This window comes from Bidens hawaiensis, unplaced genomic scaffold, assembly GCF_021521415.1.
Source record: "Bidens hawaiensis isolate Kalapana, Puna unplaced genomic scaffold, B.hawaiensis_p1.1 tig00033516_1, whole genome shotgun sequence".
NCBI classification, from domain to species: domain Eukaryota; kingdom Viridiplantae; phylum Streptophyta; class Magnoliopsida; order Asterales; family Asteraceae; genus Bidens; species Bidens hawaiensis.
This window is the reverse complement of record NW_027495747.1, coordinates 139,161-200,000: the sequence shown is the minus strand read 5'-3', so window position 1 is coordinate 200,000 and position 60,840 is coordinate 139,161. Positions and strand designations below refer to the sequence as shown.

At 35.2% G+C, this 60,840-nt stretch overlaps 9 protein-coding genes across 9 annotated transcripts in view; all 9 read right to left on the bottom strand.

Moving 5' to 3' along the window:
• LOC143584961 (RNA polymerase II transcriptional coactivator KELP-like) overlaps window positions 1–1,035 on the bottom strand; it is a 2,600-nt gene extending 1,565 nt beyond the window's left edge. Inside the window, exon 1 of the mRNA XM_077066872.1 lies at window positions 650–1,035. Within this exon, the coding sequence (XP_076922987.1) occupies window positions 650–1,024 (375 nt within the window). The 5' untranslated portion in view covers window positions 1,025–1,035. The remainder of the gene's footprint in view (window positions 1–649) is intronic.
• Window positions 1,036–8,128: 7,093 nt separating this feature from the next.
• Window positions 8,129–11,466, bottom strand: LOC143584960 (F-box protein SKIP8-like). Its single transcript, XM_077066871.1, has 3 exons — window positions 10,739–11,466; window positions 8,697–8,893; window positions 8,129–8,588 (listed from the first exon to the last, which is right to left on the bottom strand). Exons 1-3 carry the CDS (start codon window positions 11,144–11,146, stop codon window positions 8,321–8,323), a joined length of 873 nt encoding a protein of 290 aa, XP_076922986.1. The 5' UTR covers window positions 11,147–11,466; the 3' UTR covers window positions 8,129–8,320.
• A 2,980-nt stretch (window positions 11,467–14,446) lies between these two features.
• LOC143584965 (SUN domain-containing protein 5-like) lies at window positions 14,447–19,130 on the bottom strand. Its single transcript, XM_077066874.1, has 4 exons — window positions 19,031–19,130; window positions 15,236–16,806; window positions 15,045–15,130; window positions 14,447–14,921 (listed from the first exon to the last, which is right to left on the bottom strand). Exons 1-4 carry the CDS (start codon window positions 19,128–19,130, stop codon window positions 14,708–14,710), a joined length of 1,971 nt encoding a protein of 656 aa, XP_076922989.1. The 3' UTR covers window positions 14,447–14,707.
• A 27-nt stretch (window positions 19,131–19,157) lies between these two features.
• On the bottom strand, window positions 19,158–21,289 carry LOC143584973 (mitochondrial import inner membrane translocase subunit Tim13-like). The gene is made up of 2 exons (XM_077066881.1): window positions 21,106–21,289; window positions 19,158–19,469 (listed from the first exon to the last, which is right to left on the bottom strand). The coding sequence occupies exons 1-2, from the start codon at window positions 21,220–21,222 to the stop codon at window positions 19,323–19,325; spliced, it is 264 nt and encodes an 87-aa protein (XP_076922996.1). The 5' UTR covers window positions 21,223–21,289; the 3' UTR covers window positions 19,158–19,322.
• Window positions 21,290–33,901: 12,612 nt separating this feature from the next.
• On the bottom strand, window positions 33,902–34,669 carry LOC143584959 (photosystem I reaction center subunit II, chloroplastic-like). Its single transcript, XM_077066870.1, has one exon. The coding sequence runs from the start codon at window positions 34,652–34,654 to the stop codon at window positions 34,037–34,039; it is 618 nt and encodes a 205-aa protein (XP_076922985.1). The 5' UTR covers window positions 34,655–34,669; the 3' UTR covers window positions 33,902–34,036.
• Window positions 34,670–37,387: 2,718 nt separating this feature from the next.
• On the bottom strand, window positions 37,388–38,676 carry LOC143584972 (GDSL esterase/lipase At4g10955-like). Its single transcript, XM_077066880.1, has 2 exons — window positions 38,603–38,676; window positions 37,388–38,512 (listed from the first exon to the last, which is right to left on the bottom strand). The coding sequence occupies exons 1-2, from the start codon at window positions 38,662–38,664 to the stop codon at window positions 37,528–37,530; spliced, it is 1,047 nt and encodes a 348-aa protein (XP_076922995.1). The 5' UTR covers window positions 38,665–38,676; the 3' UTR covers window positions 37,388–37,527.
• Window positions 38,677–41,004: 2,328 nt separating this feature from the next.
• On the bottom strand, window positions 41,005–44,376 carry LOC143584971 (origin of replication complex subunit 4-like). Its single transcript, XM_077066879.1, has 15 exons — window positions 44,254–44,376; window positions 44,032–44,122; window positions 43,879–43,935; window positions 43,267–43,314; window positions 43,113–43,163; window positions 42,981–43,024; window positions 42,831–42,894; window positions 42,663–42,749; window positions 42,454–42,545; window positions 42,291–42,372; window positions 41,819–41,904; window positions 41,616–41,725; window positions 41,446–41,538; window positions 41,296–41,360; window positions 41,005–41,196 (listed from the first exon to the last, which is right to left on the bottom strand). The coding sequence occupies exons 1-15, from the start codon at window positions 44,358–44,360 to the stop codon at window positions 41,032–41,034; spliced, it is 1,242 nt and encodes a 413-aa protein (XP_076922994.1). The 5' UTR covers window positions 44,361–44,376; the 3' UTR covers window positions 41,005–41,031.
• A 1,909-nt stretch (window positions 44,377–46,285) lies between these two features.
• On the bottom strand, window positions 46,286–50,352 carry LOC143584970 (dynamin-related protein 5A-like). Its single transcript, XM_077066878.1, has 16 exons — window positions 50,208–50,352; window positions 50,056–50,119; window positions 49,874–49,978; window positions 49,579–49,680; window positions 49,430–49,480; window positions 49,294–49,355; window positions 49,126–49,216; window positions 48,977–49,041; window positions 48,704–48,898; window positions 48,506–48,625; window positions 48,344–48,414; window positions 47,675–47,900; window positions 47,185–47,235; window positions 46,874–47,102; window positions 46,670–46,809; window positions 46,286–46,510 (listed from the first exon to the last, which is right to left on the bottom strand). The coding sequence occupies exons 1-16, from the start codon at window positions 50,334–50,336 to the stop codon at window positions 46,388–46,390; spliced, it is 1,824 nt and encodes a 607-aa protein (XP_076922993.1). The 5' UTR covers window positions 50,337–50,352; the 3' UTR covers window positions 46,286–46,387.
• A 3,540-nt stretch (window positions 50,353–53,892) lies between these two features.
• LOC143584958 (UDP-glucose 4-epimerase GEPI48-like) lies at window positions 53,893–57,170 on the bottom strand. The gene is made up of 9 exons (XM_077066869.1): window positions 56,853–57,170; window positions 55,634–55,683; window positions 55,407–55,542; window positions 55,230–55,331; window positions 54,920–55,147; window positions 54,761–54,839; window positions 54,562–54,644; window positions 54,342–54,433; window positions 53,893–54,234 (listed from the first exon to the last, which is right to left on the bottom strand). The coding sequence occupies exons 1-9, from the start codon at window positions 57,153–57,155 to the stop codon at window positions 54,129–54,131; spliced, it is 1,179 nt and encodes a 392-aa protein (XP_076922984.1). The 5' UTR covers window positions 57,156–57,170; the 3' UTR covers window positions 53,893–54,128.
• Window positions 57,171–60,840: the final 3,670 nt, after the last annotated feature.

The window sequence follows — 60,840 nt, the reverse complement described above, 5'->3', positions numbered from 1 at the left end:
ATATGTATATATGAGAAATTAATATATACAATTGACAACTTTGGTGCCACAAGAACCCTATTGGGGCACCAAATGTGTTTACACCGTTTTTTTTTGTTTTTTCACTTCTGGTCCGTAATGAACGTAATGAAAGTCAACCGAATGCCAATTTTGTTTATTTAATGTTTTGTTTTAGTTCCGGTACCATAGCGAACGTGGCGAAAACCGACCGAATTTGCACAGACACACTGCCTTTTGTTTTAGTTCCAGTACCGTAACAAACGTCACGGTAACCGACCAAATTTGTGCAAACTCACCGCCTCGGATAGAAAATCGTTAGGTTTTACAAACTCTCAAGTTTTACCTTACCGATTGACCATCGATCCACCTCAATTTTATATTTTTTTGGTTTTAGTTCCGTTACAATAACACATGTAACCAAATCCGACTGAATTTGAGTCGACTTACCACCTCAACGCTTAGGTTTTACCATCGCCACCTACCTTGGAGCAACGCGCCAGCTAAAACACTAGCTACATAATGCATATAAATTACAATCCGATTACTCACTAGTCTCTACCTCACCGCCCGAGAGGCCGAGTTCCACAACACTCACTTACCACTATACAAATGTTACGAAATCAAAATTAGGGTTTAAAAACAAACTTACTCGGCAGATGATGAGATCTCCTTCGTCATCAAACTCCTGAGCACCTTTCGTCTTATTATTATTATTATTATTATTATTATTATTATTATCATCATCCTCACTCTCTTCTTCTGGTTCGGCTTCTTCTTCTTCTTCATTATTATTATTATTATTAGTATTATTATTATCATCAGCGTCTGCTTTAGCCTGGCGTTCCTCAAGGTAGGTCTGGACGATGTTACGGACAAACTTCTTCCTGGAAGGCTCATTTAAATCGATGCCGATGAGGTCCGAAGCTGACTTACGGACTTGGAATTCGGTGGTGGAGTCCATGTCTGAGTTGTTCAACACCTCCAGCACTGCTTCCTTAATTTCCTTTGCTAATTCACTATCCATTTTGATTAGGTTTTCAGGTTACAGTAGACGTCTGAATGTCTGAAACTTAAACCGATCTGACTCACACTTGACGGCAAATAATAATAATAATAACAACAAGAAGAAGATATTTGGGGAAAGCGTTCGAAAACAAACTTTAAATTGGTTTTGTTTATTTTTAGAAATTGGGCTTCCACACCTAAAACCCTACACCTAACGAAAATATAGAATGGTATATTTTGTTGATTTTTATAAACTCTGTATTTTTTTAAAGGATAATAGTTAAGAAATCATGAGAACAGTACATATGATAAAAGTAAGTTTTAAACCGTCAATTCAGCATGACATATCTGATTTTAAACTAACATATAAAAAACATTTATTTCTTCTCCAGTGGTTATTACCTAGTTTGTATTTCAAACCGTCAACTCATCACCTACTTTTCCCTTTATTTAATCTAAATCAATTTATATCTTTCATAATTAATAATTTTATATTTCATATATATTAAATCATTAAATAAAAAAAACAATTACTAGAAAAAACAGCACTTTAAAATTAAACTTAAAACATATAATATTTTTAAAAAATACACCTAAAAACATACTTGAACCTAAATGAAAGGGTCCATTGAATTACTGCATTGAATTATTGTATGCAAATAAACATGCATAAATGTGGTTATTGTGGTGGTTGGGCCCATATTCAAATAGATGAATCAGTTTGTGAATCCAATACGCATACATTCTGACACACCCATACAATGCTTTGTCTCATAAGTTTGTAATTTAAAATTACTCCATGTGGCATTCCAATACACCCATTGGAGATGCCCTAAGTACACCAAGTAAACTAGTAAAAAACATTCAGTTTTGGTTATGGTAATGAAGATAAGAACTAAGCTTTCTTTGGAAGGTAACAAGTTCGAATCCGAGTCATACGAGATTTTATCTTGTATGTGTTAAACCAGAGGGTTTCGACTCCAGTGGTGATGCAACTGGTGTCAAGTGACATCAGGGTGAAGGTTCCTCTGAAGACACAGGGAGAACATGAGAAGTAGGGGTTATGCCATTCGAGAGAAACTCTCTGGAGTTTTAAATTAAGGTCGGCCGCAAGCCAATCTGTGACCGTCATACTGAAAAATAGTCGCAGTTGAAAACAAAAAAGTAAATTAGTAAAGAAAATATAACACTAATTATTTTACTAAGTCAAATAATTAATATAAATTTAAAAAAGTTAATTTTGTTTATAATAATAATAATAATAATAAAAAAAAACATGATGATTATTCTTGAGGAAGAACTCCCGTCCCCGCGTTACTAATGTGGAACTCGAAACCGATAAAGAATGAATATATTAAAAACATTAATTATCTGTTATTGAAAATGGTCTTACACTCATTACTAGGTAGAGGGTGTCTTAAATGTTTTAAAAGATGATACGATTTAACTTGAAACAAAGGAACATTACAGATTCATTTACAATGAAATTTAATAAAAATGAATTTAAATCTATCAGTTCAGATTTTCATTCATACTTTTAAATACGCATTTCCTCTCCAATTCTACATCTTCACAAAGACATACTATTCTTTCACAAAGACGTTACAAGTATTTTACAATTAGCCTCACTAAAATCTTTTTCTTCTATAATTTAAACTCTTATCTCTTACTATAACACATGTTTAGTATATACGAGATTACTTGGAAAATGACTCGAATTAAACTTTGTGCAAGAGGTGTAGTCAAATGCGGCTTGAAAAAGAAAAGTTAAAAATGTGACATGTCATCACTGATGATGATAAATCCTAAGCTAGACCACACCTTGTCTTCTTTCCTTATTGATCTTCTTTAAAAAATATGAAAATTGTTCGTTTTTAGCGTTTCCTAAACCATTTGACTGAGAGTCGATATTTTAAAAAGTATGTAAGTTGACCCTGATTGAAAAAAAAATCAAACATATTGGCTATGATTTTGAAATGAAAAATTAGTGTTATTAGTCTTATATCAAAATATATGTTGAATTTATAAACCTTAACATGTTGGAAATCATCCTTTTAGTGAAAGATTGTTCCAACCAATTTTTTTTTACACTCCTACGTTATAAAACATTGTATTTGATAATTATGATAAGTTTTTTTCTAAAGAATCTTAACATTTTTTTTAAACTATTTGGATTCTATAAACCTGTTTTATTTATCATTTTAAACTTTACATGACACTATTACATAATGGTGTCATATCCTTCATCAATACAACTTTAATGAACTTCAAATTATATTATAAAACAATATTGTTCAACTTATAAAAGATATTTTATTGAGAATTATTTGTGATCTTACAACACATTTCAAACATAACCTGATGTGTCTTTTAACCGGTATGCATACACGCTATTCACCTGAGAATTTTGAAGTTTGATTTGATTAATTTGCCCAAACACGCCAATGTAGAACTGCCCCTTTAACCTTGCTTCTTCATTCTTTGGCTCTTAAAATTTGTTTACCTTGTGACACGAATTTGAAGCTCACCTTTTACCATCGATGTATGGCAAGACCGCAGCATCGATCATGATTCTTTTGTTCTCGGGTTCTTTAACTTTTTTTCTTTTAAGTACATATTTAGCACTGGCAAGTTCGATGCAAATTGAAACGCACTCTTTATTCGGTGCATTGCATTCTAATTTCTAAGGCACAAAAGACAGAAGCAAAACGGGCTTAACTTACTAGGCTCGGCTGCAGCAGCTGTGGCTGCTTCGTGCTTTGATATAACTGAGAACCAATAGACCAATGCACCTCTATTCACGACAAGTGAAATCGAATACAAATTTAAAAGAATTTTATAAAAACGTAGAACAATATAAAAGAATTGTAGAGATGAAAAAGGGTCAAGAACCCAATAGGACATTTTATAGAGTTATAGAAGTGAAATCGAATACAAATTTGCTTTATAAAAAAGGAGCGGTCAATTATATAAAAACGTAACGAGATCACAAGTCCAAAGGATTAAACGTAAAGGAACTAGAAATATAAATGTGATCAATAAAACAAAACAAACGTGTCAATAATTTATAAAAATAAACAGGTTTAACACACGAAACTACTATAAATCTGTTATATCTAATGTCGAAGCACGAAATGAATCTGACCTGATCCATGACGATGTTTCCACGGATTTTCGAGATGAACGAACCACGTCTTGATCTTCTTCTCCGGTTGCTTGAGACCTGCAATGGTTTTTCGGGGGTGTGGAGGTGACTGCTAAGAAATCTAAAAGATCTCTTGTTTACAGACACAAAAAAGTGGTGGTGGCTCTTATTGAGCATGACCCTTTTGTAAGGAGGTGGAGACCTCCTTATATAGAGAGTCTCATGGCCACCATCATGGTACCCTAATGGGCCTAGCCCAGTTAGGGTTACCTCCACAAAACCCCCTCAGCCCAATAACATTGTATTAGTCCATATAATAAAATAAGCCAAACATAATAAATTTAGGGTCGTAAAACCGGGTTTAGTACCATACCCCTACATCTAATACAAAGAAAAAGTGTATAAAGATATAACGTATTAACAATTCGAATATGAATTTCATTATACAGTTCAAATGAAGCAACCCGACGGGTCTAACCGATTTAACAATTGCTCATTTGAATATAATCTACATGATTACTATAAGAATTTGCAGAAACATGAAAGCATGTGTGAAACACAAAATTATATAGGATTTTCATCATTTTGTATTAACTCGGTTTCATCTGCATCTTCATCTCTTGAATTTCCTAGGTCCTTTTTTCTCACTGCAAGAATTTTAAGAAACCATAAACCAGCTGAATTTTGACTTTAAAAAGTCAAACTTATTACTTTAAACTTCAAAATGGATACGGTCCCTTTAAGAAATTTAGTACAAGTATACAACAGTTTTATAATCATACCAAATAATACAAGGGCGTGCATGCAACCGAAAACCGAAATATAAAACCCAACAAAACCAAAGGCTTGGCTTTCTGTATTTGTAAATCCGAACTTACCGTTGGGTTTTGGCTTCTCATGCAACAAAAACCGAACTGAAGCAAATTTATAGATTTTCATATTTAGTAATTTGTAAGAATTTAATAAATATGTAGTTCAAATATTTTAGCCCAAATGTATATTAATCAATTATATACCAATTAACAAAAAGATTAAGCCCAGATTCATTATTTAAATTTTAAATCTCAAATGGCAAAACTGAAACCGAAATGAAACCTAAAAAACTGTAACAGAAAAAACCAAAACCGAAGTTCTGTTTTTGGGTTTGGTTTCAGCCCAAAACTGATCAAACCGAACCATAACCCGAAAAAGTGAAACCGAAAATACAAAATTGTGGCGGTTTTCAAAAATTCAAAATCCAAAGTTTCGATTTTTGGTTCGGTTTTAGCCCAAAACCGACCCAAACCAAACCATGCACAAGATATGTATTACAATTTACAAACCCAACCAATCCACTACCTTGATTGAGTTTCAGTACCAGCTGCGGTGGTGGCTGTGGCAGTGGTAGTGGTATCAGCAGACATTCTTGGGACGCTTCCGAAGCCGGCAACTTCATCCATGCTCTGGCCTTGTCTGCGATAGCGGCCGCCAGTGGCAACAAAGCCAGGACAAGGCCTGTAAGCTTTGATGGGCCACCAACCAAAGCCTGGGACGGTTGCAATTCCGCCTTGAATCCTTCCTTCACCGTTACATCCTTTCTCCATCTCTGCTTTCCCACATCCCTTACATCCCCTGCAACAACACAAAGCAACCAAAATCATGTCATTCGTATTACTAACAACATTAAACAACTTAGTTTTGCTATTCAGAAAGGGTCAGCAAAGTAGATTGTTACCTGTTTGCCTTTTGTTTCGATGTAAACACTGCTCTTTTAAATATATACTATAGATAAAAATCGGAGGCAAATGATTTTTTTGTAATATTTTATTTGAAATTCTTTTTGTTTAAAATATTTCGTCTTTTGGTTTTTATTTTTATTTTTTAAATATGTTTATTTTACGAATATATTTTTTATGATTTAGTTCAGGTACGGAACTAGAACTTAACCGATAACAATCAAATTACTCAAAATCATGCAACTCTTACATATGAAATAACTAGTATTTTAGTTGGTAAAACTCGGGCGGTAGTAACACCCAAGCGTTGTCGGTCTCAAGCATTGAGACGGTAAAACGACACGAATTCGGTCGGTTTCGGTTCCGTGTGTTATTGTACAAGAACTAAAAAAAATCTTGAGGTGGACCAATGGGGTGAAGTCGGTCCGTAAAACTTGATCGTTGGTAAAACCCAATCGTTATCGATCCCGGGCGTTGAGACGGTCAGTCTACACGAATTCGGTTGGTTTCCACCCTGTTCGTTAAGATTCCGGAACTAAAAAAGTCAGCATTTAGTTGATTTTCGTTACGGTATTAGAACTAAAACAAAACGATGTTAGTTTACGCGAATCCGTTCGGTTTCCGCCAAGTTCGTTACGATACCATAACTAAAACAAAACAAAACTGATTTTCGATCGATTTTGTTATGTGCGTTATGGACTTGGAACTAAAAAAAAAAAAACCACCAACAAGGTGCCGCAAAGTGGCCTAATGGGGGACTTTGCGTCAACAAAGTTCTAAATTATTATATGTAATAATAATATATCTTAACTCGTAAGTAAATGAATATTATAAATTGAAATGAGAGGTAGTGTACCCACCCAATGGGGATTGAATTGATTGGCTATCAGAAGTAGTTGTAGAAGAGTTGTCTTCAGATTCTTCTTCTTCTTCTTCTTCTTCTTCTTCTTCTTCTTCTTCTTCTTCTTCTTCTTCTTCTTGTTTGTTTGCTACGGTGGGAGTTGAGGAAGAAGCTCGGAGAATGAAAATAAGTTGAGATTTGGTGACTGTTAACTGCTGCCATGATTTGTTATAACAAGAAAAAGATGACTGGTAGTAAGAAGCCAATGCTAACTCATTCTTTTTATTTTATTTTATTTATACAACTTTAATTTGGAAAAATCCCATAAATTATTTTTAAGTCAACTAAAAGAATTCATATCTTCTTTTTGCTCCTGTTGCTACGTTGTGTTTCTGAAAGAGTATAAAGTTAGGCTATGAAGAGAGTAACGGTGAGAGATTCCAAATATCTACCCTCGAAATCGTTTTCTTAGATTTGTCACTCTTTTAACGCGTCGCCGACGATGTGTTAGGTAGTCCCGCCGACGAGTTAGCTAACACATACTCAACTATATGTTATTGTGTTAGACCTCCAAACACATGGTCAAGGATGTGTTAAAGTGTTAATTTATGGTTGACGACTATAAATTAACATTAAACTTAAACGCATCGTCAACCATGTGTATTCCAACCCCACGCATCGTTATCTGATTGGTTTACTAACTCATCGATGGTATTCCCTAACACATCGTCCGGCGATGAGATACATAAGGGACAAAACTGGATACTTTAATTAAAAAGAACAAACTTGGAATCTCTTTCTGTAAATGGCAAAAATTTTCCCATTTGCATATCTTATTACTCAAAATATGAAAAATGGACTGCAAGTCTAGAAGCAAAGTCCATTATATCCTAGTTTTTACAGTAGATGGCAGGCAGCTGAGGTGTAGTGGCCACAGTCAAGAACAGATTTTGTGAGCTCGTTCAATAGGGCGCCTGCGCAGCTCTAACGTGACCACATTTTTATAGGCTAGCCAAGTGATCCAAATAACTAGTTTTATTAGTTTAGTGATTTAGGTGCAAACCACCTTGAACAACTGTAACTGTAAAATTATTGACATGTGACCTGAAGGTTACGGGTCTAAATCTTGAAAACAAGCTCTTGCAAAAATGTGTATGCAAGCACAATTCAACCTGACACGCCTGAACTCCACATGTGAATGCCTCTTGTATGCCAATTAGTCTAGCGACTTAAAAGATCTAAACTAAAAAACCTCTAAAAGTGGTCAAATGGCCACCAAATGCTTGGTTAGTTTAAGGCTATGAATTTGATAATGTAGGGTTTTAAGGGTCACTCAATACCCATTTAAAACTAAAAGGTTGTCAATTTTCATTTCATAACGACAACAAATCCCCCTACAATGGGGTGAGCATAAGTGCATAACCTACGCATTTATAAACATATCATATATCGCCACAGGAATGCCAATAGGTAAAAAAACAAAGATTCATCATGTACGGCCAATCATCATATCCAAAGTATGAAAGTAATATTCAAGATTCCTAGTCAAAATAACTGTACCATTTTCCTTTTTCTTTACTTTTAAAAAACCATCATCAAAAAGAAGCCTCTTAGTCAACCAAGCATAGGTGGCTGATGAGCCACCTCACCATCAACATTCATTGCCGAGCTGTGATGGTGAACCATGAACCACTGACCGTTATGGAGCTCAAACACATTAGTAACGTTAACCGGGTGGGGGTTATGCTCCACCTCAGCATAGGCTTTCATTGTCACCCAAGCCACACCTGGCAGCACCCTTGACCTTACATCTCGAACCTGGAAGTTAACCGCTGGCTCCCAGTTCAAAGCCAGCTGCCAGCTACCTAAAACACCACTGTACCTGCATCACAGTATAAACAAATAAACCCGCCACTTGTCATATATATATAAAAAAAAGGAATATTAATTATTATAATAACTGAAGTAAAGATGTTAATGAGAAGCTCACCCAGTAAAAAACTCCCCTGAGGCATGAATACATTTGACATAATCAGCATTAAGCCAAAGTCGGCCCATGTCTGGAAGAGACCTTTCTCTAATGATATCAAAAAATTGTTGATTGATATTCACAAGGGCTCTAGTGGCTGCATAGTAGGCCTTCCACCCATTTGCAGGTGTTATGCTATCTTGTTCCATTGTAAAATCCTGAGAAAAAGACAAATGGAATATTTTCATGAGCCGAAACCTTTCTAATCTAGAACACTTAAAAGAGAGGAAATGAGAAAAACTTAAATGTGACATACAAGAAATAAGTAATACTAGTAGCTAGTTTTCACAATATGTAAAATGTCGTGAACTCAAAATCAATGTTAAAACAACGCAAAAGATCACACACAAAAAAACATGTACTTCCATTAAAGTTAGTTTGGCATGTGAGTACAAATAGACCCATGGTATATTAACATCCATGTTTCACACGAGTTTTAAACATACAAACAATTCACAAAGATATCTTGAATATACACATACAACCATGCTACACAAAATATAGCCTACAATTCTAGAGCCATGTTTAAGCCATAAACTGCATTTCCTATGTGATTAGCATGAAAAAATGTTTATTCCTGTAAGTATTGCAATAAGCAAGAATAATTTCTACAATATGTGCATTAGCTTTGAGTAAAACTGCTAGGTGTCATATACTCCATCTGAGTATCTGACACTTCCTTTAAAATTTGATTTTAAATGGTAAAGAAGCAAAGTAGAAGATTTGGTTAGCATATAGTTGCCATTTCTGTTACATGCTTACATATTCATCTTGATTCAGAAACTGTATAAACTTCAACCATATATTCAGATTTCATTCTAAATTTTCAGATGGCAGCTTCATCATAGTTATTAAAAGCCCTCACTTCTCGCGCTTAGGCCCATTTTCCAGGCAATGCTCAATAAATGTGCTTCTAGTTCCTCTAGGCGAGCGCTTTGACATTGTCTAGTTCGTCTAGGCACAAAAGGAAAAATAAGATCGAACTTCAATATCGATTATCCTGATCCTAAATTAAGAACAGGGCTTGAAAAATTCAAGTTATTCCAACAAAGGCGGAAGCCTAGAATAATGGAATTAGAAGAGGACAAAAGTTGAGAAAAAGAAATGCAACGAGCGTGACTGAAACTTAGATCTAGGAGAGGTTAAAAGAATTGCATTGAACATTTTGTTATTCAACTTAAAGAATTACATTCAAATCTTGACTATTTTAGAACTTTTGGTACTAGTTAGATGATATTAAATGTTATATAACTATTGCGACTAGGCCCCAAGCAAGGCCTATGCGCCTTGAGTGTGCCTAGCGCATTTAGTAACTACGAGCCTCATCATGCAATGATAACTACACACGATATGCAACTCAATGTTTAGTACATCTCTGTACATAGTTTGCTCACTTCAATTCTACACTGTAATTTTAAACGGTTACATTCTTGGTTTATAAGTAATACAGGCGAATAAGTATAGGGTTACATTCTTGAGATATATACACTTAAACTCATTCCAGATACGATAGCTATATAACTGATTTAATACATAGTCACAGAGTTTATAAGTCACCTCTACATAAATCAGCATAAAAACACAGACTATAACTGCAACAATCCAGAAAACTAAACAATGACACGCATGGCCTAAACTAAAGAACAGAGAAAATCAGTAAAACACTAATCAAATAAAGACATGTTCGGTCATACGAAACAGAACAAAGGGTATTGCAGATGCACGGAAAAACAAAGACTTGACAAAATGGTAAACAACTTTTCCATACAGTTATACAATACCACTAGACTATCAATATACACATACTTACATCAAACTCCAATGACAGCTAACTTAACCAGTATACACCCTAATTTAGTTTTGTACATCATCAACTATACAGTCTATAGTACTCTTAATAACCAGTGGTCTAACTATAGTACCACAACTGCAACTTATTAAACTTCATAGCCACATAACATCAACAAATAAATATATAGCATCAGCATAATAATATAATTAACCTTATGATAAAGAGCCTTCCAAGCATTATCATCATTAGCAGCCTTCCTCATCGAAGAATTAGTCATCGAAAGCCGACACAGACTCGGATAATCCAAATAACTCAACGCGTGAGTCGTAATCTCCGGCACCAACTGTTCCATCATCGAGGCACCAATCACCTGCTGATGCCGCTCCCTCTCCACCACTCCACCGCCACCACCACCACCGTTCATCACCCTCGCCGCCGCCGTAACAGCCATAGACTCACAACCTCCAACACAATCACAATTACAATTACAATTACGAGCCCTAGGTTTATCCAATTGCGGAAGCTTAAGCAATCGGAAGAAGAGTGAGCACACGAGGGTTGCAATTAGGGCTAGAATAAAGTAATCGCCGGTGCCGGAGAAATTAGAGGTAATATCCATTGACGATATTCATAGGAGATGGAGATTAGGGCTAACATAAACCCTAGAGTGAATCAGTGAGTCAATATTATTATTGTTATTATTATTGATGACGTCACACGGTGTGTTTATCAATCAAGCCCTAATATTATTATTATTATTATGTTCAGGTGGGGTTTTTAAAGAGAGATTGAGGAAGATGTGTAACTGACGACGGGAAGAGTATATTAGTATTAGTAACGCCGGTTAGCTAACTAGTAACTGATGCTGGGTCTGTGTGTTGGATGCCGTCAAGGGTTCCGTTACTTAATTTACTTTTTATATAAAATTCCCAAAATAGCCGTTTAACGGGTGTTAGAGATTTTAAATACGTTAGCTAACGCATAAATTAACACTTGATGCACCGTCAATCATAAATTAACACTTAACATATCGTCAGCCATGTGTATAACACCTCACGTGTTGTTATCTGATTGGTTTAGTAACTCATTGGCGGTATTTCGGCGATGAGACATGTAAAGAAGAAAACGGAAAACTTTACTTAAAATGGCAAACTTGGAATATCCAATTTTTCATTTATTTTCTAACAATTACACTGAAATGTATTGTGTGGTAAGGTAAAAGTGAGATATACGTCATTCTTTACGTCATAAATCGAAAAAAATTAAATTCTGAGTTGTAATTAAAATAATTAAAGTACCTTAAAGAATATTATTCGGTTAAAGTGTTGTCTATAACTTACTTTTATTATTCGAATATAGTTTTATGGATCCATCCAATCTTTATGTTTTTTGTGTTTTATAATTGTTGTATTAGATAGGGATGTTATATAGGAATATTGTACCTATGGTGTTTGTACAGTTCTATACGACTCGTATATGTCATAAGTGACTGACAAGTGTACAGATGGAATAAAAAGTCAGTTGTTTGCAGCCTACAAATCTGTATAGTCCTTGCTATACAAGTCATATAGGGGCTTCAGCGGCTCGTATAGAGCCTAGCAGAACATAAAACTTGTATGAGTTGTATAGGTTTTATACGACCATATAGAAACAGTTTGCAAGTAAAAAAAGTTGTGTCTATACGAGGTACCAGACAGAAACTAAAACATGCTAACATAATTCAGACCATATACTAGTGTCTGAATAACCAAGGTGGTGTCTATAGAAAGCAACCCTTGATTATATGTATGAAAATTTTTAGTATATATATTGTTTTATATATAATATACTAATTGTCAGCTTTTTCTATGTTAAAATAACTGTCAATATTTTATTTGTTTTAAATATAATTCAATTTATTAATTGGAAATAGCTTAAATCAACTCACGTCAACATCGACTGTAGACACTTACAATCATCTTTCTTTCTTTTTTTAAGCCAGATATAATCAGTTATAATAATTTAAAAACTAAAATATTGGTTGTATTTTATTCAACTCATAACTAAATAAAGTCATTTACATTATTATTTTTATTGTTGTAACGAAATTACTCTTTAATTTTAAACTACATAAATGGTTTGTAATCGGTTTTTATTTGTCCCTGATTTAATACCACTAATAAAGTTATACAAACAACTATTTTGACTTCTTTCATATTCTATTTTGGTTTCTTAAACTTCTCATTTAGTCATTTGTTTATTTATGATTTTTTTAAGATTTATTTATTTATTTGAGTCATCTTGTTAGTTTTAATATATGTATTCACTAGTTTTTATCTTCCGTATTACGGGGATATTTTATATTATTTGTTTCTAATATTTATTTATTTTTTGTATTTTATCTTTTTTATTGTATAAAAGTTAATAATATACTTATGGTTTGATGATAAATTGTTTCACAAATAAATGAGACGTTATAACCCGGTTTAAAAGCTATATGGGTTTGATTAGACTGAAAACCCGTTTATATTTTTACTATAAAATTGGTTTTTAATCATAAATAATATATATCTTTTTTAAATAAATCATATATTAATTTTTAGTATATTTCTACTTTATAGGATTTTTATATCAAATATTTGGTGAGATTAGTTTTTAATTTAATTAAATGATATAACCCGTTTAAGAAATATTTGGGTTTGATGAGACCCATACCCGTGAATTCGGGTCAAATGCATGAGAAGACTCCATTTAAAAATCAAGCAATTCTGGTGACTCCAAAAAAAGGGGGAGTGACCACATCGCTACACGTAAGATTTTTATGTGTTCGTTTATATATATTATAGATAGGTTATTGTTTTATGTTTACATCATTGAATTTTTTTATATACATTAGGTTTAATTTCCCTCCTCTAGTTTGTGTAATTTGTTTAAAGTTTATTGGATTTTAATAATCCCTATTGAGTGATAGTGGCCGATAATAATCCATATTCATTTTATCACCACCAATGGTCCCAAATTTAAAAAAAATTGGCCCCCAATGGTCTCTCGTTAAAAAGGACTTAACGTCGTTATACATTTTTCCAAATTTCAAACGAATTTTTTAGGGCTTTTGATCGGAAGAAAAACACGAGTCAATTGGTGTAAAACTTAGTTCGAACCGGCGCTTCAAAACGACGAAACAATGCTTCAATTCGGGTCTTAGAACTTACAATTAACAAAAATCAAACCGTTTGGATCACCGTTACGAGCTAACTTTTACACCAATTGACTCGTATTCTCCTTACGATCAAAAGCCCTAAAACATTCGTTTGAAATTCGGAAAAAAGTATAACGACGTTAAGTTCTTTTTAACGGGGGACAATTGGAGGCCAACTTTTTTTAAATTTGGGACCGCCAATAACTATAAAACGAATAGGGATTATTATCGGCCAATACCATTCAATAGAGATTTATTAAAATCCAATAAACCTTTGTTTAAAGACCATCACCATCATCTCCACCAGTATCACCACCACCACCGTACGCACAAAATTAATCAATATTTTTTACTTTGATATAAAACATTGTCTACATGTGTTACGAGTTACAAGATCTATGTCGTTAAGTGAAATAAGTAACACTAAATTCTGTAGAGAGAAACCGTAAAAGCCAAACCCAATACAAAGTTTTATAATCAGTTGCGAATTGTTGAACAAAGATGTGACTTTTAATGATGTTAGAGATGACAAATACGTTGTTTAAGATAAAAACGGTGGTGAGGGGGAGCGTTTTGTAAAAATCGGTAGTCGGGCAGTGAGATAGAGACTAGCTATTAATCGGAATTTATCATGACTAATCGGGTAAACGAGGATTAATCGACAACTAATTAGGATTAATCAATGAATAATCGGTGCCTAGTCAGGGTTTAATTACTTGGCAGCAAATATGTTAGAATCATTACATGATTCTTCTAAAGTCACATTGAACTATTGAAAATAAAAACTTGCATATCCTCAAAACACTGATTTTTATAAAACCTACATCCGATCCAAATCCCTACAGACAAAAAATGTTCATAATCCATTTTGAAAGAAAGCTTGATTTCGGCTTTACATAAACATAATGCCACAAAATTAAGGTCTAAAATAAGTACACCACTCCTAAAGATTTCTATTCGCCGATATTCTCCAACTGAAAGCATACATTTTCGGTTAAATTGTTAATAGAGGTTCAAAACAACGATTGCAATAACAACACAGGTAACTAGTAGCAACTTCCAACTCGTCTCATTTCTGTATGGTTTGCTGTAAGGAGATTTAAAAAGCCGATCCGAAACAATCTTTAAAATGGCAGCAATGGCAAACGAAACACTCACAGTCAACTCAGCTTTGTCCAAGCTTTCTTGATCACTTGCAATCTTATCAATCTCTAGCCTGCACAACAGAAGATATAATCAACACTTGAAAATTATTCATCAAAAAGGTCAAAAGAAAATAACCAACATTTTAATTATACAATATTATTACAATACATATGGAAGTATACATTTACACAACCTGAGACTTGCGTTTTCTTTAATAACCGACTCCAGATGAGACGACACAAAATCCTTCCAAGATTCCATCTCAGCAAGTTCTTTTTCCTGCAAAATAATAACTTTCGGTCAATATTCGCTCAAGTCTATAATAAAGATCATTGCTTTTATGCTTTATCATGTATCGACTCATTTAAAAAAAAACAAACTTACCATAGTTGCCTTCCATAACAAAAGATCCTTAATTTGCAACCGGGTATTTTCCACAAGCTCTGAATACTTCCCAACTTCAGTTTCAAGTTGCGGAAACACGTCCCCTTGTCTATTATGCAATTCTTTGATACAATTCTCCAATAAAGATAAATTCTTTTCAAGTAACCGAACTTTTTGCATCAAAATCTTTAAAATAGCATCACCATGTATTCTCCCATTACCTTTCGACACAAGTTCAGAAATCTTCGTCACACCAGAGGGTTTTTTCGCTGCATCATCGTCAGCCCGTTTGCCATCATCAACACCTTCCGTCTTTCTACCAACCGTTTCACCTGATTCACCATCCGGTTTCACGCTTTTTGAGCTTGAAGATTTTGTTGAAGCAGGAGGACCGGTTGAATTAACATTTGAATTCACATTTGTTGATTCCTCTGAAGTCACAATAAGATCTTCAAGCATTCTTTCAATAGCATCTATACCATACACTTCAATTACATTTAACGTGCAGTAAAATTCCGACCCGTAATGAGTCACCAAACTCAGTTTTAAGTACCTGGCCCATTTGGGTTCGGTCAGCTTAAAATACTGTCGATGTTTAACGTTTTCAGCAACAAATGTTCCGAGAGGGTACCATGTTTCAGTTGGAAAAACCAAACTTCCCGACAATAAAAACTGCTTAAAATTGGAAGAATGGTGTTCAAAGTTAGCAATATTTACAGCATCAACTAGGGTTTCCTCTGCAAGCTCAATAACAACATATTTATCCAAAACAGAACACGGGTTTCTTAAATACTTATCATGATCCGAACCCAATATGTTGCTTGCACCATTTGCTTCCTTATTTTGAGCCACAACCTTTGCACCTTTAGATGCAGACGCGTAATTGTAATAAGTCCCATCTGGCTCGAGCCTATGGGTTATGTTAAGTAACCCACGCGGTGCACCACTTGAGTATTCTTGTTTTGTAATTTTTGTCAACTCATCAACATTAGGGTAAGTGAGATCGACCCTATCGGTTTGTACTTCTTCTTGTTTCTTTTCCATGTAACTATCTTCAAACTCCTTTTCACAAACTAATTCAGAGTAACCTAAAAGTTTTGAAACTACTGATTCAACAGGACTTGTTTCTTGAAATTGGTTGTTGTCGTTATCTACAGAACTTTGACCATTAGATATAGCATCTTTTGACTTCCCGGATACATTGAAGTCGAAAAGCACATTACTTGTATGATCTTGGCTTTGTTCTCCGGTAAGTGGGCACGTGGTAGTGTTAGTGAAGTTCCTATTATTATTGTTACTATTATTATTATGTGCATCTACATTCCCTGAAAAATGAATCGGAGATGGAATAATCAAAATACAAAACCAGATAATACCAAATTGTTTTATGCATACACTAACATACACTAAATTTGAATTACATGCGACTTGAACATCCAATAACAATAAGAAAGTTAGCAATTCAAACACTTTGAAAACCCTGAAATTAGGGACTGGCAATTTCTGGCACGGACCTGTTAACACAACACGCAGGTAAACAAGTTTGGGGTTGGGCTTAACATGTTTCGTGTCTCAAATAAGTTGACATGTTTAACATCCAATAACAATAAGAAAGCTGCGCCGCTATCCCCTTTTGAATCGCAAAGCCTATTCTACTAAATATAAATCCTTGGTTCCTCGGGCTTTGCGAGTCACTGTGGACCACCTTCTGTACCTGCTCCGAAAAGCGAACCGCCTCGGGAGCTAGGGATTCAAATGTGTCGAAGGCAAATGGAATGAACACGTGTTGTTCCTAATATTATTGTTGTTGTTGTTATTATTATTATTATTATTATTATGTGCATCTACATTCCCTGAAAACTTAATTTGAGATGGAATAATCAAAATTCAAAACCAGTTAACACCAAATTGTTGATCCATACACTAAATTTGAATAATATGCAATTTTAAAAGCCTATAACAATAAGAAAACTAGCAATTCAAACACCTCTAAAACCACGAAACTAGGGCTGGCAACATCTAACACGGACCTGTTAACACGTTACGAAACGGCACGGAGTTAAACAAGTTTGCTTTTGGGCTTAACAGGTTCCGTGTCTTAAACATGTCGACATGTTTAATACCTACTTACATTCATGTCTAAACAGGTTAAACACCTGATTAAACCTGTATAATATTTTTTTTATGTTAGTCTTTTATGAACTTTTGTTTCAAATATTTTTGCTTTTAAACAGGTTCGTGTTCGTGTTTGCAAAAAAAAAAAAAAAAAAAACACATGATTAGTTATCGTGTTGCGTGTTGTGTCTAGCACCACAGGTAATCGTACGAAATGAAACCCTAGAAAAATTAAAATAAGAGAGAATAAGACGTTATCAATACCATGATTGAAGCCGACGAATGTAGAGAACAAAAGCAGAAAGAGGAACCAAAATGAGACTACCATTAAAGGCTTCAAAATCAACAAGTCACTGCTGCTGTTGTCTCGTCTTTGTTGTTTAATTTTCAATAATAATAATAAATTGTTGTTATTATTATCTGTACGGATGATGATGATGATGATGATGATGATGGGTTTTTTAATTTTTCATGTCTCGTCAAACTCCCAGCTGTGTGATCTTCCATAAGACAACAATAGGACGTCCTGTATCTATATATCGTATCGTATCGTATCGTATCGTATCGTATCGTATCATATCGTATCGTACACAGGTGATAGTTGCCTCTATGTCTCTCTACCTATTTGTTTTTCTTTCTTTCTAATTATGATTGTGTTGAAGATGCGCAAGATGACACGTTATGTATTATTGTATTTGTATACCCCCAAATTTACAAGGGTGCTGATTCTGAATTAATATGTTTTTCGGTTTATTGTCTTGGGTCAGATTCACGGGTATAAACAATGTAGGACGGAGCTTTGTTAGCCTCGTCATGTTAATAAGTGACTTTGTTTTCTATGAGCGATTTCTGACATGAAACTCACTCACTCTTTGTTTGAACGTGCGGGTTTATCGAATAATCGTCAGTCTGTGATAGATAACTACCACCCCGATGTCATTACCAAGCCCAAATGAACATGCATCCAATGGTTTCATCATGCTTCGCGAGCTGCTGGTGTATAACAGGGTGGATCATAACACAATATTCCAGACATGATATAAGTAATGTTTGAGACTGTGTCTCTACGCTTCTATGAACTAGAATTTAATTAGTCTAAATCATTTTTTTTTTATTAGAATCTAGTAGGAGTTCGAATCTAGATTCTATTTTGTTTGAAATTAACTTCTAATACTTTATATTTTTTACAGAGAACAAAATCAGAATAAGTTCTTAACATATTTTTCAATCACCGAGAAATAAAACAATGTGATCACCACATCATAATCATCGTCATCAACTAAATGTTTTTTTTAACTTTACAAACCAAATTGATTAGTTGTTTTATTTGACCACTTAAAGTTGATTCCTTTTGAGACATTTTAGCTTGTTAAAAATATATTTTACAAATTTAAATCCAAACCCAACTCCCTAAATTTTCAATTCCTTGTATTATGCAAGACCAGTTCAATTCCAGACCAATGAAGACACACTAAGAACCAAGTCGTTGAAACCGATTCGCTCCTAGCTTCCTAGGTCTAAACCGATTAACCGACTAACACGCACACAAATACTGAAATACATGAAAGAAGTTGTACTGGGTCAGACAGTGGCCTTCATCCTGCTGGTAAAGAGAAAATCAGATAGTGGCCCGAACCACGTTTCAGTCTTAACCGACTACTGGTATTTCCAGTCACAAACCTTTTGGATCGAGTCTCAAGCATCTCATGCCAATTTGCAATGCTGTATAATCAAGTTCATGATTTTCGTCTATTCTCACAAACAACCATAACATAACCATGTCAACAAAGATAACGCACAAAAAACCAACCATTCAGATATGTGACAGAAAGTTTCAAACTTCATTGAATCAACAAAGTCAAATATAGAGTGATAAACAAAACATGGCTCATGATCCTCACTTTCCTAAAAAGAAAGCATTATGCAAGTTACACATAAACATTTCAATTGAAAATACTCTGCTTTCAGTTTTTTACCGAGAGTTAAAGAGAGCTCTGCTAATAATGCTGGTAGCCTCAATGTAACGGTCCACACACCTGGAGATGCAACTACTCTCTCCACCACTCAAACTGCTGCCCGGTTTAGTGATACACTTGTCAAAGCACTTCCCCCTCACTGTCTGTTTCCAAAACAAAACAAAACAAATCAAATGTTAATAGTAATCACACAACACGTATTTACATGTCATGCAGGTAGGTTGTTTTTATGTACATTAACAGCATCATTGTATATATGTATCTAATACTGCTGTCAAGTCATGCAAAGCCCTAATTAACCTAGATAACAAAGCTAAACTAACTTGCATCTAAAGCAGTGATTACCTCTCATATTCAAGAGGTTTAAAAGAATTTGACAAAAACAATCTCCTGACTGCATACATATAGATTGTTTGTTTACCTATTGCAAGATGACCGAAAGCAACTCGGCTGAGCTAACATTGTTACAAAAACAAATCTAATCAAACACAATGTCAATGGAAATCATCCAAAACATATTTACAAGTCTTGCAGGTAGGTTGTTTCTATATTCATTAACAGCATCATTGTATCTAAAGTACAAAAAGGCGGAAATGAGCCACGAGAAGTTTTCCGTTACTCTCGAGGTGTAAGCCTCGCGGCGGACCGAGGCGTAAGCCTAGAAACATTACTAAAAAATATTAAAAATATATATATATACTTAATAAAACTCACACTTTAACATAAAATAAATACTATGAATATCATAAAACCTAATTTAGTAATAAAACAAACAACATAAAATAGTTCAATAATATAATCTAATACATAACAAACATCATAATAAAATAGTTCAACAAAAAACAAACATCATAAATAGTTTGTTGTTGTTGTGACTGCATCTGTGTCGCTTCTTGTGAATAGAGGCACACTAATTAAACCTTAAACATTATACAGTGAAACAATGATGGTTTTTAGTCCACTAACAGTAAATGTTGTGCTGGCCCACTACTTAAGTCCACTAAGCACTAAATGGGTAAAAAAACTCCAGAAAATAAAAAAAAATGGCATATTTCAGTAATTCACAACCTCTAGTGAGGCTTAAGCCGCAACGCCTCGGACCGCCTCGCAAAGGTCGAGGCTTAGGTTTCAGTATATCTTAATGAGCCTAAGCCTCTTATGTGTTTTTCCACCGAGGCTGCCGAGGCGCGACTCGGAACGCCTTTTTAAACCATGAATTTCATATCCACAAGGAACATGTTTTTAGCATTATATGTTTTGCTTGATCATGAAATATAAAACTCAAATAGATTGAATTAAACAAAAGCTAAATTAACTTGCATATACAGCAGTGAATGCCTATCATATTCAAGAATTTGACATAACTCGGAAACACTTTCTTGAATGCATACAGAGAGATAGCTTGTTTAACTATTCCCCGATGACGGGAAGTAAACCAATTGGTAATCCTATCAGTGTTGGTTTTTACCCTAGAGTAAGTTGGTGTTTCTTGGTATAAGAAAAACAGCGAATCAGACTGTTTGTCAAGTGTCAGCAAGATAAGTGAATTTTTAATCAAACTAGCATAACACCTCAAACACACACAAATTGATATCCCATAAGAATTCACATCCGATATCTAGTTTTAAGTTATCCCAAATTACGCTTTCTTAATCACATAAGTATCATAACAAATGCAAATATAAAATCATACATCATAGCAGATAATCAGCAACAAAATATAACAATTAATCATTCAGTATATATGTATAATCGGATGATATATATATATATATACACCTCTAGGAACTCTTCGGCGTAGGCCTGAGCAAGTTGAACCTTAAGCTGATCCATGAAGTCTTCGGCTGACATCTTCGGGTCATGTGATGAACTCGACGGCGATGAGAATGAATCCATTGTTTGTGTTGTTTTGGTGCAATGTATGAGATATCTATAAACCCTAGTTTCTGTGGACACACGACTCCTCTTTATTGATCCTAAACCCCTACCAGACTTTACGTTTACAGCCCTAATATTTGTAACAATGACGATTTTAGCTTGTTTTGTTGTGCAAGTCAAAATCTAATAGGCTAACTAAGTAACGTCAGGTGCCATTGGTTAAAGGTAGCCTGATCCGGCCACGAGTCCGGACGAATGGAGCCCCTAGTGATCCACCTATTGAGGGATTCCCTGGATAAAATCCGACCCCCACGCCTGCCAAACGGCACGACAGCGAGGAGCCGGTAAAACTGAGTGAGATCATGACTCGAACCCTGGCAAGCCAGGGTCATCCCTCATATCTCCCATATAAATTGGTGATAGTGAGGTTTAAACCCCTACATCTTATTAATAAAGTGAGTGTTTTACCATTGAGCCAAATCCAATTTTATTTTGGGATAGTTATATAAAATGGTTTACGTGTTATATTAGTGTTTTATCCGGCGTGGGTAAAAAGTTAGTCATATATTGTGTTTTCCTTTTAGCTTAATATGTGATGTAGAAACAAGAATGATTTAACTTAAATTAATTATTTGAGTGACCTGTAGCTGAGAAAGGAAATAATATGTCTAGGGACATAAGTAGCTTTTAAAATAATTCGTTCTTTTTGATTGACCGGTAAATTTAACTTTTTTAACGGGTAATTCACATAAACATAGGTCGTAAATAGTCTTTTCGACTTAGGCCTTGATTTAAGGGTTTGATCTAAGGGTGTTAGGAGTATTTTTCATGAGGAACGGAAATTTTTAGGTATCGGATGTCAATAACTGAATCCTTTTCGGTTTGGATCGAGTTAAGTCTTAAAATAAAAGATAAATCAAAATTCCTGAGGGTCGGATTGTTGGTTATATAGTGTTCATTGGTTAAAAGGTTCAGTTTATAATGATTATTTGTTTCGCTGTTTTATATTTGTTACTTAATTTAGAACTAGGTAACAACCGTTGCATTGCCGTAACGTAGTGACGTGAATTTGGTCGGTATTGGTTAAACTTATTATGACCCCAACACTAAATTCAAAAAATAAACCTAGAAAAGTCTAAAACACTATCGGCACACGTACAACTTATGGTTAAAATGACCCGAATTCAGTCGATATTGGTTAGGTTCATTGCGATTTCGGCATTAAAGCCAAAATAAATTAGTTTAAAACAAAACGATAACAAAAAAACGTATTTAAAACAAAAATCGGTAAAACATAGCGTTGCGGTAGCTAATCAATACAAATCCAGTTGGTATTGGTTATGTTCATCACCTTACCGGAACTAAACCCAAAAACTAAATTCGCCAGATAAGCATATTTAAAACAAAAAATACAGCAAAATTAGTAAAACCCGGGCGTTATGGCTCCTAGTTGACGTGCATATGGTCGTATCAATTAAGTTTGTTAGGGTACCAAAACTAAACCAAAAAGATAAATTTATAAGATAACATTATTAAAACAAATAAAAACCAATATAAAAAAATATTTAAAAAAAAAAATCAAATAAAATATTACAAATCATCTGCCACACAAAGCTAATCACTTAAAACTCCGAGTGGGGAGCTCTTGTTTAAAAACAAAAAAAAAAAAGAAGAGGGGGGTGGGGGGTGGGGGTGGGGGTGGGGGTGGGGGGTGTTGAGCCTAAGCCACAGTGAATGAAGAAGACTTAAAGAAGATACAATTAACCAACTTAACTGGACAGATGATTAACTCTTACGCCATAAATGTATCGTAAATACCAACGAAAAAGTGGCTCTAAACAATTCTGTATTTATCTTATGTTATAATGGGCATACATAATGATATTTGTAACTAAAATGAAATCAAATAGATGAAACTAAATTATTTAAACCCGGCGAACGAAAACAACAATGTCAACCAAATGGGCATACGCAATTGAAGATGCAAACATGAAAGATTGAGGAGTGTGCTTTGTCAAGGGCACTGGTTGAAACCATAAATACCATAATTATCATTTACAATCTTCGGTTTTGGTTAAGTGTTAGTGAAAATTTCATATCCATATGGATCGGGAAAGATGTTGTTTTGTTGACAAACAGGCCCGACCCAAGGGAGGGTCGAGGAGGGCGACGACCCAAGGCCCATTCATCCCGAGGGCTCAAAACCTTTTTTTTAATATATTATATATTTAGGGGTGAGTTAACGTATGATAATCGTTTAACGTACATTAAGTACGTGAAATACGTTCAAGGGTAAACCCTAAAACGTTCATGCTTACAATTTAAAACGTTTATACTTAAAACCTAAAACGTTCAAGCTTAAAATCTGATACTTTCAAGGTTAAAACCCATCACTCAAACTCAAAATTGATCGATTGAAGCTTTAGATTGACAATTAAATGAATCGATTTCAAAGAGTAACCGATCAATTGGCTTCAATTTCAATTTCAGCTCTTATCAAAAGCTAAACAAAAACCTATGAAACAAGGGAGTGACATTCGTGTTTTTTCGGTGAGTTGCCGGACCCTCGTAGTCAACTCCGGTGATGGTGAAGGAGGTGTGTTGATGTCGGCGAGTGGAGGATCAGTGGTGGAGATGGGTTGAGGGAGAGCGACGAGGGCAGATGATTGTATTTGTGGCTTAGTGTGACATTCGTCAAGTTTCGGTGTCGTATTTGTATCCGTTTTATTACCCTTTTGTAATCGGATCTTTATATTTAATAAAAACATCCATTTATTAATTATGTCTTTCGGTTTTGTCTTTACTATAATTACGCGTATTCTAAATCGTTTAAAGTATCTATTGTTTGCACTTTTAACCCCCACACTATATTGTTTACCACATCTGACCATCAAACCAATCTTGAAGGACTTGTTTGCAAATATTATTCAAACTCCCTCCTTCCCTCTTCCTTTCCCGTCACCACCATCAGCCCCCCCCCCCTTCCAATTTTGATTTCGTTTGACCCCCAAATCGTGGGTTTTGGTTTAATTAGAATGATCCTCATCATACACGCTCCTTCCTGTTATAGTATAACACGTAAATTGACAGCTAATCCGCATCGGATTGAATCAATTCCGTTAATTAGGGCAGCGGACTGATTGGACCCTTAACCCTATAAATATACAACCAAAATTCAATTAAACGTGCATACACCACCTCCTCACAATCCCGAAGCAAAACCCTAAGATAATTGCAGCCATTAAACAGTTCTTGACCTCGTTTAAGTTCGTCTTCTGGCCGTAACCCTAGCTCGTCGTTCTCGTGCAATCCGTAACCAATTAAGGTAATTAAATATAGCTTATAGGTCGTCTTTGAACCACCTTGAAAACCCTATGTCAATTTTGATTAACAGAGAACGTAAGACCCTCGATTGAATTCTAGGGTTCTTGAGGTTATGATGTGATTTGGGTTTATGGTTAAGTATTCTATGTTTCATAGCTTAAACGTTAATCACTGGTCTGATGGTCAGTGCACATTCTGTTAAGCCTTGAACCGGCCTGGGGCGCGGGTTCGATTCCCCCAGGCCCGGTTTTTGTTGATTTTTTTTATATTAGTTATTTTTAAACCTTTTTAATTATTAAATACTTTTCTATATTAAAATAAATATTGTTTACACTCGTTTAACTAAACCGAACCCTATTAAACATTTAAAACAGAATATTTAATTTGTTTTTGTGTATATATATATAATTCGGTATTTATAATTTAAAAAGTTAACCTTATAGATTTCGTTTAATAATCAAGAATGATTTTCTTTATTATAATAATTAATTTAATAAAACCTTAATTACACTTTCACCAATTATTCCATAAAATATAATAAACCCTTTAACGATCTCCCAAATCTATTATAAACCTACTTTTGTTTTATATTAATGTTTAGTTCGTTCTCTTTGTTTTAGATATTCATTTCGTATATACTTTAATAACTAGGACAAGTAACCGGGACGACTCGCGGATCCATCTAGTTGCATTAATTGTTATCATCTCCTCGTTACCGTATTTCCCTATTCCAAGTGAGTTCTTCATAACCCCATTTTAACGCTTTTAATATTTTGGGGTGTAGCATGTCACAAGATTTACCTCGTTAGTTATGTGCTTATTTATAAACCGATTCACAATTAGCGTACATGTTAATATTATTCTTGCATATTGTTTATGATTATACGTGAACTTGCTTGCAACGTGTTTACTATTCTTATGGTGGAAGTACGCAAACGCATACACATACACATAGTGGGAGGGTCCGACGGGACGTACCCGCGCCGTCTAACGTTACGACTTCGGTTGTTTGTAAGGTGGTTCTCATTTCCCCTATTACTACGATCTCGGCTAAAGGAACGGGAGAACGACATTAATTGATTTCATTTACTTTACGCTTGGATATTTATTACATTACGAATGTTGAATCGTGGTTTTTATATATATATATACTCAAAAACTTATGAAAACTCACCAACTTAATTGTTGACAAATATATATTTTCAACGTGCTACAGGTTGAATCGATGGCATGCTAAGGATGAAGATCATTAGTATACCTTTGGATATTTGAATAAAGAACTTATTATTGTTTTGATGAAGTGTTTTTTTTTTATTTATAATTATGAATAATTGTGTACTTGTTACGTTACGAAATTAAATGATATAATTATTGCCACTTTAAATAGTGTTATGAGCTATGAGTGATCTGTACGTTACACCAGGGCGTATTCCGCTTAAAGCCGGGGTGTTACAGATTGGTATTAGAGCCGTAACTATAAGATAGGTTGTTAGACGTATCGGCCTAGTGTAGTTATAGTTTATTTTAGGGCCCCGAATTGCATGTATACCCTATGTGCTATGTGCCCGCACTTTTATTAAAAGTTCATTCATACGCTCGAATTTATTACGTTTTATAGTGTCACATGTACACCTATTCACACACAAACTCCAAGGCTTATGCCTAAACAATTTATTTTATTATTTTTTTTATCTATTTATTTATCTAAAAAAAACGATTTTCAATCCTCTTAAAGTTGGTTCTACGTGACGGGTATGTAGTAACTGGAAGGGTGACACACTTGTTTTTTCGAACCCTTGACACTAAGGTTTTTAAACCTAAGGATAAGCAATGCGTATAAATCCCAATCAGACGCGGGACCCGGTTGCTTACCTGGAGGGTTCGAAAAAGGGTGCTGGAACTTATTAGGCCAAATCATACCATGCAAACGTCATACGAACCATAGCTTTAAGTTGTCGAACGTAACCATTTGCCTTTGTGAATAGAGAATGGTTGCACTCCTGCTTTTAAATCTCATACAAGTCATGGTGGTAAATGAATATCCTAATTTAAATACAATTTTCATGTGATTTTAGTATTATCAATATTTTTTTTATTCAAAAGGTTTAAGGATTCCACTCCTCGAAATCTTCACTCGATAACTCACACGCGTAGTACTCTCTCTTTTCAGCATGTCTGCTCGTTTCCCTCGTCGTCCTGCAAGAAACTCCAGCCGCAAGATGACAGCCCATTTCACTAAGCAACTGACTGCTGTGCTCCCGAATATGGTGGCTCAACTGCACCAAACCATTGCTTCCAATTCGAACTCAGCCACTTCGGGTTCAAACTCAAACTCTTGTCGTTACAAGACCTTCACCGATACGAATCCTCTTAAGTTTGATGGCTCTGAAGGTGCCACTGCCCTATTGGAATGATACCAAAGTATGGAGAGTACTTTCCTCCACATCGAATGTCCCGAGGACAAGAAGACACGCTTTGCTTCAAGTGTCTTCAAGAAAAGAGCCTTAACTTGGTGGGTGCAAGAAAAATCCACTCGTGGTGCTGATGTAGCCATGGCCTTGCCATGGGAGGAACTTAAGGGAATCATGACCGAAGAGTTCTGTCCACCCAATGAACTCATGAACCTTGAGGTGGAATTTTGGAATCTTAAGCAAGAGGGTGGTGATAACGCTACTTACACCGCTCGCTTCAATGAGCTTAGCGTCTTGGTGCCACATCTTGTCACCCCTATTTCTCGTGGGATTATTAAGTATGTTCGGGGTTTGCCAAGGCAAATCCAAGACTCAGTCCAAAGCAGTGCCCCCAAAACTCTTCGTGAGGCTGTTGTCCTTGCTGCATCCTTGTCTGACAACCACGTTAAGGCAGGAACCCTCAAAGGCAGCAAGAAGAGTGTTGAGAAAACTGAGGCCGAACTTTCCAAAGAGGTCACGGCCGAAGCCACACCCAAACCAAACCGCAACAACAACAACAACAACCATTCCAAGAAACGTAAGCAAAACTATGCCTTAACCCAACAAAACCCACCTCAACCTCAATACCAACCAACCCAAACCCAAACCCAAAATCTTCAAGCTCCACCTCCAAAGAAACTTTACAACGGACCACACCCGTTTTGCCAAATTTGCTAACGACACCACCAACTCGGCATCCCTTGCTGACAATACACCCATTGTGGCCGTTTCGGACACCTGCTAGGCGCATGTTTTGAATTCATGCGTGCCCATCCAACCCTCACCAAACCACCCCGCACTCCCCACACTTTTAACCAAAACCGTGTTTTAACTCAAGCTCAACCCATTGCTCAAGCCTACCCCACCCCTCGAGCGTGTTTCAATTGTGGAGTTCCTAGTCATTTTCGCAACGCGTGTCCCTGACTCACATATCAAGTCCAAATGGGCGCTCCGCCTGTGTACCCTGCTCATGCCTATCAAGCTCAGGCCTTTCAACCATTTCCGCAGCTTATGGCAAACCAAGCTGTTCAACCGGTTCAATCCAATCAAGCCTCGACTTCTCAAGCTACACCCATCGTCCCCAATGCTCACGGTAGGGCATTCGTGATCAATGCAAATCAAGCTCAGCATAACAATGATGTGGTTAACGGTACGTTCTTGGTTAATAACGTTTATGCATCCATTTTATTCGATACCGGTGCCGATATGAGTTTTGTGTCTTTTGATTTTGAGCCTATGCTTTCGTCGTCTCGTTCTAAACTCGAAAGGTCCTTTATGGTTGAAGTCGCGAATGGTAAAACTAACTTGATTGACTCGGTTATTCGTGGTTGTACTCTAAATCTCAACGACTATGATTTTTTTATCGACCTCATTCCTATGCAACTTGGAAGTTTTGATATCTTAGTAGGCATGGATTGGCTAGCTCAACACCGTGCCGAAGTTGTGTGCTTTGAGAAGTATATTCGTATCCCACTAGACGACGATCGGATTTTGCGTTTTTTCGGTGAAAAGCCTTCCAAGGGGCTTAAGCTTATGTCATGTACTCAAGCCCAAAAATACTTACATAAAAATTATGTGGCTTTCCTTGCCAACGTCGTGGAAAAGAAACAAGAAAAGAAGACAATAAAAGACATTCCGGTAGTTCGTGATTTTCCCGAAGTTTTCCCTGAAGATGTTTTTGGTTTACCTCCTACTCGTGAAGTAGAGTTTCGTATTGATCTTGTGCCTGGTGAGAATCCCATCGCCAAAGCTCCTTATCGTCTCGCACCTTCGGAAATGCAAGAGCTAGCGAGTCAACTCCAAGAACTCTCTAGCAAAGGTTTCATTCGCCCAAGTTCATCACCTTGGGGCGCACCTGTTCTTTTCGTTAAAAAGAAGGATGGTTCCTTTCGAATGTGTATCGATTATCGTGAACTCAATAAACTCACGATTAAGAACTGATACCCTTTGCCTAGAATTGACGACCTTTTCGATCAACTCCAAGGCGCATCTTGCTTTTCAAATATTGATCTTCGTTCGGGTTATCACCAATTGCGCGTTCATGAGGATGATATACCCAAAACCGCTTTTCGAACTCTTTACAGTCATTACGAATTTATGGTTATGCCTTTCGGCTTGACTAATGCACCTGCGGTGTTTATGGACCTCATGAACCGCGTATGCAAGCCTTATCTTGATAAATTCGTGATCGTGTTCATCGACGACATTCTCATTTACTCGAAATCTAAAGTTGAGCATGAAAAACATTTGCATGATATTCTCTTGTTGTTGATGAAAGAACAACTTTTTGCCAATTTTTCCAAATGCGAGTTTTGGTTAAACAAAGTTCAATTCCTTGGCTATATCGTTAACGAAAAAGGCATTCATGTTGATCCCGTTAAATCGAAGCCATTAAAAATTGGAAGACCCCGACTTCACCTACGGAAGTTCGATCCTTTCTTGGTCTCGCTGGTTATTACCGTCGTTTCATTTTGAACTTTTCCAAGATCGCTTTACCCCTCACCACCTTAACTCATAAGGGTAAACCTTATGAGTGGGGGGCTAAGCAAGATGAAGCTTTTCAAAACTTGAAGCGTATGCTTTGCGACGCTCCTATCCTAGCCCTTCCCGAAGGAAACGAGGATTTTGTTGTCTATTGTGATGCCTCGAATCAAGGTCTCGGGTGCGTTCTCATGCAACGAGGCAAGGTCATCGCCTATGCATCACGACAACTTAAGGTTCATGAAAATAATTATACGACATACGACCTTTAGCTCGGTGTTGTTGTATTCGCGTTGAAAATTTGGAGACACTATTTGTATGGGACGAAATGTGTGGTATTCACCGACCACATGAGTCTCCAACATATTTTCGACCAAAAAGATTTAAACATAAGACAACGACGATGGGCCGAACTTCTTAGTGACTATGATTGCGAAATACGTTACCATCCCGGTAAAGCAAACGTAGTAGCTGACGCCCTTAGTCGCCAAACCCATGTCAAAAGCATTCTACTTGTAAGCATTGTTATCCAAAACGATCTTCAGCTACGTATCTTTGACGCCCAACACATCTCCGTCACTGAAGGCAATATGTACAAAGAGATGTCGTGTGGTGCTGAACTCCAACTCGAAACCAAGCATGATGGTTTGCTATATTTTCTTAACCGCCTTTGGGTCCCATATCGTGACTGACAATCTTCGCACGTTTATAATGGACGAAGCTCACAAGTCACGATATTCTATCCACCCCGGTGCGGATAAAATGTATTTCGACCTTCGAACTACTTTCTGGTGGCCCGGCATGAAGAAAGATATCGCTATCTATGTGGGAAAATGTTTAACTTGTGCTAAGGTAAAAGCCGAGCATCAAAAACCTGCTGGATTGCTCGTGCAACCTTTTATTCCAGTCTGGAAGTGGGAGAACATTACGATGGACTTCGTCACAAAACTTCCCACCACCAAGAGGCAACATGATAGCATTTGGGTAATCGTCGATCGATTAACCAAATCAGCTCATTTCATTCCTATTCGAGAAAAGCATTCGATCGAGCAGCTCTCTCAAATCTATGTCAACGAGATTGTTTGTCGCCATGGTATACCCTTGAGTATTATATCTGACCGTGATGGTCGTTTCGTGTCTCATTTTTGGAATTCACTTCAAACCGCTTTGGGAACACGTCTAGATCTTAGCACCGCTTATCATCCTCAAACGGATGGTCAGTCTGAAAGAACCATTAAAACTATTGAGGACATGCTAAGAACTTGTGTGCTTGATTTTGGTGGTAATTGGGATACTCATCTTCCATTGGTTGAGTTTTCATACAATAATAGTTATCATTCGAGCATCAAAATGGCTCCATTCGAAGCGCTCTATGGCCGTAAATGCCGTTCTCCTATTTGTTGGAACGAGGTCGGCGAGACTCAGCTCACTGGACCCGAAATGGTACAAGATACCACCAACAAAATTGCACAAATTCGTAATAATCTGCTTACTGCTATAAGTCGCCAAAAGTCTTACGCTGATAAGCGACGACGACCCTTGGAATTCGAAGTCGGCGACCTTTTCCTCCTCAAGGTCTCACCTTGGAAAGGAGTAGTCCGTTTCGGTATGAAGGGTAAATAGCCCCCCGTTTTGTTGGTCCGTTCGAAATCTTTGAACGAATCGGAGATGTTACTTATCGCCTCGAGCTCCTGCAAGAGCTTCAAGGCATCCGTCCTGTGTTTCATGTTTCGAACCTTCGAAAGGCTCTAGATGACGAGAACCTTCATATCCCTCTCAATGAGGTACGTATCGATAAGACAATGCACTTTGTTGAAAGACCGGTAGAAATAGTGGATCGAATGGATAAGGAAACCAAGCGTAGCCGAATCCCTTTGGTCAAGGTTCGTTGGGAATCTAAGCGCGGTGCGGAAGTCACTTGGGAACGTGAAGACCAAATGAAGTCTAAGTATCCGCATCTTTTTACTACGGATGTTAATTCCTAATTTCGGGACGAAATTTCCTAAAAGTTGGGAATGTTGTGACATTCGTCAAGTTTCGGTGTAGTATTTGTATCCGTTTTATTACCCTTTTGTAATCGGATCTTTATATTTAATAAAAACATCCATTTATTAATTATGTCTTTCGGTTTTGTCTTTACTATAATTACGCGTATTCTAAATCGTTTAAAGTATCTATTATTTGCACTTTTAACCCCCACACTATATTGTTTACCACATCTGACCATCAAACCAATCTTGAAGGACTTGTTTGCAAATATTATTCAAACTCCCTCCTTCCCTCTTCCTTTCCCGTCACCACCATCAGCCCCCCCCCCCCCCTTCCAATTTTGATTTCGTTTGACCCCCAAATCGCGGGTTTTGGTTTAATTAGAATGATCCTCATCATACACGCTCCTTCCTGTTATAGTATAACACGTAAATTGACAGCTAATCCGCATCGGATTGAATCAATTCCGTTAATTAGGGCAGCGGACTGATTGGACCCTTAACCCTATAAATATACAACCAAAATTCAATTAAACGTGCATACACCACCTCCTCACAATCCCGAAGCAAAACCCTAAGATAATTGCAGCCATTAAACAGTTCTTGACCTCGTTTAAGTTCGTCTTCTGGCCGTAACCCTAGCTCGTCGTTCTCGTGCAATCCGTAACCAATTAAGGTAATTAAATATAGCTTATAGGTCGTCTTTGAACCACCTTGAAAACCCTATGTCAATTTTGATTAACAGAGAACGTAAGACCCTCGATTGAATTCTAGGGTTCTTGAGGTTATGATGTGATTTGGGTTTATGGTTAAGTATTCTATGTTTCATAGCTTAAACGTTAATCACTGGTCTGATGGTCAGTGCACATTCTGTTAAGCCTTGAACCGGCCTGGGGCGCGGGTTCGATTCCCCCAGGCCCGGTTTTTGTTGATTTTTTTTATATTAGTTATTTTTAAACCTTTTTAATTATTAAATACTTTTCTATATTAAAATAAATATTGTTTACACTCGTTTAACTAAACCGAACCCTATTAAACATTTAAAACAGAATATTTAATTTGTTTTTGTGTATATATATATAATTCGGTATTTATAATTTAAAAAGTTAACCTTATAGATTTCGTTTAATAATCAAGAATGATTTTCTTTATTATAATAATTAAATTAATAAAACCTTAATTACACTTTCACCAATTATTCCATAAAATATAATAAACCCTTTAACGATCCCCAAATCTATTATAAACCTAATTTTGTTTTATATTCATGTTTAGTTCGTTCTCTTTGTTTTAGATATTCATTTCGTATATACTTTAATAACTAGGACAAGTAACCGGGACGACTCGCGGATCCATCTAGTTTCATTAATTGTTATCATCTCCTCGTTACCGTATTTCCCTATTCCAAGTGAGTTCTTCATAACCTCATTTTAACGCTTTTAATATTTTGGGTTGTAGCATGTCACAAGATTTACCTCGTTAGTTATGTGCTTATTTATAAACCGATTCACAATTAGCGTACACGTTAATATTATTCTTGCATATTGTTTATGATTATACGTGAACTTGCTGCAACGTGTTTACTATTCTTATGGTGGAAGTTACGCAAACGCATACACATACACATACACATAGTGGGAGGGTCCGACGGGACGTACACGCGCCGTCTAACGTTACGACTTCGGTTGTTTGTAAGGTGGTTCTCATTTACTCTATTACTACGGCCTCGGATAAAGGAACGGGAGGACGACATTAATTGATTTCATTTACTTTACGCTTGGATAATTATTACATTACGAATGTTGAATCGTGGTTTATATATATATATATATATATATATATATATATACATACTCAAAAACTTATGAAAACTCACCAACTTAATTGTTGACAAATATATGATTTTCAACGTGTTACAGGTTGAATCGATGACATGCTAAGGATAAAAATCATTAGTATACCTTAGGATATTTGAATAAAGTACTAATTATTGTTTTGATGAAGTGTTTTTTTTATTTATAATTATGAATAATTGTGTACTTGTTACGTTACGAAATTAAATGATATAATTATTGTCACTTTAAATAGTGTTATGAGCTATAAGTGATCTGTACGTTACACCCGGGCGTATTCCGCTTAAAGCCGGGGTGTTACACTTAGGGTTTCTGAAATCAACACTCTATTTGCTCGTGTAGGTAATGATTTAAGCGTTAGAAATGACACAACCAATTTATGTTTATCCAGATTTTTTCAAACAACAAAACATATACAAATGGTATAAACATCAATGACCAAGTCATCAAACCAACTGTTTGTTTTGTTTTAAACTGTTTCGTTAAGATTAATCAACACCTAAAATTAATTAACTATACACCGTCTTGTGCCATATCATACTTAAGATCAAGAACATATTTAAAGCACATAATAAGTTAATAAGCCACTCGATTTGTAAGATTTATCAAACAACTATATATAATCCAAAACAAGAACACGAAAACACGAAACATTTGTCTTTAATTACGAAACAACCAAATTACATTACATAATAACAATAATAATCACAACCCCATACATAATTAACCACCATCATCATATATCATAAGGCTGTTTGCCAGTGAACTTAACCTCAATGGGGCTAACATTCTTCCCAATGGACCGCATATTCTGGCCGACCCCTTGACGCCCGGGGTTCACCTTCTCGGGGTACACCCCATCTTTCGGGTGCAAATACTGCACCTCCCCGTTCGGGAACACCCGATAGAACTGATACTTAATCTTATATTTAGACCGCAACCGAGTTCCAAGAGCCAAGCACTGTTCTTTCCTAGCCAGCTTCAACAAGTTGGGGCCTTCTCTCATAATGGCCGCACCGCCAGTGGGCATCTCGAAGATTTGTTCTTTGGGTGAGTCCCATGTGATGACATAGAACTCTTCGACTTGGGCTTTACGGAGTAAGCCACCGGTGCTGCCTGCGAAGATGGGTGAAGGGGTGTTGGGGTCGAGTTCTGGTGGGGTGAACCCTGCTGGGGCTTCTTTTGGTGGGGCTGGGGCTGGGGCTGGGGCTGGGGCTGGGGTGGTGGTGCCTTCGGAGGACGTGGCTTTGATGGTGAAGGTGGTGGTGCGGATGGTGAAGGTGGTTGGTTTGAATGGGTAGGTGGGGTTGGAGAGAGTTGGGGTGAATAAGGATGCTTGGGTAGCCATGGCCATTGAAGATGATGATGAAGAAGATTATGTGGAGGTGTTGGTGTATGGAGTGAATGTATTGAGAGGAGGCTAGATTATGTGGAGGTGGGTGTGGGAAAGTGGGATAAGGTGATATGTTGTAGCCAATCAGAATGGCTTGTTTTGATACGCTCATATATCTATGAATAATCTTTTATGATGTTTTTCTTTTCTTTTTTCTGTTTATTTATTTATTTTATTTATTATTATTATTATTATTATTATTATTATTATTATTATTATTATTACGTTTAACAAAAATACTATGCATAATCTTTAAGCCTTTACGGTATTCTCGTTTAACCCATCAAATGTTGTGAGAGAATTTTTATAATTTAAAGAGTGACTTGTGAGTGGAGAAGAGAGAAAATCCAATGATTTTTCTTTATATTTGAAAAGTTTATGTAGCATCCTATAAATTTTTTAATATATATTGAAAGTGATTGTAAGTGAATGAGAGAGAAAATATATTGATAAATGTATAAAAACGTATTATTTAATTGAAAAGATAAGAGAAAATGTAGTGATTTTTTGTGTAATTCTGGATTTGAAGATAGAGGATTTGATTTGAATGTTCTTAGTATTTAAAGTAGTCATTTCCAATGTGGTGTATTGATAGGAAATATGAGTTTCTCAATGAAGACTCGCGTTTAATTCTCATTTATAACACTTTAAGGGAACATGAATGACTCAATGAAGGAAGAATGAGATCTTTATGATCTTCAGTTCGATCATGAGGGCGTCCAGTTTTACCACAAGTGGGCTTTCGGATGGATGAGTTTTCCCTGAAACTAAAGATAACTTGGAGATACTTAAGAACTCTATATGGTTGGGTTGAGCCAGTTGGCGGTGGCCTTTTCCCATTGGGTCACCCCATTCGAAGTACCTAGACATTATATGTTTGTTGATCGTTCTTTAAGTCATGAGGGCATTCTTAGCCCATCCTCTAAAATAATGTGAGGAAATTTTGTAAGTTATAGGGTGAGGTTATAACTGTAAATTATGGGACGAAGTTATGCTATCAATATCGGTGCTATAGCAGTGCTATAGCGGTTAGCGGCCCCTCAGTAAAATAGCGGTCAAAATATCGGTTTCGTTATTTGCGGCGATATTTACCACTATTTTTGCCGCTATTTGACTACCGATATATCGGTTAAATCAGCGAGTTTATCGGTAAAATATTTTTGACCCAAATTTGTAACCTTTTGGCCCAAACCGTTGCCTTTTTTTGCCCATAGCCCAATTCCATTTGATTTAACCCTAAGCCCTATATCTGATTATTATTGAACGGTTTTAAACATCGACAATCAACTTCCTATTTCTTCTCCAATCTCCGGCCGCTAATACTCATCTCATCATCAAATTGTTATTTTGTGCTTTGAATTGTTGACTTTTATGATTTTGGTATTAAGACTTAAGTATTAATATTTGATAACTTTTGGTGTTATATATATATATATATATACACCGCTATCCCACCGCAATAACCGATATCTCAGATATCGGTCATTGACCGATATCCGCTATTTTTTGGCATTAACTGCATAGGGACGAAGAGAGAAAATGTAGTGATATTTGTAAATTTGAGAAATTTTGTTTATCCCTATTTATTTATTTTTAATATTTGTTGATATTGGTGTTGACTTATGAGCAGACGTGAGAAAAAATGTAATCATAAATAGGGCGAGCCAAGAATGCTTTGAAAGAAAAACATTTATATTTCTGTATTTGTATAAGAGTGAAATGCTTTATTTTATACTTCGCTGTGTTTCTGAGTTTAATAAATGAAATTATGAAAAAACCAGGTTAAGAAAAAAAAAGGAGAAAAAAAACAAGTTGGAAGGGAAACATTTAATTAACTACCGGTTTGAAAGAAAAATAAAGACTCTCTCTCTCTCCCCTTAAAATAAGTCACCACTTTTTTTATGAAATACTCCAAACCTATGTTTTCCCTTTATTTTTCTCTCTTTAAATGAAACTTGGAAACACATAGTCAATTTATTAAATAAAATTAGAAGTTCAAAAACAACCGGAACAATATATGATGTATAATTAGATGTTCAAAAATATAGTAAATGCATGTATAGTACACTGCGGTTTATATGAAAAAAAGAGTTACAAAGCAGGGATGTGAATATGTTTCAATTATTAGGAACAAATGCTCGATTGTTCATTTCATACCATATATCATTCATGAAGAAACTACTCTTACAAGAACAAAGGAACATGACTAACCGCAATTAAACAGCTAGGAGCTAGCTACACTAACTAATTGCTAACGACTCAAATTAACGTCAATTATGAAAACAAAGGAACAAGGGAGTTGGTCGTGAACACGTGCAATATAAGACGAATGTAACATGACATTCTTGACTTCTGGTTTAGTCTAAATCAGTTTAGTTCAAACCAATGAACATGTTTAACTAAAGATGTAAGGTTCAGGTTGACCATATGGGCTACCGGGTTGACTCATATAATCCACTTACTCTTCTAACTTTTTTATGCCAAAATTTTAAAACTAAGGGATAAATTTACAGCTTAATGTGATTGTTTTAGATAAATTTGTACTTTTTTTAGGTGAATTTGTAATTTAAAAGCATTATTATTTAAAAGGGGTCATGCACGTGTTAACCCACAAATGTTCGTGTTCATGATTTCGGATGCATCATGCATGTTGTGTTCGGGTTAGACCGCCAACCCACAAACACAACCTGGAGTTATCGAGTCTACATACAACACATTGACAATCTTAAATCAAAATAATCAAGAAAATATCCAAAAGAACCATATATAACAATCCCAATATACAATAGCACAACCCAAAGGTTTGACCGAAAACAATCAAAGCATTTACCTGATCATGATCTGTAGGTTCTAGATTCCAGCTGCTGATCACACCTCCACCACTGGTGAACACCGTGAGCCTCCTTCAAATCACGCGCAGGGCTCAAATTGACAGTCACATTTGCAGACGGAAGAAGGTGAAGCGGTTCATGTGATTCCTTCCCAATTGCATCCATAAACAGACCCGCAATCGAATGCTGAGCCGCCAACCGTTCCACCCCTCCCACCCCTATACCCTCCATCTTCCTCCGATGCTGAAAATACCCAATATACTCCGAGCAGATATGATCACGTGGATTCACATACAAAGACGGGACCCACAATGCCAGTTTACTAAACGAGTTCTCTAGTGCAATGTTTCTTTCCTGATAAGTCTTTTTCGCCTTAACGGCAACTGCAAGTCCAGCTGTCATGAAACTGCTAGCGATTCTGATCCTGTGTTTCACTTTCTTGTTTTTAATGTTCTCAATCGGAGGCGAAACGTAAGGTGGATTAAAAATATGGGATTCAAGATAAACCCCATTTTTCGCCATGGTTTTTCCGGTAAGCAAGGCGATGGCTGCGCCAAGTGAATGACCGGTCAACCAGATGTTTTGACTACCAGAAGCAACCACGCTTCTAACAGCTTGAATGGCGGTTTCGGATCTCGATGATTGATGTAATACGTTTCTAACAAAGTGTAGGTCTAGTTGTAAGTCGCGTGAAAACGCATCGCCTTTGGTTACCGTGCCTCTGAAAGCAATGATATGGGACGGGGTTGCGGGTGATGAGATAGTGGAACATGACGGGTCGGGTTTAGGGTTGAATCTAAAAATAGCACCAAAGATGGACGAGTCAGCATCGTCTATAAGTAGACTTTGTATGTCAAAGCCGAAGAACTGCCACCACGGGTGAGCAAGTGCGTTGGCACCTTGGCGGTTTTCCTGGCGGCCACGCTGCATAATATAAACACCTTGGACCATGCACGCCGCCACGGACCTCCGGTGATCCACATCCGTCCTAAATTGTTATTATTATTATCGGTAATCTACTTAACTATTACGCACACAAGGTGTTTGATGAAATGCTTATGAAGAAAAATAGTGTTACCAGTCAATAGAAGTCAAGTGTAACGGGCCCGAAATCTCGAACACATCCCTTTCTGAAGCCATTACATCTATAAGTTGTACTGGAACAAGATGAAGAACAAATAAATGAATTAACACATTCAAGTATTCAACCAAATCAAAACCCTAAGAAAAAAATAAAAATCCCTAAAATTTGTATTATAATAAAACCCTAATGCAATGTATAGAATACAGTGTTACTAACCAAATAAAGCCCTAAAATTTGTGATCAATAAATAATAATCAGTTAAGAAATGTACCTAATGTAATGTATATGATAGATCTGAGTAAAGCTTCTGAATTACAAAATTGAACGGGTTTGAAGCTTCATATCAAAAGATTCGGTTGTTGCGTCTATGTTGAGAGTTGAGACTTCACATCAAGTTATACTTTTTCAAAATATATATTTAAAAATTCTGCAGCTCAAATCAATAAAGTTTTATATTTATGTAAACAAATTTTAAGTTTGAGGAAAATACAGAAATAGTTATTATAAACTAGTCGTAATGAGTATATTATAATAACACACGAGTAGTTTGTAGAGCAAATTAAAACTTGCCACGTGCTCTTAAACTAACCGTAACGAGCATGTACACTTATCAGTTATTCGTCATGACTAAATAAGTTTCATGCCTCGTAATCAACGTCCACGGGTAATTTATAAGTCCTTTGGTCGCGACGACTAGTTTACCCGGTTTACATTCCCTACAGAGTAGTTTGTTACTCCCTCCGTCCCATTTTAAATGTCATGGGACCCAAAACACACAACTTAAGAAATGTTTGATCATTTTATTTTATGAGTTGTAAAATGACAATAATGTCCTTTAAGTTATTATGGCTAAAAACTTGTTTTGTAAAATGAAACATCTAGTATATGTAATAGTAAGGGCACAATTGAAAATTGAATTTTTATGTATTTGACATTTAAATTGGGACAACCAAAAATAGAAAAATGAACATTTAAAATGAGACGGAGGGAGTAGTAGTTAACTCGTTGCGACTAGTTTAACTTTACAATCTACTCGTCGCGACTAAATGACTTATGAATTACTCATGAACGTTGATTATGAGGCATGAAGCTTATTTACTCGTGACGAGTAAATGATTGGTGAATGTGCTCGTTACGGTTAATTTAAGGACACATGACAAGTTTTTATTGGTTCTACAAACTACTCGTCACGACTAGTTTATAATACATATTTCTCTCTTGCAAATGACACCTAAAACTTGAAACTTGTTTTCATAAACGCTTATTTTCGGAATTTTTTCAATATTTAAAGGTTTTGGATTCAACTCCCGGGAAGTAAGAAATTTGTTGGTAAAAAGGTGTTAAAATATCGAAATGAGTATTCTAAAACGGATAATAGTGGATTGGATTGATCAATCCATGAATATATTTTTCACATTAGATAATTAAGAGCATTTCAACAGGTCTCCTGTTTCTTTAATTACATTAAAAATCAAAATATTTTGTCTTATTTTCAATTAAATTATACATTTTATACATTTATCATTATATTTTTTTTTATACATTTATCATTATATTTTCTTTTTTGCTCACTAACAACTTTTACAAATATAAAAAAATTATGAAGTATGAATAGTATTTCTTTTAATGTATTTATTAATAGTGTTTTTTCTTTATCATTCATTCACAAGTCATAATAAATCCATATAATATAGAGAACCACTCACGTAAATATAAGAAATTGTTGTTGTCTGATAAGTCATTTATATGATTAAAAAACTAAACTAGGACTTTTAGTCATTATAATAATCTTAATATTCAAACTGAATTAATTAAGGAGAGAAAATAGCCACTCTTCGTCTTCTCCATTTTGTATTGAGGTTCAAAAACATGGTTTGTCATCTTAATTTCCTTCAAAAATATTAATAAGGGTAACTACAAGTTTCAGTTAACATGATCACCATATGGTTCTTGATGATCAACGTGTTAGAAAATCAAAGTATAATAATTGTCTGCTATTACAAAATGAAATTAAATCGCAAGAATAATATAAACCATCCAAATGTCGCATGGTACATTCGATATATGTGATTTGAGTTACATCCACGACCGAAATAGACTTCCACCTATTTCGATTTTGGTATATCAAGGAGAAAATAATTAAAATTATCATGCCTACTAATAAAAAAGTCAAACCACTCCATTATATTGACTTGGTTAAGAACGATAGTTCAACTTATACAACAATCAAAACACAAAGATCAACTAAAAACACAAATTAGATGCATCGTATCATATCAATGTTGCACACATCTTGTTTCTAGTACTAACCTTTATGATTCCATTAGTTTCTGAAGGATAGCCTGTATAAAAAGAGACTTCAATCAATGAATTTTATTTTCCATAATAACAATCATTAATGGTAAAGCAAATCCATAATCATATCATACAAGTCTTAAATAACTTACTGGACATGAACGGTTTGATTTCAACCCTTGATGCAGTTCAGAATGTGAAATTAGCAGCTTCACTGAACGGTATTCAATAGACTGATTGTGTCCTCGATCTGCAAACTCAACTAATTGGCGATCAAGAAGGTGCTCAAATGCCTGCACATTTTAAATTATTAGAACCATTTAAAAAAGTCCAAAACTGACTTTTCTGAAGTGCTAACTTAATATAAAACTATACAAAAAAGTAAAACTTACTCGTAAGCATACGTTATGTGAATAGTAATCAGAAGTCTTGAATGAATCATGTATGGTTTTGTACTCTGTCATGTAGAATGAATTACTAAAATAACACTGAAGAAATGTAGCATAATTAGAGGATTAAAGTGTGGTCACATTTGCACAGACCTTTCATTACAGAATTAAAATTATATGATTCCTGCTCTTTGACTTCCAACCTCTTCATGCAAACCATTATATAAAGTTCCAAAATTGAGCAATCTGCAACAAAAACCTTGTAATGATGACAATATCGAACAACTCTAATTTGAATTTGATTAAAAAAATATAAATCATACCTTTTAAACAATCTAACTTAGGCTGCCTTTGGATGGTTGAAAGTGCAGATTTGAAGTTCTCAAGTGTCATGTAACCAGATTTAGAATCAATGCAACTTACAGCAGAAAACCTAAAGAAATGAAGTTTTGACAAGTAAGATATGAAAGAAATCACAGGAAAAAGATAACAAAAAGGAAGCTTGCATTAAGAAGAAATAACTTACAGAAACCTCACAAAATTATTAACAGTGCAGTCAGAATCTGTTAATTTATCAGTGATTTCAATGAATCTTTTGTCTGCTATTATGTTCTACAACATGTCAAGGAACATCATTGATAGAACCTCAAAATTAGATTCTTTGATTAAACTGAAACAAGTACAGATAGTGCCCAATTTCGAGAATGGGTGATCTCCAAATAACAAAGGTTTAGAACCCAAATCTGATAAACATAAACATACCCTTCAAAAAACCCCTAAAACAATATTAATAGAGATAATAACTGGCCCATAACTGACCCTAAATTTTAGCTACTCATTTAGCCACTACCCTAAGATTCTGATAACTGCTTTGACCCAGCTTTGGGGTCGTATCAATCATACTCTTGCAAAAATAAATAATCAAAACATTTAAATGTAATCTTGTTGACTTTTTAAACTGAAAACCATGTCACTAGAAAAAGAAAGAAAAAGGATACTGAAATTCTTGAATTAAAATCTGTTACATAGTCACGAGGAAGGCTTGAATCTGTTGGCAATAGTAAAATGTGTTTCAACAGTCTGCACGAGAACACACAAGTATTAAAGCAACAACTTCTAAATTACACCAAAATTTAACCTAAAAAGAAAAAATGCAATCACCTTTGTAAATCATCCTTTTGGGGAGGAAGAAACAATAGCTTCCTATGTGAGAACCGAGATCTCACTCGTTTTTCCAACAGCTGATCAGCATCCTACGTGACAAAATCAGGTATCATAATTTTTAAAAATTATCATTGATTATAGAAGCCATTAGATTAAATTATTATAGACTATGAATGAAACCTAATAGAGCAACATTAATAACATACCAATCGACAACTAACACCGATGACAACAGCTTGTGATGATACAGATTGCATTGCATCCAACAAGCTATACAGTAATCTTTGTTTACCCTGTGATAACACAATAGTAAATTCCAAACCTTGAGGATGAAAGAAAACAACCCATTATTACAACTCGTTTGCTGACATTACCTGAGCAAAAAGGTCAAACTCGTCCAGCACAAAAACTACTGTCTTGTGTGCTAATCCACATTCGCTGGTGATAAAGATCATAATCAAGAAATCAACACAACTACTCCTTCCAATACAGAAAATAAAAGTAAAATACGGATAGATGCTGACCGTAACATGGCTATCATGAACTGAGAATTATCATCAGATGACGCCTGCAATAAATTTAAAAAGTGATGATGAACTGCAAGTATATTGGTAATCATATGCATCATTTAAACAAGGGTGAACTTGAGATAGTACCACTTTGGAGAACATCAGTTCATGCTCTATACACAATTGTCTAGCAATTTCCTGTAACAAACATGAAACAACTCAGTCAAAGATATAAAACTAAAACAGAAACCAATGCATAACTTACAAAGATAAAAAAAAAAGTTAGAACTGAGAATCTCACCTTTAGAGCACAATTATCATCACAGTGCAAAAGCCCATTCAGTTTAATCTAATATAGTCACAAAAGAAGCTTATTAGACATTAATCATTGTGCTTAAAATTAAGGGTGAGCAATAACCAAACCGCTAACCGAAACTGAACCAAAAGCCAACAAAACCAAACCGAAAACCGAACTAACTGATAAACAGTTATCGGTTTTTTTTGGACCCGTGATTAACCGAAATTAACCGAACCATTCCTACTTTCATATATTTCTAGCTTTTATACCTCCATTTCATGTTATATACCTCCATTTCAAGTACTACTAAACAAATATTTTAGCCCAAGTTTGGTTTTCGTTATTAACCGAAATTAATCAAACAAAACCGAAAACAAACAAACTAACCGAATAAACCAAACCGACTAACCGAAAACCAATTAGTTAATGAAACAGATTAACCGACAACTTCGGTTTTGGCCTCGTTTAAGGCTAATAACCGACCAAACCAAACCATGCTCACCCCCACTTAAAAATTATTTAGAGCTAGAAAAACATGTTTAAAGTATATTTATATATACATTCTTCATAGTAAAAAAAATATAATTTTAACACAAATTCATCATAATTACATACCACTGATATCATGTCAGGATATTCTTTCAGCAAATCTTCTAGAACAAGATCCAAAACCTAAAATCAACAATTAACAGTAAAAAACAAATCACAATATCACATTACATACTATCAAAATTAAAAGCAAATTAATCGAAAACGTAGAAACTGTACCGCAATTTTACCGCATCCTCGAGGACCTAGAAGCAGTAATGAATTGTTACAGGCCTCAGTCACCGAACTTGATACTATAAATTTCAACTTACTGTAATTCGTTCATAAATATAATTAATTAATTAGGGCAAACTTATTATAAAATCGATAGATAAATAAATTATTAGCATAGTTGAATAATAATAATAATAATAATAATAAATATAATTATTATTATTTAACCTGTAGTTGCTATCGGGTGAATCAGAGAAGACGGAGAAGATGAAATCAGAATCACAGAGTCGTTTACGAAGGAGTACTAAAGCTTCTTCCACTGTTCTTTCAACCATCTTTGCTTCCGGTGGACTGTTAAGTCTAGGGCTAAATTAATAATCAGCAAACCGGCGGTGGTAGATTAAAATGGCGGGAAAATATTATTATTGTCCGGTGGTGATGGCGGGATGGGTTCAGTTCAGAGTAGTTAAATAAGCCCATCATGTATTGGGCCGTATCACATGAAATAAAGCAGGGGGTAGTCCGTAGTCGGGTAAGCAAGAAACCGAAAACACCGAAGAATTCAAAACGAAATAAAAACTGACGGTTTAGTTATGTATTTTTGTAAAAGGCTATGGTTTAGTTTTGGTTTTGCATGTAATAAAAACTGAAGAACCAAACCGAACAGAGTTTCTATATTTTTATTTTTTTTATGTTTTATTTTAAGAAATTAATAAATATATAGGGTTTGGATCAAATACAAATGAAATTAACGTGCTAAACTAAATAATTAAGTAAAGTAATTATGTATACAAATAGAGTAATTATCGTAGAGTAATTATATAATTACTCTATGATAATTACTCTACTTGTATACATAATTACTCTACTTGATTCTCACGTTTAGCATGCTAATTTCATTTGTACGTTAACCTTCCCCTAAATATATAACTCAAATATTTTGGCCAAGTATATAATATTTGGGGGGGGGGGGGGTTGTTTAACGTATAAATAAATTAACGTGTTAATTGTGATAATCAAGTAGAGCAATTATTTATACAAGTAAAGTAATTATGTAATTACATCATAGAGTAATTATGTAATTACTCATTACTCCATGATGTAATTAAATAATTACTCTACTTGTATATATAATTACTCAAATTGATTATAACAATTAACACGTTAATTTCATATGTATTCGATCCAAACACTATATAATTGTTAGTTAGTTAGTTAATGATTAACGAAATTATTTACAACTAAATTCATTATTTTCGGCCTTTTTTTTTCGGCCTAAAATTTTCAAGCTCAAATGACAAACCCATAAAAACCGAACCGAAACCAATACGAAAACATAATAAACCTAAACCGAACGGTTTCAGGTTTGGTTTTAGCTCAAAACCTCACCGAATCGCACCATGCACACCCCTAACACAAAACCGAATAACTTTAACAGAACATGAACACGAAAAGTCGGTTTAATAAAGTTGTAGGGGTGGGTCATATAACTTTTAGAAATCACTTTTAAACAGTATTGTAATATATTTCGACACACATGATCGTATAAGATCTTGTTTTATTTATGTATGGGATCGTATGTCGGTGATGTTTGAGTAGTCTGGTTTAAAGAATGTCATCTCACAATAAGATAATATCACTATGATGTTTCAAGATAGATAAGGCATGATAAGTAAATTCCTTTTAAAATTGTAAAATGTTATTTTCTTTATTCTTTAGTTTTTTATGCATAATATGCAATGATTATAAAAGCACGACTAAGAGAAATATGATATTTTACTAAGTTTAGATGAGGATATATAAAATTGGATCGAATATAGATTAAATTAGTGTGTTAACTGTGAGAATCAAGTAGTGTAATTATAATATGTAATTACACTATTTGTAAATATAAATATAATAATATACCATTCTATTTTCATAGTTAGCACGTTAATTTAAAATGTACATTAACTTTCTCCATATTCTTACTACTTTAACCGTGATATATAAAAATGTAACAATACAACCCATTGAATTTATCTCTGATATTATATTTGGCCAAAATATAAATGAATGCATGATTTTCATTTTTCAATAAAGAATCTCTATTCACATTTTATTATACATTGAGCATGCAAGTAATATCTAGCATTTATCAAATATGTATAATAATACTACTAGAAAATTATAGATATAATAAAATATAGAGAATCTTGATACATTGTCCATTGACACAACACCTAATTCATAAATTACTATTATCATAAATAAAAAACCAAATTACTTTGCACTTCGCGCATAGCAACTGATTTTTTGTTCTAAAATCATATAAGTAACAAACATATTAATGCAAAGAACTTGAGACACAAATAACAAATTTTCACCATGAAACTGCATTAATCTCCATCTGTGCACTTCTATATAACTCCAATCTCTTCGTCAATGACGAACGCCTCTCCATGATCGCGGGATCTTCATCCAACAGCTTTGATAATTGACTTGGCTGCAAATAAAGTAAAAAAAATATATATTAGCTTTGATAATTTGTTAATAAAAAAAACAGCTTTTTTGAAACATAAAACTTATTTGAAATATAAAAAAACAACTTATGCAACACTTATAGTTTGGTAACATGTTACATAGTAGACAATGAGTGACTTACAGTTTTCCGTCCCAGCTCAGCGAAAAAATGGTCGAGTAAGCTGCGTTTAGCTTCACGCACTTGACAATGAACCACGGATTTAGGAATCGAGTTAACCAAGCGTGAAAGAACCATATACACATACTGCAACACGGTGGTACCTGTTTTCATATTCCTAGTATTAGGACCCACAAAATGAAAATATTAATAAATCCACTAGCTCACCTATTCGTTGAAGGTACGCCTCGTTATATCTATCAAAAATGGATTGTGTCGGATTCCCTCCTTTCTCGACTTCTTGAGGAAGGTTCCGGAAAAAGTCAGCAGTCAAATAGCAACATTCCATATCAACAAGCATAAGTGTGGCCTTTCTACTTTTGGTTTTCATTCTTTCGAGTGACTCGTTTGCAGCCTGTTCCACTTCTTTTCTTAAACTCGGGTACTGCTTTAGCTCCTGACAAAACAATCCTTTTATAAAAAAATTACATTTTTTATAGAAAAAACAAGAAATTGTTACAAGAAAGTAAAAAACACACCATTGTCTCGCTCATGGCTTTTCGAACCAGCTCCTTTAAGATGATATCAACCTAAAATCTTGAAAAGTTAACTTCTTTTCCAAAACCGATATTCGAAAAATAAAAAATGTGTTTTCTCAAGTGGGTCAAATAAAAGAACAGAACATGGTCAAATGGGTCAAACCAAAAACAGAACATGGTCAAACGGGTCAAACCAAAAACAGAACATGGTCAAACGGGTCAAACCAAAAACAGAACATGGTCAAACAGGTCAAACCAAAAACAGAAGTTGGTCAAATGGGTCAAACCAAAAAAAGAACATGGTCAAACAGGTCAAACCAAAAACAGAACATGGTCAAATGGGTCAAACAAAAAAAATGCAGTCAAACAGAACATGGTCAAATGGTTCGGCCCGTTTTGACCGGTACAAAAATGACATGTTTCAGTCCACACTAGTTTTGACCAGTCTGTTCATTATGCTGCATGTACATAAAAGGTTTTTTTTAGTTACCGCGTTAACAGAGGCTTCAGCGGGCCCTTTGATAGTAACCAATGAAGATTCAATAATGTGACGGTATCCTTGTTCGGGTGCTATAAGATGTGGTTGATATCCATCAGCTTGGGTGATTAGTTTTTTGATATTCTCCAAAGATAACTGCTTGTCAAACTTTAAATTCCTTAGAGCCGAAGGAAGCTCGCTTTCAAAAACATGGTATACTTTATCTCCTCCGGATCGCCTACAAAATGAGAATCGTTAGATTTAAAAGTGGAAAAATGGGCGGGTCACGAGTCAAAATGAGGTTTTTTTGTGTGTGTGTGTGTGTAGCAAAACGGCCCGGGTTGACCCAAACCACTTTATAGTTTTTAAAATTATTTATAGGTAAATTATTGTTTTCGTCCTTTATGTATGTGAAAATTACACATATTGTCCTTTAGTTGTAAGGGCAAAATGGTAAAAAAAAAAAATTTAAAAAGTTAACACCGGTTCACGAAAAAGGGCGAAAAGTGTGACAACTGTAATTGTTGGCCAACAACAACATATTATTTTGGTGGCTTTTAACCCGTTCCCAATTCATCAACCTTTACCCGTGTGACACGTTATGAAAAATACTTAACCCAAATCGGCCCATTTGTAAGTAAACGAGTTAAAAATGTGAGTGGTTAAGGATCATAAACTTACGTCCCGTCTAGATGTTCTTTGTATATTTGATCAAAAGCCCGGCATATATCCATTATCAGAAGTAACTTTCCCTGCATATTCGTACAGAATCATCAATATTCAATGCCAACTAAAATAGATCCATAATATTTTTTTATAAAATAGACATAACATAAAACTTACACCAGCATCAGTAGATATAGGCTTTCCAAGATGGCTCAACTCGGCTTCAAGTTCAGCTAAAGTTTTGTTTATTAACGACTGAATACCTGGAATGCGCGATTTAATCACACCTTCCAAATGCTGAAAGAGCAAATAAAGTCATATATAAAGATTCATTTCAAGAAAACGTACGGTTTTAATATATAAACATTCTTTAACCTTTGAGAGCATTTTAGCAAGATATTCAGAACCCATTCTTGAAGCTAAATGCTTGTATTCTTTGCTGGTAGAAAAATACTCCCTTTCTTTACGTCTAGCGGATGTCATATCGACCCGTTTGTTAATATCTTGTTGCGAACGGTTAACAATCCCGACCCATGGGAACTTTAGCCGGTAAGACTTTCCTTCTAATATCTAAAATATCAAGAAAATTTTAAAACATATTTAAAAAAAAGTTAAAGCTGATCAATGTATCATTCGAGAACAACTTACATCAACTGCATCTGTACCCTTATCCATCAAGTCAATTTTGGTCAACACTCCAATAGTTCTTTCTCCTAAAGAGGCATGTCAACTTTAAAGCTCATAACTTTGACTTTTATAATAACTTGACTATGTTTAATAATTTGCATATTTGGTACCTGTGGGGTCCACTTCACGCGACATTTTGATCGCATCTGATGTGGCAAGATCTTGATTAGCAGGTGAAATTGCCAAGATAATGCAGTTTGGCTGCATCAAGAAAATCCCGTTAACCGAATGAAAATACATTGTCACAATATTGTTTAGTAACTGAATTTATAATCCACCTTTTGAATGTAGGCGCGGACCATATTCTCGATATCTTGCACAATTTCTTCAGATTGACCATCTACAATTATTCAAAAAATTAATATAGAACCGGATCATTTCATTTCACTTGATATTTTTTTTGGATGTACTTACCAACTGCAACTTTTGTAAGGCCCGGAAGGTCAACCAAAGTCAAGTTGACCACTGTCAAGATAAACAATTTTCATTAAGATTCTTTGTAAATTGTGTATAGACTTTTAGGTAACGATTGCAACGAAGTCGAATATTTTTTCAAATTTTACCATTTGAAGAATAGATACTTAGATGGATCGGGACACTTGAAATTTGTTTCGTTTGACCCGTTACACGATCAGTCTCGTCTGAAATCTCTTTTCTCACAGCAGCTACACATTTCAAATCACCACAGTTTTATCACTACTTCTCAAAAAACATTATATGCATACAACCTCCTAAATCATTTTATATAATTGTAACTATAATTAACATATAAACTATTTATAGAAAATGTTAAAATATGAACAAAAGGTGTTTACGAGTCAATTAACCCGACCCATTATTTACGAAGTAAGCTTATACCGAAATCATAAAACTTTTGTGACGGAAGGTGCATGAATTCTGCGTATTCTTGGCCTTTGTCTATCTTATGAAGCTGCAAAACAAGTGGACGTCTAGTAACGATGCCTGCATACATAAAACAAATATGTTAAAATTATATATTTGATCTTCAAGATTTTGATCAAATAATAAAAAAGAGAAACCTGATCCTCTTGGTAAGAAGTCTTTGCCGACAACGCTTTCTAAAACGGAAGATTTGCCTGAACTCTGCGAATATATAACCGAAAGCAAGATTTTTTTATGATCTAATAACAAAAATAAAGATGGGAAATTGAATGTTTGATGAATAACTAACCTGACCACCAACAACAGCAATGGATGGCAAAGAGTCCCAAAGAGTAGGCAATGAAGCCGCTTCACCGTGATCACCCAATGCTGTGCATGCTCTCTGTATTTTGTTCACTAAACTGATCAAATTCTCCATTGCAGTAGGCTTGTGTTCTTATTATTTATTACATATGTATATGCAATAAGACTGGATTGAACAGTTTATATAGGTGGATTTTAAGTACAAAGAAACCTCTACATATGGACACAAATATGCTTTGTTTTTGTAAATTTGAAGATTCTTTTTACTTTTTCCTTAAATATCAAATTAGTGTCAAAATTTAAATTTTGTTATTTTGTGAGAGTTGTTTATATTTCAGGGAGGTGCTAACCTATACGTTACTAACCAACCCCTATTAAGGTAATGTATATTAAGTAAAACACAAGCCGATCTAAGACGGAGTACCTCCACTATGATTTTGGTGGGATAAACGACAATGAAGACGCACAGATCACAATTGAAGGGCAGGTGGTCCCGCAGGTAACGAAGTTCAAGTATTTAGGATCATTTGTACAGAGCGATGGGGAATTAGACAGTGATGTGACCCACCGAGTTCAGGTAGGATGGTGTAGATGGAAAGCAGCCACAGGTATATTGTGCGACAAGAGTTTCCCGATTAAACTAAAGGGAAAATTCTATAGTGTGGCAGTTAGACCTGCAATGCTATATGGAACGGATTGTTGGGCCATCAAGAAGGCACAAGTGCGGAAGATGGAGGTAGCAGAAATGAGAATGCTACGTTGGATGTGTGGGCACACAAGGCTAGACCGAATAAGAAACGTTGTGTTTCGCGAGAGATTAGGGGTGGCGAACATAGCAGACAAGATAAGAGAGTGGAGATTGAGATGGTTTGGACATGTAAAGAGAAGACAGACGACGAATCCTGTTAGATCCGTAGAAAACATTACTATAGAGGGGAGGAGGGGTAGAGGACGACCGAAATTGACTTGGGATGAGAGGATTAGGCATGATTTGATAGACCTAAACCTCTCCGAGGACATGGTTGAGGATAGGAATTTGTGAAGAAGTAGAATTAAAGTTAAGGATTTTTAGAGAGAATTGAATACCTTAGGGCTTAGACTTAACTTATTTAGGTCACATACCATAATGGTATTTCCCTTACATATATTATTATTATTATAATTATTATTAGCTTTTATATAGCTGTTAAACTGTGATCTTATTATTAATATTATTATAATTAGTAGTAGTTTTTATATAACTGTTAAACTTTGATTTCCTTTATTTTGCTTCATACACATGTACTTAGAGCCGAGGGTCTCTCTGGAAACCACCTCTTTATTCCTTTGGATAGAGGTACGGTGTGCCTACATCCCACCCTCCCCAGACCCTACTTATAGCTTTGCTGTCGGTGGGATTTTACTGGGCATGATTGATTGATTGATTGATTGATATTAAGTAAAACACCTTCTTTTGAGGTTGTATGTATATCAATGTCCACATTTTTTTTTCATGGAATAAATGCACTTTTATTTATTAATATATTTATTATTTTTTGTTTTTACACTTTTTAGAGTTTATCATGTTATTCTAAAGTGATTATACAACACACAAATCAACTGGACATCTTTGTAGAATATTTTGATTTCAGTCTTGTTTACATTATTTTTTCATATGCACTTTTTTTATGTAAATGTTTATTTTTTGACATTTAAGTCAATAAGTTATTTACTTTCTAAACTTTTAATGTGGGGTAAAAAAAATATTTCTCAGGATGAAACGAAACATATTTTATAATTGCTCATGTATCAATACTAATACTAAATATTGTCAAACATGTGTGTCGGGTCAGGCAACGGGTCAAAACCCAACCACATTTGACACACTCTCTAAAACCCATCTACGAGTCGCGACACAATTTTGAATCCAAACCGAGTAAAATTTTGTCATGTCTTAAAATGCTTAATTATATTGATTTAGAAAGAAACATAGTATTTTGATATTATATAAAACCAGAACTACATTTAAAAGAACATATTCTATCATTTTTTGAAGTTGAAGTCTGCATGCATTTGTCTTGTTTACTGTTGTATGCTTTTCTATTCATATCGAAAGCGCGTGTGTGGATTTATTCAATAGAGTTACACTTGTATTTTTGTTGATGTAATTTTGTAGTTGGTTTGATGTTGATGTATAGAGTGTCAACCAGGTTATTCATACTTTGTAAACATCAATGAATTGCAATATATTCTTAATTAGATAACACTAGGAACATGGCTAAAAACAAGTAAAACTGGCATAACCTACGATTTCACAAGTCAAACTAGTAATCTGTCTCGTAGATTCCAACAAATTCTACATAAAAACATAAAACGACCCGAAACATGATGCAAAAATAATTAGGTTTTGGGTTGACATATCTAATCCGTTTAAAAATAATGGATAGTATTCGGGTTGACTTGTTTAATAAACAGGTCTTCTTTGAGTTGACATGTTTAGTTAAACAAGTTGACCACTAACCTGTTTAACTCATTTTTACAAGATACCAACTCGATTAACAAGTTTACAACTTTATTATCTTCTGCTAACCATCAACCAGTTTGACATGTTTAAATAGGTGAAACAAGTCATGTGTGGTTAGTGATATTTTTGATACAAATAAAAATATGGGGTTTTGTTCGGTTGAACAATTCAAACCGCCAACCCGATACGATTGACACACGTCTAACTTAAGAGTAAGATAAGATAAGTAATAACAATTCACTTGTCATACTCATGCCAAAAGAATTTAGTAGTAGTCTTTTTACTTAAGACTGTGAATGTGAATGAGTGAATCAACATGATAAACTCAGACTAAAAAGAATACATAATAACTTGTGTGTTCTTAACCGATTTAAAATGAAATGGGCTAGACGAGCCCAACTAATCTAGACCAGGCCTAATGGGCCTTCCTCACCTATTTTTTGACTTATGGTCTAAATTCTAAAATAGTGTAATTACTAATTAGGTAGATAACCATAGAATCGGGTATTAGAATAATCGGGTTCGGGTATGGAACCAGGTTCGGGTATGATCGGGTATTAGCAATACCTGGGTTGGGTCCGGGTCTGGGTATTGCCTCTAAAAACATACCCCATGTATCGGGTTCGGGTCGGGTATATAACCGGGTATTCGAACACCCTATTTCCGGGTATTGAAAAAACTATACTTTCGGATTTTTGGGGGTTTTTCCCGGGTATATATTGGAATTTTTTAGGGGTTGCACTTTTTAGAGGTAATTTTCGGGCATTTTCAAGTTATCTTTTGGGTCATTTTGGGTATAGATCAGGTATTGGGAAAACCCGGTTCCGGGTATGAAACCGGTTCGGGTTTTCAGGTATTAACGGGTACAAATTGGGTTCGGTCCGGGTACGGGTTTTGGTACTAAAATGCATACCCTATCCGTAACCTACGGGTAGGGTCGGGTATTAAAAAACGCAGGTATAAAAAAAAACCGGTTTCGGGTTTTATGTGCACCTCTAGATAACCACGCCTTAACTCAAAACCATAAAAACAAAGCATGGACACATAAAACTATAGAAGAAACCAACCCAAAACAGTAGCAAATGCATAGATGCAGAAAGCATAAATCTTTACTGAAATAATAATTTTAATATAATGAATAAAAGAACAGATTGCTACACAAATACCATACCAACGTTCGATATACAAATCTATTTGTTCATTCTGCGTTAGCCCACTACCTTAACATCTATATAAAAACCAGAAAAAAAACCAGCTACTAATTACAGAAATAACGAAAGAACTAAGAACACATCACTCATAGCACTAAACCTGATTACACTATTTTGGAAGATTCATGAACTAATGACGCATAGTAACCACATAAATACTGCCATAATTTCGGAATGAGAACCCGTCCAGTTTTCATTTATACTTTTGTTTATCTTCCTCTTTCGTTAAATAACCGTACGGGTTCTTACTGGCCCAGTTCCACTGATCTTTGCACATCTCGTCTATTCCATATTTTGCCCTGCAATTAACACGCCAATGGATTATTAGCATAATCTCTCAAAAGTCAAGGGTTAAACCTCTTTATAGATAATAAGATCGAGTCGGGCTATGTTTTCTTTGACTTACTTCCAGTTCAACATGCGTGCAGCCTTCTCTGTTGATGCATATACCACCTCAGCATCACCAGGTCGTCGGTCAGACATTACAAGAGGAATTTTCTATACAAATAATATCAAGATTCAGATATTATATATAACCGCTAATGCATAAAGTAAACAGCGACAAGATTCGGATATCTTAATATTTTTGAATAAGAAAATAAAAACATATTTCAAACTCATAATACCTTTCCTGATGCCTTTTCAAAAGCCGCTACCATCTCCAAAACAGATGTGCCTTTACCCGTTCCCAAGTTGTACGCCTCACAGCCTACAAATGATACAACATACAGTCAAAGTCAAAAGTCAAAACACGGTATGAAATTCAAAATAATGCAAAAACTATGCTCTTCATTTAAATTTCAACAAGAGAAAATAGAGACTCACCGGTGTTAGGGTCCGAGAGTTTCTTCAATGCAGCAGTGTGTCCGTCTGCTAGATCTACAACATGGATATAATCCCGTACCTGAAAATCAAATTGTAAAACACAATATCAAGATCAAATTCTACGAAGTTATAAAATATATTTAAGAATTACAAACATACCCCTGTTCCATCTTTAGTTGAGTAATCAGTTCCAAACACTCTAAGTGTAGGTAACCTACCAACAGCTACTTGCTGGACAAATGGCATAAGATTATTGGGGACCCCACGCGGGTCCTCACCGATGTCACCACTAGGGTGTGCGCCAACAGGGTTAAAATACCGCAATAATATTATTTTCCATCTATTATCTGAAGCATATAAATCCTGGCATATCTCCTCAATCATAAGCTGCAAAGATTGATTATTTATTCATTAGACCATGATAATATTTTGGGTTGGCCAAACAAATACAATGTTGACCGTTTTGTACCTTGGTACGCCCGTATGGGTTAGCTGCAGATAAAGGAAACTCTTCGGTGCAGGGTACCTCTTTTGGCCAGCCATAAACCGTTGCAGATGATGAAAACACAAGCTGAATAACACGTTTTATAACAGATCAGCATTTTAAGTTAAACAGGTTTACGAAGAACAAATAATAATTAGGTACCTTTTTACATCCATAGGCATCCATAACTTCCAATAGAGTTAAAGTACCGATAACATTATTGTCATAATACAGCAAGGGTTTCTTCACACTTTCACCAACTGCTTTTAATCCAGAAAAATGAATAACAGCATCAAACCTGCATACACACCAAATTATCTAATTTAATTAATTCATTAAATACTAGAACAAAGGAATAGTGGAAGAATAGATTGTAAAAAATAATATACTTTGTGGATGCAAAAATCTCCTCTAATGCAGGCTTGTTCCGGATATCCATCTGCAGTAAAAGTTAAAATATAAACAGTTTTACTTAATGGTCATCCAACATGGCAAATATTATCATGGTTCAAGTCATTTTAGTTGAATTAAACAAAGCTTATAAGATTCACTTTCTGCAGATCTTATTACAGCCTAAAAGATAATAACAGACATGATCATGTTGTGACAGCAAATCAAAGTCCACACACGTAGTTCAAGATTACAACTTTTAAGCATAAAAATAAATAAATAAATTATTCCAGATTCTCCAAAAAAAACTTTAAACCAATTTATTATGTTTGGTTTTTAGCCTAACAATTGAAGAAATTGTATCAAGCACTCAACTTTCTGGCCTCAAATGTACATACATATTTAAGTTTCAGACGCTAAATCACTTAATTACCATATAAATCAGCACAAGTTTTTAAAATCTAAAACAAGCTTAAATCTTTAAAAAGATATGCATACTAATGAAACCATCTCTAGCATACAATCAACTAATTTATTGAACACAAAATGTAAATTTAAAGTAAAGATTCAACTGCAGATAACTAATTATGAAACAATATATACAATACAATTAAATTTTTTTTTTAAAGAGAGATTCATATGAATAAAGCTTTCTTAATAATGCTTGAAAAGACTGCACTTAAAATAAAAATTTGGGAAAAGTGAAACATATCTTAATTAACCATCCAATCAATTACTTTATTGAAAACAAAATGCAAACTTAAATTAAAAATTCAATTGTAAATAACTAAATATATGAAACAATACATACAAAACAGTTAAAAAAAGAGTAATACATGAATAAAGCTTCTTAATTTAGCTTGAAAAGACTTAACTTAAAATCAAAAATTGAAAAAAAAAGGAAATTTAAAGTTACAGAAGACATAATGTAAATTTAAATTAAAGATTCAATTGTAAATAACTTAACAATTATATTAAGTTTGTTAATTTTGCTTGAAAAGACTGTATTCTTAAAGTAAGCATCAAATCAGTTGAGTTACAGAAGACAAAATGTAGATTTAAAGTAAAAAACTCAATTGTAAATAACTAAATAATATGAAACAATACATACAAAACAGTTAAAAAAACACTAAAATTAAAGATCAAAAAAGGTAATAATTGAATAAAGTTTGTTAATTTTGCTATAAAACAGTAAAATTAAAGATCAAAATTATTAACCTGGTGAAAAGACAGATTAGACCCATAATCACCAGCAAGTTTCTGAACTCGATTAATAGCAACTTGTGACGAATTATCAAAATTATCAACAACCACCGTCTTGTAACCTTCTAACAACAGCTGCAATACAGTATGACTGCCGATGTAACCAGCACCACCGGTGACCAATACGCACTGCGGCTGGCCCATTGAAGCTGAAACTGAAGAGGGTTTTATGTACAATTGATTATTATGATTATTATTATTATTATATGATGATGGTAATTGTATATGAAGAGGTGGGTTTGACGTGATGATGTTCATGTTGTATATATGTATGTATATGTGTATATATAGTGTGTGTGGTATTCAAAATGTGGTGGGGTACATTTGGAATTGGAAGAATTGGAATTAGGGTTTTTTTGTTTGTTTATTAATCGATTTTGGGATTGTGAGAGAAGATAACAAAAATTAATATTAATAATTGAAAGGAGGAGACGTAACGAGATGTTATTGGATACACGAATATATAATGGGCTTAGTGTGTCGGTTAAAAACTTAAAATCATATATTTACGGCGGTTAAAATCATTTTTTAAGAGGAAACGGGTTTTTCAAATAGGCTACTGATTAAATTCACTATATCGGAATATAATCGTTTTTCGATCCAGGAAAAACTAACACCTAAGGTTGGCGTCCGGAAACACTCACCTGAAAGCACGACAAACGGTGAGATAAAACTCGTTTATTTTAAGGATGCAACTAGTGAAAACCACATACCCGCCTAGTTTATCAGCATCACCCTAGTGTATCTAAAACTAAATGATGAGGGCATGAATCAAATATATCTATACTATATATAAAGCATGAGTTAAAGACCTTTTACATTTTAAGAGGCACATAAAACCATGCACAAGGTACAACACACAATGCATAAATTTATGACATTTTATGGTAATGTAGTCTTTTGTTCCTTTACTTCAATCACATTTTGTCAATTTATATAATATTTACACGTTTACCCCTTATTATAAATTAACTACCCCTATGACTTTTAAATGATCATGACTTTATAACATATTAATATTTTTTCAAAAACAATTACACCATGAAAACGGACATTTTATTCTCTTTAATTTGAGTATGGTATTGCTATAGTTTTTTAATTTTAAAAACATAACGTGTTACGTGATTACCAGTTAGGGCCGGCAAACGAGTCGGGTGGATTCGGGTCATGGATCAGATATGGTTACTGTTAAAACACGTGATACAAAAAAGGTTAATTTCGTCCATGTCTGGTCAGACTGGTCACGTGTGTACCGACACTGGATTGCACACGTACAACTGTTGTGTGACGCGTTTACCGAACCGGTTACACGTCCGATGTCGAATTACACGAACACTATTGTTGGGTTACACGCATATCGATGTGATATCGGTCACGTACTAACACCGATTACGCGTTCGATATCGTGTGTGCATGCATACCCCGTGGCATCGCACAAGAATATGGCTAGTATCACATGATACATCAAGTCTCTCCCTTATCATTTCTTTGTTGGCTTCCTTTAAAATCATTAGTTAAAGAAACAATTATTATTATTATTATTATTATAAAATAAATCCCGGCATGTGTGGTGTGGTAGTTTAACCGGAAATGACTAGTTAAAAGCGTCACGTCATTGCAATGTAGACAAATGGGGTTTAAATAAGTTTATCCATTAATCTGGATGTTACAGGTTAACAAGTTTTAACTAGCTAATATGATGGTAAAGAAAATTAAAAAGATATAAAAGTTTGATTGATTATTAGTGGGTGGCCCACCTTCCATCTGTTAAAGAGCCCGTTACCACGTTAAAACCCACGGTATAAGTCGGCGTTAAGGGGCTGCCACATCAGCTATAATGGTGGCCTTTGTGATAAAAAATAGACCGCCTGATAACTATATGATGCATAATATACATTTGTACTTAGGCTAAGGGTAATGGGGCTTGGTTGAGCCCCATGTGAGCCAAGCAAAATCTGACACGTAGGCGATGACATGGCCATGGATCAAGCCCCTCAACCAAGCCTCAGAGGGTGTAGTGGTCCAGGTGAGCAGGGGCTTGATCCAGTTTTTTATTTATTTAATTATTTTAAATAATACATTAAATAATAATATAAAACATTACGTTGATGATAGTCTAATACAAGATCATCGGGTCTTCTATCCCACAAATGTTCGACCAACTCATGCCGAACGTTGCCATGTAACTCACGGCTCTTGATGATATTTATGTTGGCGAGTCGTTGTTCATTGGTGATCGTCGATTCTTGTCTTGGAATATCACCTTGGTAGTTTTGACAAATAGCTTTACCCTCGTCTTCTAGTATCATGTTATGTAGGATTATACACGTGATGACGACTTCCGTTATCTTCTCCCTTGTCCAAAATCTTATTGGATTCGCCAACATTGCCCATCTTTTCTTTAGGACTCCAAACGCTCTTTCAATATCTTTCCTTGCCGATTCTTGTTTCTTCGTGAAGTACTTTCGTTTGTCAGAAACTGCAGCCGCGTAAGCTTGAACAAGTATCCCCCATTCGTTGTAAATACCATCAACGAGGTAGTACCCGTATTTGAAATGTTCTCCATTTGCAAAAAATGCTTGAGGAGGTTCTACCCCGTCGATAAGGTCATCGATTATCGGTGACTGATCGATAACATTGAGGTCATTATTAGACCCGGCAACCCCAAAGAACGCATGCCAAATCCAAAGATCCTGTGACGCCGCCGCCTCAAGTACGATAGTAGGGCCGGGGTGATCACCTCGATGGAATTGACCTCGCCAAGCAGTGGGACACATAGCGCAACCAACATGCATACAATCAAGGCTACCGAGCATCCCGGGGAAACCATGTTTTTCACCGTGCACCTCGTATATGCGTTGGATATCATACATTGTTGGTCTACGTAAGTATCTCCGCTTGTATAGCGATATGGCCACTAAATATAATTATTAAAGTTATATAAGTTATGTAAATATTTGAAAAATATATAAACAAACGTAAAAAAAATATATACATCTACAAAAGTGGTTAAGCGCATCGCGTTCGGTCTTTTTAGCCATTTGTAGATACTCGTCCAACATGTCCGATCCAACACCATACGCTAGTTGTCGAAGAGCGGCGGTAATTTTTTGAGTAGCCGTGAACCCGGGCTTACCTCTAGCGTCATTCCTTTGTTGAAAATACTCAAAGTGCTCCGGCAACTCATTTGCTAGACGCATGAATAATCGTCTAGTCATTCGAAAAAGGGGTTCTAAAACTATCCTCACCATATGTGGGATTGGGACTAAAATAGTGGCGTATCAAAGTTTTGTTAGCGGTCTTTCGATCACGAATACGCGGTTGGCAGAACAATGGGGCTCGGGGCGATTTTGATCTCTCAAAAATCTTATCGTCGTTTGAACCGTTTGACAAATGAGTTCGTCTTCTTCGGTAGAATAGGAAGACGATGACGACGATGCCATTTATAAATATATAAATAGAAGTTTTGATAGAGAGAATGCATGGTTTGAGTTTTTATAGAAAGTGTGGATTTTTATTTATAGGTAAAAAAAAATAAATATTATTTAAACTGGCCAACGGTAATGTTGACCAGTCAACACACCTCCAACGGCTATATTGAGCCGCGACCACAGCCACGCCGGCCGGCCGCGCCTTCGCTCACCGGAGGGGTGTAGCGGTGTTCGCGAGCCACGTAGACGGCCGCGCCCACCCCTCATCCCCCACTACCCTCGGTCTTAGTGTTTTGCAATTTAAAAAATATAAGGTAACTACACACTGATGTATTACACGTAAAACGATATAACATTCATAATAAACGGGTTTCATTGTTCTCAATGTATCACCAATTATGAAAACAACCATCCTTCGGTCGTTTATTTACATTTGGCAGTTTACATGTGGAAATGATTATGTTGTCACTTTTAGTTATTTTTTACAACCTTTAAATACTGTTTTATAAAAT

Bases quoted from the DNA above. Each gene is read 5' to 3' on its own strand.
- LOC143584960 (XM_077066871.1), bottom strand. From the start codon at position 11,146: ATGGATATTACCTCTAATTTCTCCGGCACCGGCGATTACTTTATTCTA. The intron at 8,894-10,738 runs GTTAATTATATT...TCTTTTTCTCAG, and splicing joins GGAAGGCTCTTTATCATAAG to GATTTTACAATGGAACAAGA. The intron at 8,589-8,696 runs GTGAGCTTCTCA...ACTGTGATGCAG, and splicing joins TCAGGGGAGTTTTTTACTGG to GTACAGTGGTGTTTTAGGTA.
- LOC143584965 (XM_077066874.1), bottom strand. From the start codon at position 19,130: ATGGTTATGTTATGGTTGTTTGTGAGAATAGACGAAAATCATGAACTT. The intron at 15,131-15,235 runs GTAAGTTTGTTT...ATTATTTTGCAG, and splicing joins TGTTATGGAAGGCAACTATG to GAAAAAGAACTTGCTGAGAT. The intron at 14,922-15,044 runs GTTGTGTAAATG...TCTGTTGTGCAG, and splicing joins AAAGAAAACGCAAGTCTCAG to GCTAGAGATTGATAAGATTG.
- LOC143584973 (XM_077066881.1), bottom strand. From the start codon at position 21,222: ATGGATTCATTCTCATCGCCGTCGAGTTCATCACATGACCCGAAGATG. The intron at 19,470-21,105 runs GTGTATATATAT...TTTTGGAAACAG, and splicing joins ACGCCGAAGAGTTCCTAGAG to ACAGTGAGGGGGAAGTGCTT.
- LOC143584959 (XM_077066870.1), bottom strand. From the start codon at position 34,654: ATGGCCATGGCTACCCAAGCATCCTTATTCACCCCAACTCTCTCCAAC.
- LOC143584972 (XM_077066880.1), bottom strand. From the start codon at position 38,664: ATGGCTTCAGAAAGGGATGTGTTCGAGATTTCGGGCCCGTTACACTTG. The intron at 38,513-38,602 runs GTAACACTATTT...ATAACAATTTAG, and splicing joins CACTTGACTTCTATTGACTG to GACGGATGTGGATCACCGGA.
- LOC143584971 (XM_077066879.1), bottom strand. From the start codon at position 44,360: ATGGTTGAAAGAACAGTGGAAGAAGCTTTAGTACTCCTTCGTAAACGA. The intron at 43,315-43,878 runs GTATGTAATTAT...TGACTATATTAG, and splicing joins ATCCTGACATGATATCAGTG to ATTAAACTGAATGGGCTTTT. The intron at 41,539-41,615 runs GTATGATTTATA...TTTTTGTTGCAG, and splicing joins TAAGTTAGATTGTTTAAAAG to ATTGCTCAATTTTGGAACTT.
- LOC143584970 (XM_077066878.1), bottom strand. From the start codon at position 50,336: ATGGAGAATTTGATCAGTTTAGTGAACAAAATACAGAGAGCATGCACA. The intron at 49,481-49,578 runs GTAAAATTTGAA...TTATCTTGACAG, and splicing joins AAGTATCTATTCTTCAAATG to TGGTCAACTTGACTTTGGTT. The intron at 49,042-49,125 runs GTACCAAATATG...ATGCCTCTTTAG, and splicing joins GCGTGAAGTGGACCCCACAG to GAGAAAGAACTATTGGAGTG.
- LOC143584958 (XM_077066869.1), bottom strand. From the start codon at position 57,155: ATGAACATCATCACGTCAAACCCACCTCTTCATATACAATTACCATCA. The intron at 55,684-56,852 runs GTTAATAATTTT...CTTTTACTGCAG, and splicing joins CTAATCTGTCTTTTCACCAG to ATGGATATCCGGAACAAGCC. The intron at 54,840-54,919 runs GTATGTTTGTAA...TTTGATTTTCAG, and splicing joins CAACTAAAGATGGAACAGGG to GTACGGGATTATATCCATGT.